We start from the raw sequence: 72,089 nt of genomic DNA on the forward strand, positions 1-72,089 counted from the left end.
TTAAAGAGGCAAAATGCCAGGCTAATGAGAAAAAACTTCATAATGACTTCACCCATCTATAAAAGGGTAGAATGAAGTGCATGTTGTAGGATTTGGGGGGGGGGAATAACAAAAACTCCAAGTTGACAGGATCTAAATTATTCTGTGACTCAGCAGTGGGATCTAGGTTTTCCCTGTAGCTTTTTCACTTAAGACATTAATTAGCCTAATGTTAACTTAAATGGATTACATAGTGAAGGCATTATTAGAATGATTTCTGGATATAAATGAGCAGTTTTCAGGCCCCAAGGCGCCAGTTTATAATCTCAGTTCCCAGGTAGGCTGAGGCAGGAAGATCACAAGTTCGAGGCCAACCTGATGAGTCGTCTCAAAATAAAAAATTTAAAAAGTGGGGGACAGCACTGGAGATGTAGCTCCGTAGTACAGCGATCCTGAGTTCAATTCCCAGTACCAGAAATAAGAAAGGGATGGGGATGTGGCTCAAGCGGTAGCGCGCTCGCCTGGCATGCATGCGGCCCGGGTTTGATCCTCAGCACCACATACAAACAAAGATGTTGTGTCCGCCGAAAACTGAAAAATAAATATTAAAAAAATTCTCTCTCTCCAGAAATAAGAAAAAGCAGTTTTTACTGTTCCTTAAAGAATATGAGATAACGCATACAGAGGAGCCTTTTACTGTATAGATTAACTATGTTCGGGAAGAAATGGGTGCTTTCAAATCCAATCCTGATCTTTAGGATTCCAAAATCTTCACATTCAGAGCTTAACTTTTGTTAAACAGTTATTGAGTCAGTTGTTGATGGCTGTGATTTCCACACAATACTGTCTTTGCCACCAAAAATGTTGGTGATATGTCAAATCTTAAAAGAATGCTTCACTATTGAATGGAGCATTTTCTTTCAAACAGATGACCATGTTCCACAAATTTTGATTGTTGGCAGCTACCAGATGCCGTGATTTCAGGTAACATCCAGGACACATTTTCCTTCTTCGATGGAAGAAGGATGGTGTTTTTGACTAAAGCTTAGAAAACGTATAGTTGACTATCCAGGCATCAGAAATAATAACTAATTTCATTTTTTTTGGGGGGGTGTGTGTTTGGGGAATTGGGCTTATACTTACAACTGTTCTCATGTGGGTTCCCGGAATGTACTAAGAAGTAATGTACCTGGCAACTAGGGACTCTGAGAAGTTTAAGAGCTTTTAGTTGGTCCTATTTCTCTCTTCCCAGTAGGGGTGAGAAACTCACTGCCATGGGCATGGTAGGCACCCATCTCTCTCTTTTCTAAGGGCTGTGGGAATATTTTTGGTTCTAGAAAAATCCTTTTCTCTAGAAAAATCTCTCCTTCTCCAGGTAAATCTCTGTTTTAAGTTTGAGCAACTCCTGTATCTGCTAATTCTTTCCTTCCATTTAGGGTTGTGAGTTTTATAAAACAACACACTTCATTCTTTTGAAATAAAGACAGTCTGAACAACAACGTTCAAGTTTTTGTACTTGTAGGCAATACTGCCACCTTGCCAACAACATTAAGAGACCAAGTTTATAAGATGCATCTTGTTAATGTGTTGGGCGAGCGGAGCATGACTTAGCGTGTGTAAAATACATTATGTCTTGGTGGCTGAGCTAATGTATAATGGGTTTTCTCCCATTAATTCCAGGGTTGTCGTGTGGAAAAATCTCGCCTGAAAAAGAAAAAAAAATCAGTACTTTTTGGTGTTAAAATAAATCCAGGGGCTGGAGCTTACCTAGCATGTGTGAGACCCTGGGTTGAGTGCCCAGCACCAGAAGTGAGGTGTATATTGTAGCAACAGCCAAAGAACAAAGTTGCTTTTTCTAGTTATTTTTTCGTAAGACATAGCTTTCCAGCGGTGCTCCTAATTTTAGAAAATGATTAATATTTCTTTATCACCGATTATATATTGTGTAGCTATCGCTACGCAATTGGTTTAGGTTTGTATCCCCGTTACATTTAAACTGTTTTTGCTCATTGTATTCTTAGCAGGTAGGGGATTGTAATTGAATGACAAATGGATGTAAATATTGGTAACCCTTTCTTGTGCAGTGTAAACCTAAAACTCCTTAAAGGAGCCTCAGTTTTCTTTGTCAAAGGGAGACCATAGGATTCATTTTTCATTAACCCCGAAATGAAATGGAAGAGTATCTAGCAATTATAAATACAGTGCCTAGCACAGAGTACATGCTCATTAAACAGTAGATTTTGTGAGGGGCACCTCACTGCGGGATCCATAGGGGAACAGGCAATGCATTTACTCTTTATGCTCCGTCTTCTTTTCGCTATTCACATGTTGCTTTGAATTGGCAAGCCATTTTTTCTTTGGCCATTTTTTTAAATTCAAATGGTAAAATCTTGGTTCCTATCTCACGACCTAACTCCGCCGTGAGCCTAGTCATTCTAGCTGGAGCGGGATTGATTGCAAAGCCCAGGAGTGGGGCCCGGACCAGGAAGGCAGTGTCCGCTTTAAGAGGGGGGAGGCAGGGGCTCCTCGGAGCGAGCGAGCGAGTGAGTGGGTGGGCGGGTGGGCGGGGGGCGGTGCCGCAGCTCCTGCGTCAGAAGGGGCCCTGTTTTCGCACCTTCCCTGACGTCAAACCTGCAGAGGGGCTGCAACGCTGTTGCCAGTGGATGCCAGCGAGAGCCCAGTCGTGACTCGGAGCCCGCGTCTGGAGAGACGCGCTCCGGCTCGCCTCTCCTCTCGGGCAGGAGCGGCCGGGGGCTCGGGTTTCTGGCCCCGCGGCGCTCTGGACGGCTCGGGAGTCCAGACGCCGCCGCGGACCGGGATCCAGAGAGAGCGCGCCCAGCCCGGCCTCGGTCCCCACCGCGGCCCGGAAGGAATCCGGGCGGCCTCCGCGGAGGTGAGTGCCCGGCGGGGGCGGGCCGGGGCGGCGCGCGGCCCGGGCGACGCCCGCGGGCGGGGCCTGCTCGTCGGGCGCCCGGAGCGCCTTGTTCCTCCTGAGGGACGGCGGACGGCTCGCCGGGCTCCCGCACCTCCTCGCAGGTCTTCGGCTTCCCCTCTCCCCGCGTCCCTTCCTGTCCCTGCGGCGCGAGCGGGGCCCGCGCCTCCGGGCCGGGCGGGCGGACGGCGCGAGGGGAGGAGGTGGGCCCTGGGTCGGAGGGGCCGGCGGCGAGGCCTGGGGCGGCGGCCCGGGCGGGGGCGGCCAGCGGAGGCCGGCCGAGGGACGCGTCCCCGCCACGTCTCTCCGGGCACCTGTGGGGCGAGACCCCGCGCCACCTGTGCACACACCCGCTTCCCCGTGCCCTGCGTGGTGTCCAGCTGTCCCGGACCTGGGCCTGGACCAGCCTCTGGTGGTTAGAGTTTATTTTGGAAACGTTCGATTTTTTCCTCTCTCTCTGCGTGTTAATAATCGTTTTACTACGGCCGTGCAACAGTTGTGTAAATCTGGTCGAATTACGCCATCGTCCTTACTGGCTCCTGAGAAGGCCCTTTCCAGCTCCTTCGGTTTTCTGACGCGATGATTGTTGGTAGCGCATGGGAGAAATGCATGAGGCGATATTGGTTCTCAAGGCACTGAAATGTTTTGCGCCCCAAAATGGAAGCATCCGTTTTATTTATTTATTTATTTAGTTAGTTTACTGCAGCAATATACTACGGGGGAGGGGAAACGGGGTATGAAGAAAGCCCGTAGCAAACTCCTCCTCAGTAGAGAATTTTACAATTTCGAGTGTTTCTGTCCATTCTTTTTAGAAAATGCATGAATTTATATTTGCGTTACATCCGTGGGGTATTTACTTTCTGATTTTTTTCACTTAATACATAGAGGACTTTTCTCTGTAAAATTGTAACTATAGCATCGATGGCTAGAAAGAAACTCGCTAAAGATTTGATGACGTATCACTGCAGTGGCCAGTTTATTGGCTAGAAATAAGCAGAATTCAGGGTAGCAACCGGTATCCAAAAGATATTATTTATTCCTGTTAAAAACTTGAGGCAGTGTTTTTCAGACTGCAGTTTTCAACCCATTGGCGAATTGTAAAATTAATTTAGTGGTTCGTGAGTAGGATTTTAAAAATTCATTTAAAAGATGAAATAAAATAGCGTAGAAAATACCAGACTACATTACTTGTTCTGAAGGGTATTGTTTTGTGAAACCTTGTTTTAACTGCGCATGTGTGCCTGTGAGTGTGTGCTGGGTTGTAATATAAAATGTATTGCTTTCTATGGTGTCAAGATAAATAAATTTAAAGTCACTGATCCAAAGTACTGTCAGCATTCAAAATGGGTGCAATGATGCAATTAAACTAAAAGTTAATTTTATTCATTTTCATTCTCTCTCTCTTGCGGAGGCGGGGAATACTTACATTGTTTATTGCAGTATATTAGGTTCTTTTCCCCTAATATTAAAATAATTAGCATTTCCAAAAATACAGAAAGGTTTTTATAGAAGTTAAAAGATCAAAACATTAACTGAACATATTCACTAGTTATTGGTGTGAGACTTGGAAAAAGATCACTTCTTTCTAAACTTAAGTTCCCTAATTTGTTGAATGGCAGTGACTTGATTCCTACCTTTTAAAGCTGTTTGTTATTTAGATGAAACAATGCATATAAAGCTATTGACGGTGTCCTGGCTCAGATTAAGTATTCACTACGTATTATTATTTTATTAAGATCCAATGGTAGTGTCCAGAATAATTCTTGTTGTCAGAGAAGGCGGCATAGTGTGGATAATCAAAAAAAAAAAAAAAAAAAAAAAAAGAAAGTTGAAAATTAGTTATTTGTGTTGTGTGACTGGGAATTAAGATCATCTTTTTATATATTATTTGGGCACTATTTGGTGATTGCTTACTAATTGTTATCCCATTGATAGATAATTTAGATTGTCTTATTTTTAAAAAAAAGTTTTCCTTCTATTGTCTTTTCTTACTTTCTGTTAAGTTGTCGTCTCTTTTGTCAGGCAGTTGAAAAAATTTCCTCTGAGGATTTTGGATTTTGTTAGCTCTTATACAAAGCTGCAGTCAGTTTGGAAATCCACACAACTACAAAATCATTTCAACAATATTTTTATTGATATTTATCTCTGCACCCGGTGTAGATTTCAGATATACAAGAAATGTTTCTTAAAAACAAAGAAACAAACAGCTCACACCGTTCAGATATTTGTTGTTGACTGCTCCAGGTGGGTTTATTCAGTTTTAAATGTTGCAAAAACCAATGAAATAAGATGATTGTTGTCACTTTAAAAATATCATTAAAATTATTAAAAATAAATAGAATGCTTTGGAATCGGAAAAAAAGATTTTGTAGGATGGGATGATTGTAAAAGGTGGTGAAAAAATCCTAAACATTAATCGTAATTCTCTTGGATTGGAAATGTCTTTAGATTCTAAGCACATGATTTGGAACTAATTAATTTGTCCCAGAAAAACAAAAACCAAAACCCCAAACAACAATGAAGCAAAAAAGCCCAACTAACTGAAACTTACATGTGTTAATGTAAGTTAAAATATTAAGGTTATGTGGGGATATATTTTTAAAATTATTGACTCACCAACTGCTGTTTTTTTTTTTTTTGTCAGATAAGACGGGTTTTTATCTTACACTTATAAATGAAATACTATGTAATCATTAAACATTCTGTTTGGAAATATATATATATATATATATATATATAAAATGGCATGTAAAGTGCTCATATGATTAATTGAAGGGGTAGTAATACGATGGAATGTTCAATATATTCCATTTTTGTAAAAATATGATTAGAAAGAATAAAGAATTTATAATAAATGTTAACAATGGGTGGTGGAATTATGACTATTTGTGCTGTTTTTTGTAATTGTACTATAACTAGTATTTTACTTTTGAAATAAAAATAAAAATCACTTTTAAGGAAAAAATTTAAATGTGTGTTTTTCTAATTTATAAGACTAAATGAGACTGCTTTAAGGGATAATGACTCTTTGAATTTGAATATTTTGGATATCAATGAATTCTCTGTTATCCTAGGGAATGGTGCTGAGTAGTTTAAAAGTTACACATTTCTTATATATAGTTAGTATCCCTTTGAGGAGCTCCTTTGAATAGGAGGAAATCATTGTTCCAGAATTTTCAAAGCACTCTTAAAAAAAAAAATTCACTGCCTAAAGATATGTCTAAATTCTTTAGTCTGCTTTTGAATCCTACCATGTCAAAAACTTCAATGTACTTTTCCTGCTTTATTGCCTCTTAAATTCACAAATGAAACCGTAGGTTCAGCCGAACTTGTTAATTTACTGTCTCAAAGTGTTCCCATGCCTTCTTGCTTTTGTACCTATGCCTTTTACATGGCATATCTTTTTCTGACCTAAGCAAAGCCTTCCCATTTTCCAGAATCTGGTTTATAAAACCATGTCCACATTGACGTCCCTGGCTACTCCAGCTGAAACTGTACTTTGCAAATTAATCCATTAGCACTTATTAGTTTTGCAGTGCTTCGGATCAAACCCAGGGCTTCATGCGTACTAGGCGAGTATTCTACCCCAGCCCTGAATGTACAATTTTTATTTAGACTTTTCTTAAACACTTCTTCACACTCTTGCATTAATTTTCCAGTTTCATTTTAAATTTCTTGATGGCAGGAAAACTTTTCTCATCTTTTGTGTCTGTCCCTTAAAGTTTCTAAGCACCAAACTCTGTGCAGGATATGTATTTAATAGCTGTATTTTGATTAAACAGTGGTGTCACTGACTGTTTTGAGCCCCGGTGTTGGAATTTTTTAAAATCAGTGATCCTAGGTAAGGATCAATCCTTTACCTACAACAATGTATAGGAAAAAACTGATTATTCTGCTTAATTGAGAGTTGGTCATTTTTACAAGACCCAAACTTAATTTCAGGTATATATTTCTTTTAAAAATGTTTCATGAAGCTTATTTTGTGTTTGGTAGCATTTTGCCCTTAACCTTACAAAAGGCACAGCTGTGCCTTATATTCTTTTACAGCTACTCTTCACCTGGGATCCAGAGGTCTGAAGTGTTTGATGGTGGGTTAGATGGGTCATCAGTCATTCTGCTCCAGAACATCTTAGGAGGTCATGTTGTGACATTCAGTGAGTCATAGTATGTAGTATGTTCTGTGTTCAAAAGTTAATTTTTTTTTTTATTATTGGAAGCATAATTGCATCACTGTTCAAACTTAAAATGATTTGGGGATACTTGTTGGTGAATGGTAGACACTTGTGGGACTACTGTTTCTTTCTTTTCTTTTCTTTCTTTCTTTCTTTCTTTCTTTTTTTTTTTTTTACAGTGCTGGGGATCAAACCCAGGTCCTTGTGCATACTAGGCAAGCACTCTTAACACTGAGCTACATGACTAGCTGGGACTTACCTTTTTTAAAAAATTGTTTCATTTTAATTTACAGATGTTTACCAGGATTCATACAGCGGATGAAATGCTTGCCCTTTTCTTCTTCTCACGGTAAATAATTTGTTACTTTATAAGAAATATCAATTCTAATAAAATTCAGAATTTATATAAAAAGATCCAGTTATGCAAATAATATAATCTCAGAACATGAAGAATTGATCTTTTTAATGAGTAAGAATTTTATTAGTTCATAAACTGATGATGTAGATTATTAGGTCAGCTTATATATCAGATCACTTTGGAACTTTTTTTTAATTTAAAATTTCTTCCACTTTTTTTAAATTGGTGTGTTATAGTTGTACATAATGATGGGATTTGCTGTTACATATTTATACATGCATACAATATAACAATATAATCTGCCTAATATTCCTCCTCAGCACTCTCTCGACCCTTCTTCCTCCTACCTCAGTCCCGTTCCTCTGTTCTACTGATCTCACTTTGATTTTCATGAGATCCCCTTAGCCTTTCTTTTTGGATCATTTTAAATAATCATAATATCCATGTGCTTTGGATTCCCCCCATGCCAAGGCGATTTGATTTGGTAAGTTTTAGATGGGGTCCTATAATTGAATATTTATAAATGCAAACGTGTTTCTGATTCATTGTGACTTTTAATTGTGGCACTAGAGAGGATGGAAACAGTAGGTGAAAATGCCATAGTAGTTAAAGGTCATAGGAATAAAGATTAAATAATATTTTTTGTGTGATGTTTGATTCATTTTCGTTTTGTCTTTCAGCAAATATTGAATTGTGTGTGTGTGTGTGTGTGTGTGTGTGTGTATTTGGTAGTGGGGATTGAACCCAGGGGTGCTTGACCATAGAATTGCATTCCCAGACCTTTTTTTTAAGAAAAATGTTTTTTAGTTTTAGTTGGACACAATACTTTTTATTTTTTTATGTGGTACAGAGGATCAAACCCAGGGTTCTGCATGTGCTCTACCGCTGAGCTACAACCCCAGCCCCTCCCAGTCCTTTTTTATATTTTATTTAGAGACAGGGTCTTGCTGAATTGCAAAGGACATCGCTAAGTTGCTGAGGCTGAACTTGAACTCTCGATCTTGAACCGCCTCAGCCTCCAGAGATGCTGTGATTACAATTATGCGTCATTGTGCCCTGCTGATATATTTATTGATATATTTTCATAAATCACTAAAACATTTGTGATTTTATCATATTCAGAATTTAGGTTTAAGCTCAGGAGTTCTCTTAGCTTAAAAATTGCTGTATTTTTAATTTACAAACTGTTTCATTTTATTGCTTCAGATTAATAAATGAAGTAGATTAATGAGAAAAGAGACCAAATAATAAGTGATTTCTTATATATTATTTCAGATGCTGGTTTAATTGATTTATTTTCCCCTACGTGTGGGAATTCAGAAAATCAAAGGTTTCCAATAAAAGTAATAGGTAAGTAAATGTTATGAAAGAATTTTGACTTAAAGCTTTTATATTCTCATCTTTTTAGTTTTAAGGCTGCAATTTCATTTTTCAGTCATTTTATTTTTTGGTATCAGGGATTGAACACAGAAGTGTTTAACCACTGAGTCCCCAGCTCTTTTATTTTTATTTTTTAATTTTGGGACAGGGTCTAACCAATTTGTTTACAGCCTCACTAATTTGCCTAGGCTGACTTTGTGATTCTCCTGCTTCAACCTCCCAAGCTGCTGGAATTACAGGTGTGTATCACCACACCTGGCTTTAGTTATTGATTTTGATATTTAAATCTTTTGTAGAATAATCTCATTTATAAACATTCACATTATAGAATAATTTTTATACATTTTCCAACAGACGAGAATGTCTACAAATGGTGTGACTCTACGTTGTGTATAACCAGAGATATGAAAGACTGTGCTATTATATGTGTAATATGAATTGAAATATATTCTGCTGTCATATATAACAAATTAGAATAAATTTAAAAACAAATGTATAAAATAATTAGAATTAAAAACTTGACAAAATTATTTGTAATTCTGTTTTCAGTTTAACAGAACAGGAATATCACATTGAATTAATTTGTTTACTTAAAGTAATAATGACATGGTGTCAGCTAATAAATTGGCTGTGCATCAGAATTACCTGGGAATTTAAAAAATTCTGAGCTGGCATGGTGGCACACACGTATAAATCCCAGTGGCTTAGAAGGCCGAGACCAGAGGATACAAGTTCAAGGTCAGCACCTGCCACTTTGCAAGACCCTGTCTCTAAATAAAAAAAAAAATAAAAAGGGCTGGGTATGTAGCTCAGTGGTTAAGTGCCCCTGGATTCAATCCCTGGCACCAAATAAATAAATAAACAAATAATATGAATCCTAAACTTTTAACTCATCTCTACTAACTGATTTTGGCATTCAGCCTTGTTTGGGAACTACTACTATATCTTAAGTTAGGGGATTATTCTTATAGGAGGGTGGAAGTTAAGAAATCTCAAAAGTAGCAGTAGGAAAAGATTCTGAATATTTATTTTGATTTATATAATTGTCAGAAAAGAAATGTCTCATGTTTCAGAGGCTGCCTTAGATATTACTCTGATTGTTGGCAACTTTGTTGGTAAATTATTCTCTGTCTCTGTTATAAACTGAGCAGAAACTGTCATGTGGTATCTTTTCTCTCATGACAGAGAATTAGCATTACTATATATGATATTAAGAGTTCAAATAATCTGGAACTTTGTATAGAAACACGGTAGGAAAATTAAGGAGCTCCTTAAGATTATAGAAGTACACTCACTATAGTAATACCTTGGAAGTAATTTGCCTACACATTACGTACTGTATTCTTCAATGAATCAGTTTCTAATAATTCTTGTAAATTAGCAGAAAATTGATAAGAAATTCAGTCATTTAAATCTTCAAATATTGACAACAAACTGCTCTTTAAGAAGATGCTATATTTTCAGATCCACTGCAGGATCACAAAGTGACTCAGTAGATCGTGGCTGCTTTGCATATTTTCTTAACTACTAATAGAAATATGAGTGAATTTCTCATAGTAGTAAGGAATTATAGTGATTTTTTAAAAATTTATAGTTATTGATGGACAACAACATGCCTTTATTTTGGTTTTTTTTTTTTTTAATTTTTATGTGGTGCTAAGGATTGAATTTAGTGCCTCATGCATGCTACGCAAGCAGTATGCCAAGGAGCTACAGCCCCAGCCCCTTATGGTGATTTTTTTTGCCACCTTTCTTCTTCCTTTTTTTCCTCCAGCTTTGAGTATTCAAGAACAATAGCCATTTTGGTTATTCAACATGCAGAGGAAACAAGGATATTGCAGCTATTGCCGTGTGCAGTATCCTAACCTGGAACAGGTGAGAGGTTCCTACCAATATGATAATACCTATAAGGAACTTAAATGTGACTTTCTGTTCTTTTACATTTTACTAAATACATTTATTCATTCATTGAGCAGATTATGTTGAGAATCTACTAGTTAGTTGGCTGACACTGTTTAAGATTCTAGGGATATGACCAAGAACAAAACTAAGTTTCTTTTTTTCATGGAGCTTAAATTCTAGCACAGTAAAACAGAAAATAGTCATGTAAATTTAGCATGTAAATTTAATATGTCAGAATGTGATAATTTTTTTTAGGAAAATAGGGGCAGGAGTACTCTTTTAGGTGGAGCAGCCAGGTAAGGCCTTTTTAAGAAAGTGACATTTGAATTAAGATTTTAATGAGGTTTACTGATATATATATATAAAGAACAAAGACAGGGAAGAGTGTTTGTCACGCTAACCAAAAGCCAAGAGGCTATTGTGACTGCAGTAGAGATGGTTAAATACATGTTGAAAATAAATCAAAGAAGTAGATTCTGTAAAGACCTTGCAGGTTAAGGTAAGGACTTTGAATTTCAGGACAGAAGAGGTAAATCATCTAACTTATATTAAAAGAATCATTCTGACTACTATTAGGGAGAAGAGTTGGTATGGCATTTATTGTTTTATTGCAATGTAATTCTCACACCATAAACTTAACCCCTTTAAAATGTGTAATTCAGAGATCTTTAGTACATGCATCAAGTGCATATACTAATGCCATAGTGTCATAATTCTAGAACATTTTCATCACCCTAAAAGGAAACCCTATACTCATTAATCAATTACTCTATTCCCTTCTACCCCTAACCCTTGGTGACAACTAATCTGTTTTCTGTTTCAATAAATTTGACTATTCTGGATATTTTGTATAAATGGAATCATATACCATGTGACCTTTTGTGTCTGATGTTTTCACTTAGTGTAAAATTTTCAAGTTTGATCTGTGTCATAGCAAGTAGTACTATCTCTCTTTTTCATGACTGAATATTATTCTCTTATAAAGATAATACTACATTTTGTTTTTTCATTCAATAATTGATGAATGTTTAGATTTTTAAAATTTTTTTTGGCTACCATGAATATATCTGCTATGTACTTTTGTGTATAAGATTTTTTGTGGACATGTGTTTTCACTTCCCTTTATGTGTGTGTGTGTGTGTGTGTGTGTGTCTGCGTGTTTGTACATTTATAGCAGTGTTATTGTTGAGTCATATGGCGTGTTAAGTTTTTTTAAGGAACTGCCTCACTATTTTCCAAAGTAGATGTACTGTTTTATGTAAGTTACCGCTAGCAGTGTATGAGGGTTTCAGTTATTCCTCATCCTTACCAGCACTTATTATCTTTTAAAAAATTATAACCATTTTTACTGGATGCAAAGTGATATCTCATTGTGGCTTTGATTGGCATTTCCCTAATGTCACTGAGCATCTTTTCATGTGCCAGTTATGTATCTTCTTTGGATGAATGCCTGTTCAAATCCTGTGTCTATTTTTTAATTGTTATGTGGTAAGTCTTTAAGCATTCTGGGCACTAGACCCTTATGAGATATATGATTTACAAATACTTGCCTGATAGTATGCTTCAGTGCACAAAGGTTTTTAATTTTGCTATCATTGAATTTAACCTTTTTTTTTTTTTTTTTGGTGTTGATCCTCAGGGCCTTGTGCATGCAAGGAAGTGCTCTGCCATTGAACTGTATCCCCAACCCTGTTCCTTATTTCCCTCCAAGAGTTTTATAATTACTCTTACAGTTAGATGTTTGGTCCATTTGGAGTTAATTTTTGTATGTGACATGAGATAGGGGCTCCAGTTTCATTCTTTTGCATGTGATATCCAGTAATCCCAGCATAATTTGTTGAAAATATCCTTTTCTCATTGAATTGTCTTTATATATCTGTTGAAAATTAGTAGACCATAGGTATAAGAGCTTATTTCTATACTTTCAAGTTTATTCTACTGGTCTATATATTTACTCTAATGCCAGTACCACAGTCTTTTAAAAAAATATATTTTTAAGTTTTAATTGATGCATAGTAATTGTACATATTTATGAGGTACAACATAACATTACAATGTGTAATGGTGAGATTATGATAATTGGTGTATTCATAAAAATAAGACATTTATCATTTCTTCGTTCAGAATCCTGTTATTTTTTAGATTTTTTTTTTTAGTTGTAGATGGACACAATATCTTTTTTTAAAAAAAAAATTTAGTTGTAGTTGGACACAATACCTTTATTTTATTTATTTTTATGTGGTGCTGAGGATCGAACCCAGTGCCTTATGCCTGCAAGGCAGGTGCTCTACCACTGAGCTACAGCCCCAGTTCCCTCTCTACTATTTTAAAATGTACACCTAATAGTGGTTAACCATAGTTATTACTATAATAATGGTAACTATTATTCTAGTCTCTATTACAAGATCAGCTTTTGAACTCCCACACATGAAAGCATGCAGTCTTTGTCTTTGTCTTACTTCATTTGACATAAGGTCCTCCAGTTCATTTGTTACTACAAATGACAAGGTTTCATTTTTTATTATGGCTTAATAATATTCCATTGTATTTATACGTACCACTTTTTCTTCTATCGGTTCATCAATGGACTATTTGGTTGATTCCATTTCTTGGCTGTTGTGCATAGTGCTACAGGAAACATGGGAATGCAGTTGTCTCTTCAACATACTGATTTTATTTTCTTTGGATATATATCCAGTAGTAGGATTACTTGGTCATATGACAGTTCTGTTTCTAGTTTTCTGAGGAAACTCTACAGTTTTCCATAGTGGATTTTCATTCCAACCAATAGTATATGAGAATTCCCCTTTCTCTACAGCATTTGTTATTTTTTTGTCTTTTTGATAATAGTCTTTCTTACTGGAGTAAGAAAGTAATGTTGTAATGTTGAGAATTTTTTCACGCACTTGACCACCATTTGTGTGTCTTCTTTTGAAAATGTCCTGTTTAGGTAATTTGTTTATTATTAAACCAAATTTTTGCTATTGAGTTGTTTGAGTCCTTTATGTTTTCTGGAAATTAATTCCTTATTAGGCAAATAGTTTGCAAATATTTTCTTCCAGTTTGTAGGTTGTTTCTTCACTCTATTAATTATTTCCTCTCTTGTGCAGAAGTGTTTTAGTTTAATGTTAATAAAATTTGACAGTTTTTGCTTTTGTTGCGTGTGCTTTGGGGATCATATTAAAAAAATTTTGCCCAGACCCAATGTTTTGAAGCTTTTCCCTTATGTTTTCTCCTAGTAGTTTTATATTTTTGGAGTCTTACACTGAAGTCTTTGGTTTGTATTGAGTTGATTTTTGAATATGGTAAGAGAGAAGTCCAGTTTTATTTTCCTAAATATGGATATTTAGTTTTTCTAGCACTATTTACTGAAGAGCCTTTCCGTTTTCCTGCATATGTTCTTGCTACCTTTTTTGAAAATCAGTTGGTTATAAATACATAGATTTATTCTTGTAATTTCTGTTTTGTGCCTTTGGGATATGTCTTTTTTTGTTCTAGTACCATACCATTTGTTTACCATAGATTTGTGGTATGATTTGAAGTTAGGTATTATAATGCCCTACCTTTGTTCTTTTTGCTCAGGATTGTTTTGGCTATTCAGGGTCTTTTGTGGTTTTCATATGAATTTTATGATTTTTTTTTCTATTTCTGTGAAGAATATCATTGACCTGGGTACAGTGGTATATGCCTGTAATCTCAGCAGCTCAGGAGGTTAAAGCAGGAGGGATACTGAGTTCAAAGCCAGCCTCACCAACTTAGCGAGGCTCTAAGCAAACTCAGTGAGACCCTGTCTCTAAATAAAATACAAAAAAGAGCTGGAGAGGGGCTGGGGTTATGGCTCAGCGGTACAGTCCTTGCCTGGCACGTGTGAGGCTCTGGGTTCGAGTCTCAGCACCACATAAAAATAACTAAAATAAAGGTATTGTGTCCAACTACAACTAAAAAATATTTATTTTAAAAAAAAGGGCTGGAGATATGGTTTAAAGGTTCATGCCCCTGAGTTCAATTCCCAGAACCAAAAAAAAAAAAAGAGAAAACAATATCATTTATATTCTGATAGAATTGTATTGAATCTGTAGGATTGGATAGTATGGACATTTTAACATTAGTTCTTCTAATCCATGAACAGGGAATATCTTTCCGTTTTTGCATCCTCTTCAATTTTGGTCTTTTGTGTTTCATAATTTTCATTGTACAGTCATTAGCTTCTTTGGTTAAATTTATTCCAAGGTATTATTATTTTTTTATAGCTATTTTTAGTGGTATTTATTTCTTGGCAATTTTGTAATTGATGTATAAAAAACTACTTTTTAATGTTGATTTTGTATCCTACCACCTTATTAAATTTACTTATCAGTTCCAACAATATTTTGGGAGAGTCTTTAGGTTTTACCTATATAAAATTACATAGTCTGCAAACTGATAATTTGATCTCCTCTTTTCCTCTTTGAATGCCCTTTATTATTTTTTTTAATCTTATTTCCTTGGCTAAGACTTCCAATATTGTCTATCAAATAAGAGTGGTGAAATAGACATCCTTAATCATAGAGGAAATGGATTTCAGCTTTTTTTTATTTAGTAGGTTATAGGCTATGAGTTTCTTATGTATAGCCCTTGCCATACTTCAGTACCTAATTTTTTGAGAATTTTTATCATGAAGAGACATTGGATTTTATTAAATGCCTTTTCTGCATGTATTAAAATAATCATAACAGTTGTCATTCATCATTCTATTGATGTGATTGATATATTATGTTCAGCACTTTGTATATATTCAGCCATCCTTACATCCTTGGATAAATCCCACTCGATCTTGGTGTATAATCATTTTTGTGTGTTGTTGGATTAATTTATTCATATATATATATTTAGAATTTTAACATCTGTGCTCATCAGGGATATGGGTTAGACATTTTCTTCAATTTTTTTTTTTGTTGTTGTTATCTGGTTCTGGTGTCAGCATAATGCCTTATAAAATGAGTTTGGAAGAGTTCCCTTCCTTTTAATACTTTGGAATAGTTTGAGAGGTAGCATTAGTTCTTTAAAGATTTGGTAAAATTCATGAGTGAATCCATCTGGTCCTGAACTTTTCTTTCTTTGTACACTTTTTATTACTGTTTCAATCTTGTTATTGGTTTGTTGAGGTTTTCTGTCTTCATAGTCCAATTTCAGTAGGTTGTTTTTTTCTAGAAACACATTTCTTTTAGGTTTTCCAACTTTTTGGAATGTCATTGTTCATAATAGTTCCTAATGACCTTTGTATCCCTCTACTATCAGTTGTAATGTCTCTTTTTTCATCCCTGATATTATTTGGGTCTTCTCTTTTCCCTTTTCTGGAGATTGAATACAGGGCCTTGTGTATGCTAAGCACATGTTCTTCCACTGATCTACACTCCCAGCACCCTTTTTCTCTGTTAGTCTAGTTAATGATTTGTCAATTCTATCATTTCTAAAAAAAACAACTCTTTATGTGATTTTCATTTACATATATTTTTGTTCTCTATTTCATTTTATTTCTGCTCTGATTTTTATTTGTTTCCTCCAATTTTAATGGGTTTTGGTTTTTTCTTTTGTAGTTCCTTGAATTGCATGATTAAATTTGTTTATTTAAAATAATTTTCTTTTGCTATAAACTTCCCTCTTAGTACTTTATTTGCAGTAGTCCATAGGTTCTGATGGGTTGTTTCAATTTTCATTAGTTTCAAGACATTTTACCCCTGCCCCCTTGCCCCGCCCCTTTTTTTGAGATAGGAGTCTTGCTGTGTTGTCTAGGCTTGTCTCAGTTCTTGGGCACAGGTGATTCTCCTACCTCAGCCCCTCAGGTGCTAAGAAAACAGACATGTACCACCACCCCTGTCCCTAAATTACCCTTTTGAATTCTTCACTGACCCATTGTTTAAGAGCACATTGTTTAGTTTTCATGTATTTGTGTGTATTTCATATATATATATATATATATATACACACACACACACACACACACACACACACACACACACACACACACATACTTTTTTTAGTTGTCAGTGGACCTTTATTTTTTATTTATTTATATGTGGTGCTGAGAATTTAACCCAGTGCCTCACACATACTAGGCAAGTGCTCTTTCTAAAGTTACTTTTGTTTATTATTAGTTTTATTCCAGTCTGGTCAGAGAAGACACATGTGCTGATTTTGATTCCTTATGTACATTGTTGAGACTTATTTCATAGCCTAACATATTAGAAAATGTTCAAACATATAGGTTTGATTCTCTTTATTGTATATCTGCGCTATTGCTTTGTATTTTCATGCTGGTAGTTATCCTTTTTGCTTCTAGTACAGCAATCCCTTAAACATATCTTACAGAGCTGATCTGATGGTGGTGAGTTCCCTCAGTTTTTGTCTTGAAAAGTCTATGTCACTTTTATTTCTGATAAAATACCAGCTGTGCTGGGTATATTATTCTTGATTGGCAGTTTTCTTCTTACAACTTTGAATGTATGTATTTTTATGTCTGCTTTTAATTTTTCCCCATTTTTATTGGTTCTTTTTAGAACCAGTACATTTTTTTTACATTGGGATTCATTTTGACATAATTATAAAGGCATGGAATATAACTTGCTGTAATTCAGTCCCAAATATTTCCCTTTTCCTGTTCTTCCTCCATCCTCCTGTTCTCTTTCCTCTACTATTGATCTTTCTGCTATTTACTTTTAGGGTTTTTTTTTAAACATAGTATATTGTGGTGAGAGTCACTGTTGTATATTCATATATGCACATTGGAAAGATAGGTTAGATTGATTTTGAATATATTATTCCTTTCTCTCTTGGCCTGTAAGGTGTCTGCTGGTAGGTCTACTTGTTAGATTTAGTAGGGATCCTCTTCTGTATGACTTGATGCTTTTCTCTTGCTGTTTTTAGAATTTATTTCGCTTTCACTTTTGACAGTTTGATTATGACTCAAGAGAGTGTGTTGGTTATCTAGTTATTACTGAGGATAAAATGACTTACAAAAGGAAAAATTTATTTTGGCTCATAGTTTTGAAGGTTTCAGTTCAGACTTGGTTAACCTTGCTTTTGAGCTTGTGGCTCCTCTTGTGAATTGTGAAAGGGGTTTTACAATTCCTTTGAGGGCTTTTGCTTTTGCTTTTAGTATAGGAATACCTTCCAATGATTAGAACTTCCTAATAGGCCCCATCTTTCCATTTTTCCTTCTTTTTTTTTTTCTTTTTTTTTTTTGTGCCCGGTATCAACCTAGGACATTGAACATACAAGTGCTCTACTATGGAGCTATATCCCCATTCTAGTTTCTACAACTTCTAATAGCTCCAAGTAGAGGACCAATCCTTTAACACATAGGCCTTTGGGAGATATTCCAGGTCCAAACTGTTACAGAGAGAACCTTTTATGGTAGAATCTATTGGAGCTCCTTTGAGCTTCCTGAACCTGAATGTGCATATCTTTCTTATGATTTGGAAAAATTCAGCAGTTATTTTACTGAATAGGTTTATTTTTTTTTAAATTCCCTTTATTGGGCTGGGGTTGTGGCTCAGTGGTAGAGCACTCACTTAACAAGTGTGAGGTGCTGGGTTCAATCCTCAGTACCATATAAAAATAAATAAGTAAAATAAAGATATTGTGTCCAACTACAACTAAAAATTTGTTTAAAAAAATTCCTTTTGGACTGGGGTATATCTCAGTTGGTAGAGTGCTTGTCTAGCATGTATGTATAAGGCCCTGGGTTCAATCCCCAGCAACCCCCCCCCCCAAGAAAAAAACAGGAAAAAAATTCCCTTTATCTTTTCTAGTTTTTTAAAGAATACCCATAAATGCAAAGGTTTCTTTGCTTAATCATTTCCCTTGAGTCTTATTAATAGACTTTGACCATTCTTTTTAAATTTTTTCCTCAGTACTAGAAATTTAACCTAGGGCCTTTCTATAGTTAGGCAAGTGCTTTACCACTGAAGTGTACATCCTTAGCCCACAAAAGACCTGTACTTAAGCTCAGAAATTATTCTGCTTGATCTAATTTGCTATTAAGAGCTTCAATTGTAGTTTGTCTTTGATTTATTGAGTTCTTTAGCTCCAACATTACTATTGAACATTGATTCTGTTTTGTGACCTCTTTTTGGTGAATTTATCATTCATATTATAAATTGTCTTAAGTTCATTAAATTATCTGCATTTTCTTGTATCTCATTGAGTTTCCTTAAAATCTTTATTTTGAATTCTTTTTCAGACAGTTTGTTGGTTTTCTTTTCTTTGAAATTTGTTGCTGAAGAGTTATTAAGTTGCTTTTGAAGCATCATGTAACCTTGTTTTTTTATGCTTCTTGTGTTACTACATGGATATTTGTGCATACAACAAATCAGTTGTGTATACTACTTTTACAGGGTGACTTTCATAGTAAACAACTCTCCTGTTGATGTGTCCTCAGTTATTGAATTAGATAAAATACATTGGTTTTGGTTCTAGGTTAGTGTGTTATCATAGTGCCCATATTTTTTCACCTATAATCAGTTTTGGTGTTGCCTGAGGATATATTGGTGGCCTAGATTCAGGGGTCATAGGGTTGCAGCTTTCTTAGGCATGGTGAGTTTGCTGGCAACTCTGGGTGTAGTACTTCTGGCTCCTAATGAGTGTGTCCATAGGTGTGATTTGCATAGGGGTTGGGCCATTTTGGTGGGCCTTGGCAGATGAGGCACAGTGGTGTAGCAGTGGAGGCAAAGGTCCCATCATTTTCTAAGAGCTGGGTTGGAGTGGGCTTCCTTTGGTGGGCCTAGGTGAATCTGGTGCTGTGTGCCTGGTAGTGGGATAGAGTGTCAGTGTGTGAAGGCTGTGTGGGGACTGGTCTGCACTGGAGGAGGGCTCCTGTCAGTGTTCAAGGGTTGTGAAGGTGACTTTGCACACCTTTCAGTGGCTAATCTGCTCATATGAGGCTGTCCACTTGCTTCCTTGGGCTGAGGGTGAATGGGTGGGGTCCTGAGTCTTTGCATCTGAGTCTTGAGTCAAACAGCTTTGTTCCATCATATGCTCCCTGCCATAATTTGCTGCCTTTACACAGGCCCAGAAGCAACCCAATCAATCTAGGACTGAAAACTCTAAAATTGTGAGCCAAAGCAAACCTTTCCTCTTTGTAAGTTGATATCTCAGATGTTTTGTTGCAGTAATGAAAGTTGACTAACACACTTTCTCTTTAAGGCTATCATGAGTCTTTGTGGTCTGTGACATATTCGCAATATCTCCACTCTGCTATGAAGCTGTGCTTCAAACACTAGAGTGAAATGGTTATTGCATTTTCTTTTTGGTCTTGAATGTGTTTGTGTGTGTGCTCAAGCACGCACATGTATGTGGAGGAAAATGTGCTAGGCACAGCTAGTTAGCCATCTTGCAGACATCACTCCTGCAGTCTTGTGTACTATAATTTTGTGTTAAGTTTTGAAATCCAGAAGTTTGAGCCATCTAACTTTGTTCTTTTCTTTCAAGATTGTTTTTGTTCCATATGCATTTTAGGGTTACCTCTTCAATTTCTTCAGCAAGACAGCTGTATCCTGATAGGGATTTTGTTGAATCTGTAAACTGGGGGAGTATTCATAAGTCTTCCAAATCATGTACAGGGAGTGTATATTTCCATTTATATGCAACTTTTAAAAAATCTTGCAGTAGTGTTTTGTGATTTTTAAATGTACAAGTCTTACAATGTTTATGTTAAATTTATTCATAAGTATTTTATTCTTTTCAATGCTATTGTAAATGAAATTATTTTCTTAATTCATTTTGGATTGTTCATTGCTAATATACAGAGTGATATAATAGCTTTAAAAAAATTTTTTTTAATTGTTGATGGACACAATACCTTTATTTATTTATTTATTTTTATATGGTGCTAAGGATCAAACCCAGTGCTTCACACATGCCAAGCAAGTGCTCTACCACTGAGCTACAACCCCAGCACTATAATAGCTTTTTTTTAAAAAATATTTTTTTACATGTTTATGAACCTTTATTCTATTCACGTATTTATATGTGGTGCTGAGAATTCAACCCAGCACCTCACACATGCTAGACAAGTGCTTTACCACTGAGCCACAATTCCAGCCCTATAATAGCTTTTTAAAATATTGATTTTGTATTATGCAATGTTGCTGAACTTATTTTTTAGCTTTAATAATTTTTTAATAGATTCTTTAGGATTTTTTAATATGTAAGATCATATCATCTTCAAATAGTTTTGCTACTTCTTTTCCAGTCTGGAAACCATTTATTTATTATGAAAGGATGTAGGCTTTGTCAAATCCTTACGTGCACCTATTAGAAATTATGTATTTTTCACTTAGCCAGTTAATATAGCATATTACTCTATTAGCTCAGGCTGCCATAATAAAATACCAGAGACTAGGTGGCTTAAATAGCAGAAATTAATTTCTTAATTGGCTAGGAAGTCAAGATTTAGGTGTTAGTTTTTGGTGAAGGCTCTCTTCCTAGGTTGTGGATGGCCGCTTTCTTACTGTGTTATCACTTGGCAGAGGGAAGGATGATCTCTCTCTCTCTCTTCTCAGAAGGTCACTGATCCTATCAGATTAGGAAACCATCCTTATAATTTCATTTAGCCTTAATTATTTCCTAATAGCCTTGTTTCCAAATATAGTCACATTAGGGGCTAGAACTTCAACATATGAATTTTGGGTAGATACATTAATTGATTTTCTGATATTAAACTAATCTCATTTTCCTGTAATAAATTGTACTTGGTTGTGGTGTTATTATCCTTTTTGTGTGTTGTTGGATTTGGTTTGCTACTAATCTGTTGAGGATTTTTGTGTTTGCATTCATAAGGTCCAACATTTATTATGAATGCAGATGTAAAAATCTCAACAGGGTTGTTGATAGTGTTCTTTTCTGTGATGTCTTTGTGTGATTTTTGTATGAGGTTAATAGCAACCTCCCAGAATGAATTGAGTAGTGTTCCCTTCTTTTTTTTTGTTGGAAGAATTTATAAAGTATTGTATATGGGGATTTTGAGATAAATATTCTTGGAAATAGTAGCTACAGTTTTCTGACTAAGGTTGTTAACTTAGAACTGAGCCTCAAGTTTTTCTTTAGGGTCTGAGCAATAGAATTGCATCATAAAGTGGTCATATAATGACATTCCGGGTCTGCTAATGCTAAATGGTTACACCTTAGATGATAAGTTTATAATATACAAAAATTTGGCTGTGTGGTGGCATTTGTTTTGTTTAATTACCAAATAGTAATCATTTAATTTCCTACTAAGAAAAAAATTTCCTTATTGTGGATTTGAACCCCTCTGCCCTTTTAAAAAGAAATGATTTTTAATGCTCATCATAAATATGAGGAGGCAGAAAATAAACCTCAAAGTTCTCTTTAGTATTTCTCTCATGATTGATAAAATTATATCATTACTTTAGTGGAAGATTGTTTTTTGAACCTTTGACAGTGGTATACCTTAATTCTTTAACTACAGGTTCTATTCAATAAGAATTTAGTGCAATTTTTTAACCTAATGTTTAAAATAATATTTTTCATTCATTTGGATACTCTTGCACTAAATTGACTTCAAAAAGATTCTGTTGACAACAGTCAGGGTAATTTGTATAAATTGTGAAAGCTTGGAAAAATATGTTTCAAGGCTTTGGAAAACTAATAAGGCAGTGAAGAAATATGGGGCCTAAATCTAGTAGAGTATTCCATAGAAACAATGGAAGCCAAAAGAAAGAAAACAACTGCCAACATAGAATTCTCTACTCAATAAGTATATCTTTTAAAAAGTAAGGTGAAATAAAAAATATTTTCAGGAAACAAAAATTAAGGGAATTTGTCACCAGCAGACCCTCACTAAAGGAAAAACTAAAAGGAGTTCTTCAGGCAGAAGGAAAATGATTCCAGATGGAAGCTCAGAGATAACAGGAAGTAATGAAGAGCAATGGAAAGGTAAATATGTAGGCAATCTAAATGAATAATGTTTTGTGGGATTAACAACAATGCCATATAGGTTGGGAGGGCAGTAAATGGAGTTAATTTCTAAGGATCTTATATTGTTCATGAAGAAGTAATTTTAGACTATGATAGGTCAGGGTTGTTTGTTTTAATTTGTTACTGTGAATAGACTATGACCATCAAATTAACAGAAAGAGAAAAATTGGACTAATAAACTACAGTCCAAAAGAAGGCAAGAAAGAAGAGAAAAAATATTTATAGTATAGACACAAATAATAAAAATACTTTAAAGAGAAAAAGAATTTAAGGTGTCGGCTCTAAGCTCAGTGGCAGAGCAAGTACATGCAAGTGCAAGACCCTGGGTTTGATCATTGGCATTGGAATAAGGGGGGAGTAGGAAGAAAAGAGAGAGAGAGAGAGAGAGAGAGAGAGAGAGAGAGAGAGAGAGAGAGAGAGAGAGAGAAAGGAAAAAACAAGGCAAAAGAAAAGGATTCAAATCAAAGTATATCCAAGTAATATATCTTAAGTGAAAATGGATTTAATGCTTGAAATAAAACTATATTCAGGGTCTGGGGATATAGCCCAGTGGTAGAATGCTTGCCTAGCATGTATGAGGCCCTGGGTTTGATCCCTCCAGCATTATGAAAAGAAAAGAAAAAAAAAATTTATATTCAAGATTTTATCAGAGGTCCGAAGAAATAAGGAAAGCAAAAGATACCAAAAATGATAAAGATTGGATAAGAAGAAGTAAAGCTATTATTTAGATGCAACATAACTGTGGATATAAAAAATTCAAAAGGTATCTAATAAGCTATTAGAATTGATAAATGAGTTTAAAAAGGATGTTGGATGTAGGTATAGTGATATGTGCCTGGTAGTCCAAGATACTTAGGAGGTTGAGGCAGGAGGATCACTTGAACCTAGGAGTTAGAGACCAACCTGGATATAGAGACACTGTGTTCAAAAGAAAGAAAAAAACCCAAAGCTGTTGGACCAACATAAAAAACAATTTTGTATTTTTTTTTTAAGCAGACACTACACAGAAAATGGGGTTTAAAGAAATCCTTTATAATAGCATCAAAGAACATGAACTTCTAGGGAGTAATAACAACAAAGTATGCGTAAGATCTTTACATAAAACATCGAGAAATTTTCAAGTTCAAGGATTGGAAGAGTCAATGTTGTAAAAATGTCAATTCTTCCCATATTGTTATTTTTTTATCCAATGAAATTCCAGTCAAAATCTCAGAAAAATATTTTTAAAATAAAAAGCTAATAAAATGATAATGAATAAAAATGATAATGAAAAAAAGCTAATAACCAGGATAATCTTAATGAAGATCAAAATGAGAGGACATACTCTAGCAGATGTCAGTACTTATTAAACTACAGCTATTGAGACAGTACAGTCTTGGTGCAAAGTTATAAGGACCAGACATTGCAGAAATAGATGTATATGAATATTTGATATATGACAAAGGTGGCATTACAGAGCAATGAGGACAGGAATTTCTTAAGTAAATGATACTGGTGAAATTAGATATCTATAATAGGAAAAACATGAAAGTTTATTAATGAATCATCCTCTATACAAAAATGAATCCCAAATGGACTATAAATATAAATATTATACAAATACAATAAAGCTTCTAGAAACAGGAGAAACTCTTCATGACTTTGGAGTTAGGAAGAGTTTTCTGGTCACAAAAAGCACTGAAAAATAAAAATTAACACACTGGCCTGCAACAAGATTAAGAAACTCAGGAAAATTATTAAGAAAATGAAAAGGCAAGCCACTGAGAGGAAGATGGTACTTGAGAAATATAACTGACCAAGGAATTCATGTCCAGAATAAATAATAAATTTCCACAAGTTAATAAGAAAGAGACTGAACATCTATTTAAAAAACAGGAAGAGATTTGAACAAACCCATCATAAAAGATGATATGCAAATGGCCAGTAAATATGAAAGCTATCATAAAAATTGCAGATTAAGAATACAGTGATATAAAATTGAACACTTTCCAGAATAGCTAAAATTTAAAAAGACAATACCAAGTGTTGATGAGGAAGTAGAACAGTGCAAACTATGATACACTGCTGGTAGAATATAAGTACAGCTACTTTGGAAGACTAGCCTACAATGAATTCTAAAGCTGAACATATGCAAAATTTATGACCTAGAAGTTCCATTCCTAGTAACATACTCAATAAAAATATATGTGCATTGGCACTAAAAGCCGTATCAGAAGGTTCTTTGTAACATTATTTGTACTAGCCAAGTGCTGGTAACAACACAAAAGTCTATCAAGGGCAGAATGGATAAATAAATTATTATTTATACAGTGGAATACAGATGTGAAAATAACCAAACCTCAGCTAACATGTAAGAATATCTCAAATATAATATTGAGTAAGAGAAGCTGAATGCAAAAGAATAAATGTTGTATGACTCAATTTTTATGAATTTTAGTCCCTTTCAAAACTCCAATATTTCTGGGCATGGTGGTGCATGCTTATAATTCCAGCTATTCTGGAGGCTGAGGCAGGAGGATTGCAAGTTCCAGGCCAGCCTGGGCAACTTAGTGAGACCCCGTCTCAAAATTTTACAGAAGGTCTGGGGGCCAGCGCAATGGCACATGCCTGTAATTCCAGCGGCTTGGGAAGCAGAAGCAGGAGAATCGCAAATTCAAACCCAGCCTCAGCAATTTAGCATGGCCCTAAGCAAAACCCTGTCTCAAAATTTAAAATATTTGAAAAGGGGCTGGGGATGTGGCTCAGTGTTAAGCAGCCCTGGGTTCAATCCCTGCTACCAGGTGCTGGGGATGTAGCTCAGTGGTAGAACGCTTGCCTAGCATGTGCAAGCCCCTGAGTTCATTCCCCAGTAGTGGGGGAAACAATTGTAGTATTAAAAATCAGGACAGTAGTTAACTTTTGGGGAGGTGGGAAGGAATATTAGATTGCTATGGGACATTAGAGAAATTAATAGGTGCTTGCTAATTTTTCATAGATGGTTATGGATGTGTTTATTTTGTGATAATTTGAACTTATGCATATAATTTTTGTATTTATGTATGTTATATATCAATTTGAAAATTGTAAAGGAACCCTTCTGGGATATATAAAATGTGGTGGTTACTAGAATTTATGTAAATACAGTTTTCCATCGCTTTTTTTCTTTTCGTCTTGGCAGAGAGAGCACAGGGTTGGATTTTAATTGAATCTTTGTTCCCTCGTGCATGTGTTCCCTTTAACTACCAGTGGTGTAACTTTGATGATGGATACTGGACAGTGGGGAGTTTTGTTGTAGCAGGAGGATTTCAAGATTGTCACATATGTATTTTTTTGGTGCTGGAGATCAAACTTAAGGCTTTGTGCATGCTAGGCAAATATTCTACCACAGAGCTATACCCATAGCCCCAAGATTGTCATGATTTTAGATTCTTACTGGAGCTTAAGTAGGACTAGAGAAAACCTCTGAAATCAACATGGAAGAAATGATTCCAAGAGTTGTTAACAGTGGTCAGGAGGTAGCAACCTGATTTTAAGTTCTTTTGGCACATTTACTATGTTGTGTAAAACATGATTTCCTCCCAGTATTATTATAAACTTTAGTTGTTGACTCAAGTCCTGACCTTACTACTTGCTAGGTATATACCTTTGGACAATTACTTTCTTTGTTGCCCAGATTCTTTATGTCTAAAGGGAACACTTATTAGTCATACACTGAAAAATCAACAAGACTATTGCGTAAACAAAATAACACTGTGTTTGGTACATCATATACTTTAGTCCACAAAATAATATTTGTGAAGGCAGAATCTTTCTGTGGACAAAAGAATTTAGTGTATTTATGCCAGTATTTACTTAAGACAGAATTTTTAACCTCTGAAGTAAAAAGAAGAATTTTTTGTGAATTAATCTTTGTTCTTTTAAAATATAAGGATCCAGCTGGGATACAGTGGTGCATACCTGTAATCTCAGCAATTTGGGAGGCTGAGGCAGGAGGATCCCAAGTTCAAGGCCGGCCTTAGCACCTTAGCAAGGCCCTAAGCAAATGATGAGACCCTGTCTCAAAATAAAAAAATAAAAAGGGCTGGGGACTTAGCTCAGTGGTAAAGCCCCCCTGAGTTCAATCCATAGTAGCAGTGAGATAAAAGCATCCAACCATGTTCTCTCTTTTAGCAGATTTTTATTATAAAAATAAGGATTTATAAGAAAAACTTTAAAATTATCCATAATTATACCACAAATATAAATGCTTCTAAGATTTTGGTGTATTTTCTTCCATTAACTTGTATATTCATTTTAAAACTGTAATTTGAGTTAAAACTAAACATGTGATATTTGCATTTCCCATTTTTTTTGATACGTAACAATTCTCTATGTTATTAAAATTTGTATTATTTTAGATAGCTGTATAATTTTACATCTTAGGGCATATTGTAATTTAAGGATTTCGTTCATGGACACTTAAGAGTTTTCAGGTTTTTTTTTAATTACATAGTGTGATAAGCACTCTTTTGACATCTTATTCACATTTGAGATGATTTCCTTAGGATATATTTAGAGAAATGCAGTTACGGTATCCAAGGGAAAGATAGTTTAATGGTTTTTAGATTTGTATTTTAGAATTGCTCTACAGAGAGGATATCAGTTTATGTCTCTACCAGGAATATATAATTGAATCCACCTTGTGAATTCTTACAAATGAATATTACTCATTTAAAAATACTCACTTTTTCTTTATAGCATTTGTTCAGTGCTCAGCACAGAAGCTTGACCAGACAGAGTAGACGTCGGATATGTACCAGTAGTTTGATGGAACGTTTCTTGCAGGACGTACTGCGACATCACCCATATAATTATCAAGAGAACAGGTAAGGTAGCTCAGTGGAATAATAGTATCACATAGTTTTATGATACAGTAGTTGTCTCTGTTAATGCTACTACTACTACTGTTGTTGTTGTTATTATTATTATTTTGTGTGGTACTAGGGATCGAATGGGATTGAATGCAGGGGCTCTACCACTGAGCTGCACCTCCAGCCCTGTAGTGAAATTTTTTTACTTAAGCCAAAAAGAAGTAAAAATTGCAAATGGACATCACTAGACAAAATTTCACTACAGGGCTAGGGTGCAGTTCAGTGGTACAGTGCTTACCTGGTATGCATGAGGCCCTGGGTTTAATTCCCACCACTGCAAAAAAGGTAACAAAAAATTTCCCTATAGGAGATAGGGACTATACTATGCTTTTTCCTAAATGTTTTTGGCCAACAAATAATTATATATCATTAAGTTTTTAATATGTGTCTCATAGGATTAAATAGGGATAAAAAGGTGAGCAAAAATAGTTCTTAAAAGATTAGTAGCAGAAATTATGTCATTTGTAGGGATGGAACTTTGAGACCATTATGTTAAGTGAAAAAAGTCAGAATGTCAGAGGTTGTGTTTTTTCTCATGTGTGAAAGTTATAAAAAATGAAAATAAAGGTGGGGTGTGTTTCATGAAAATTAAAGGGAAATAAATAGAATAGAGGAAAGGAACCCAGGGATGGAGGATGGCTGGGAAAGGAGAAATACTGGGGAATGATATTGATCAAATTATATTGCTACATTGTGTGCAAGTATGAATATGTAACAACAGATTCCTCTAGTACTTACAACTGTAATGCATCAATAAAAGATTTTGGGAAAAAAACATTAGCACCAGAAAACCTGGGTGACAGCAGAGTAAGAATAGTCAAAGTAAAAAACTAAGTAAATTTCTACATTAATGGAACTGTTTGCTAACTCTGAGAAGAAGAGGTATCAAATAGAATTGTCTCCTTTTATGATCTTAACATTGATGGCTTGTCTTACATCAGTTTGTTTTGGCTGTTTTAATAAAAATAAATAGTTTGGTAACATGTCCTATGTAAAAGAAAAACATTGGTAGAAAGAAAAGAGGTTAAGCTGAATGTGGTGGTATAATCTGAGAAAGTCGGAAAATTGAGGCAAAAGGATTACAAATCCAAATGCAGCTTGGGCAATTTAAGCAAACTTTACCACAAAGTAAAAAAAAAAAAAAAAAAAATAAGAGCTAGGAATGTAGCTCAGTGGTAGAGCCACCCAAGGTTCAATACCCAAGACAAGAAAAAAAAAAAAAAAAAAGAAAGAAAGAAAGAAAAAAGAAAAGAAAATCAGATAAAATACCATAGTGATTTTTCAGCTCTAGTTGTAGAAGACAAGGTAAGATAAATATTAGCACACCTACAAAATTAGCTGAGATGCACACCACTGGTAGAAAAAGTGATAAACTTCTGCTTTGCAAGACACTAACCCAGAAATGGTGAAAATGTTTTAGTAGAGAATTTCTTCTTAAAATCTATTTTTTTTTTAAGCTGGTGGAAAGATAGACTATCCTGGGTCAAATGTGAGTGTTTCTAGTTTACAACTCTCTATTTCTATGGTTTAAATTCCTGGAATTTGAACTTCGAGGTCAGATTATATGGACCTTAAAAAAGTCTTTATTTTTTTAACTTTTCACTATGGAATAATTTCAGGCATACAGAAACATTACAAAACTGGTACAAGAAATTCTCATATTTACCCAGCTTCTTATCTTATGTATTGTTTATTCATATACTTTGCCCAGTTTTCTATTGTTTCTATACTTTGAATCTGCAAGCAGTATTTAAATATGGATGATAGTTCTTTTTTTGATAATAGTTCTTTGTATTTTAAATATGTTACTAGTATTTTCTTAGAATCTGTTTTTTGTCTTTTAACTGTACATGCTTTTATTCTTTCTTTCCTATATGGAAATGCAACTTTTTTTTTTTCCTTTTTTCTGGTGCTGGAATAAAACCTATGGGTGTTCTACTACTGAGCTACATCCTTAGTCTATATTATTTTATTTTTGAGACAGAGTCTTAAGAAATTTCCAAGACTGGCCTCAAACTCGAAATCCTTCTGACTCAGCCTCCTGAGTAGCTGGGATATAGGCTGGCATCACTACACTAGACAAATTAAATATTTTAATATAATCAGGTCTAAGGAAAAATTTCCTTTGTGGTTTCTTTTTTATATTTTTTCCTTAATGTCCTGGTTTCTTCTTTTAAATATTTTAAATAATCCTAGAATTTGTTTTTATATGGGGTATGAGGCAGGACTTAATTCTTTTATAAATGTATTTCTAATTTATACTGATATAAAATGTCATCACACCTGTAATATCTAATTTCTGTATTTTGTTTTGTCTCTGTATGTATGTATGTGTGTGTACATATACATAATATCTGATCTCTCTTTTTTTTTTTTTTTTTTGAACTGGGGATTGAACCCAGGGCTTTGTGATTGCAAGGCAAATGCTTTGCCACTGATCTATATCCCAGCCCACATATCTGATCTTGAATACCACTTTGTCCCCTCAAGTTTTCAAAATCCATGTAGGTATTACATTGTTTGTTTTTATTTTTTTCTAAATTATAGAGTTTATAGTTTCTTTATTTTTTTTCTGTCTTTCTAGAGACATTGTAGATTTCTTTATTAGTCTTTCTAAAAATTAGCTCTAGCTTTAGTTTTTTTCTTATTTATTAGTTTTTCTTTTTTCTTAATTTATTTCACTTTACTTTTTGGTAGTGGGGATTAAACTCAGGGGCACTTAAACACTGAGCCACATCACCAGCCCCCTTTTTTGTACTTTATTTAGAGACAGGGTCTCACTGAGTTGCTTAGGGCCTTGCTAAAGTTGTTGAAATTAGCAGTCCTCCTGCCTCGCCTCCAAGCTGCTGAGATTACAAGTATGTGCCACTGCACCTGGCTTATTTTCCTTTTTACTAGGGTAGTTTGGTGTTCTTTTTCTATCTTCTTGAATTAGATGCTCACTTAATTTGTGTTTAATAATTCTTTTATTATGCAGGAGGACTTAAAAGTACATTTTCATTTTGGCAATACCTCACAGCTTTTGATATATAATTGTTTTATTGATAGTTAAATAAATCATTTTTAGCTCAATAGTTACATAAAAGCTTTATATGACTTTTTTAATACCTTTATGTAATTTTTTCTTTATTATCTTCAATCTTAGATTTTTGGAGAGCTTTTTCTGGTATAGAGTTAAATTACAAATAACTAGAAATATGGGTTATGATTTAGTTGAAAATTTTAATCCCACAATTATAGAAGCAAATCAAAAGATGTAGATAGCAGTTTCTAACCTTTTTGGAATTTTTATCAATTTTTAAAAGTTGTGTGATTCTTCCTTCTCTCCCTCTCCTTACTTTCCTGTTCTGTTTTAAAATTATATTTTTAGAACAGTGATAGTTGTGATAGTCCTTAAGAGAAATGAAGATAGTCTAGTGTCCTTAAAAACTAAGGTAAAAATTTTTATTGCGCTGTAATCTCATTGATTATTATTATTATTATTTAAATATTTGTTTTATTAGAGTTCAAAAGTATGGAAAAAAATTTTTTTGCCCCATCATATTATTTTGATGTCAGGGTTAACTGTTTTATTTTTTAAATCCCAAATTAATATTAAATAAGATAATAATTTTATTTGGGAATGGGAAATACTTTGTTAAAAAAAGGACAGTTGTATGTTGTTGGTACATATGCTTGTTAGGCAAACATGGCATTTTTCAAATTGTAAAATATTTAATAAAAGTTTTAGGATTTATTTTTTTACTTTCAGTTATTTCTGATTTTTGTAGACATATTGTGTGTTGCTGGGACTCTACAGATTATTTTTTAAAACAGCATTAGATATATAGAAAAATCGAGAAGATATACAGAGTTCCTATAGTAGTCCCCTCATTTAGTTTCCTTAATGTTAAAGTCTCACATTAACCATGTACATTCTGATATTAATTAAAGTCACTGTTTGTTTATGTAACCTTAATTTTAACCTAAATTAAGTTTTCTAAATAAGATTTTCTTTTTTTACCTCTTTTTCTCTTTGAGAATCTCATCTAGAATACTGCCTTACATTATTTTTTCATGTCTCCTTAAGCTCCTTTTGGCTCTTGTAGTTTAATCTTTTTTGTAGATCTAGATATGGTGACTACTTATCATTTTGAATTACAGTGATTTTCTGTAATACCTTCTGCCACTACTTGAATGCTCCTTGAAAGGCAGATAGATCATCTTTCTTTGAATTTCCTTTAACATAGGATTTATCACATAGTAGAAAGTCCTTGGGAGATGGTTGTTTTATGACTGGATTTTTGCCTTTTTAAGAATTTAGAAGATGGTATAGATCAGTTGCTTATAAATATGAAAGAGCGATTACTAATATGTTCTGAGTCCTGATGCTAGTAAAAAGATTCCTTGGCTGATTTTAGGTACAAAATTTTAGGACTTTTAAAAAATAATTTAAATATTTGAATGGGAAATGTGTATACAGAGGCATAATTCAAAAGTGACTCTAAAGCCAGGTGTGGTGGCACATGCCTATAGTTGTAGCTGCTTGAAAGGTAGAGGTAGGAAAATTGACCCCAGGGGTGAGAGACCAACCTGGGCAACATAGCAAGACCCATCTCAAAAAAAAAAAGTTTTCCCCCCACAGGTAACAAGTAGATACCATTTTCGTATCTGCCCTCTCTAAACATATTCCAAGTGTATTGTCTCTCCTCCCCATTTTAGTGTTAGCATTATAATATTTAGTGTTCTAGGTAGACTTAATTTGATTTTCAGTAACAATGCTTATAGTGATTGATTTTTATTAGTACACATAAAGCTGCCTTTATTTTTTAAACTTACATTGTTTTATTAAAAACCATTAATTATTTAACCAGTACCCAGTTGATGAGTGGATCCACTCATCAGGAGACTATCATGCTAAGTGAAATAAGCCAATCCCAGAAAAACCAAAGGCCAAATGTTCTCTCTGAAATGTGGATGCTAACACAACAAGGGGTTGGAGGGAAAAATAGAAGTTCATTGGATTAGACAAAGGGAATGAAGGGAAGGGAGGGGAGATGAGAATAGGAAAGACAATAGAATGAATCAGACATAACTTTCTTATGTTTATATATGAATAAATGAGCAGTGTAACTCCACATCATGTTCAACCAAGAATGGGATCCTAATTAGAATAAGTTATGCTCCATGTATGTATGATATGTCAAAATACACTCTACTGTCATGTAATCTGAAAAGAACAAATAAAAAAATAAATTACAAAATTTTGAAAAAGGTGGATCCACTGGGTGTGGTGGCACATGCCTGTAATCCCAGCAGCTGGGGGAGCTGAGGCAAGAGGATCTTGAGATCAAAGCCAGCCTCAGCAAAAGTGAGGCACTAAGCAACTCAGTGAGACCCTATCTCTAAACAAAATAACAAAATAGGGCTGGGGATGTGGCTCAGTGGTTGAGTGCCCTTAGTTCAGTCCCTGGCAAACCTCCTCCCCCCAAAAGGTGGATCTGTTGGTTTGCTATTATCAGAAATTAAAATAAAGAGTGAATACTCATATATTCCTAATTAATTAAACACATGAGAAAACCAGTAGGGGAATTACTAGATCAGAGGGAGTATACACTTAAAATTTTAATTGACATTCCTACATTGCTCTTTGTAAAGGTTACCAGTCAGAAAAGGTTAACCAATAATCTGAAGTTAACTTATCTATTCCTACCAACAGTGTATTGAAGTACCCTTGTCAAAACAATAATTTAATAATAGTTGACATTAGTGAATCCTTGCAAATGTGCCAGCTTTTTTCTTTTTAAATGCTCTTTACACATAATGGCTAATTTACTCCTCAAAATGGTCTCATGAGAAAAAATAATATTATTCCATTTTTTAGAGGTGGAATCTGAGGCATATAAGGTTAAGTAATTTGTGTCAAGTTTTCTGCTATTTACTTCTCTAATAAATGACTAAAAAATGAGATGTGGTTTAATTTGCATTTCTTTCTCATGTGAGGGAGCCATTTTTGTTTATTAAATAGGTTCTTCTTTGAAACAATTACTTCCCTGAAGCACATGCAATATACTGTTTAGTGTAATTGCCTTGATTCTTTGTCCTTTAAGAATTGCCTAAAGTAGAAAGAAAATAACGCTTACTATTGCATATTTTTTTTCCTTTTTTTTTTTCTTTTTTAGAGGAACACAAAATGAGATGTCTATGAATGCTGCATCACCTGAAGTGGTTCATTTGGAAGATTTCTTTTCTGAAGAATATGCTCAGGACACTCCTGAAACCATAGAAGAAGAAACACTCTCTGAGAGTTCTGATTCTGTTGAAGAGTTGACTTCTGAACCTAGTGATCAGTCACAGGAGCCTGTAAGGGAGATATCAATTCGACCATCAGTTATTCAAAAACTGGAGAAGGGACAGCAGCAGTCCTTGGAGTTTGTTCCTAAAATTGAGAGTGGTGGTATGAAAAGAATAAATCCAGTAGATATTGGTCAAGCTACAAATAGTGGAAAAAATCCAGTACGTCCCCCAGTGATTTGTAATGCTCCTGCCAGTTGTTTACCTGAGAGGTCTTATGATAGGCCAGTTGCGACTACTACTGCTAGGTTACCACTAGCAGTCCACTTGGATTCAGTTAGCAAATGTGACCCAAACAAAGCTCACACACACCTTGAACAGCTAGACATGGTCTCTAGAAATCCTGTGCCATCAGCCCTTGTAGGAACTTCAGTTTCATATAAGAATCCTAAAGAATCAAATAGGAAACCTTTATGTGTAAATTCAGATAAGTTGGTTTTACAGAAAGAAGTAAAATCTCAGGGTGAATTGTCACCTGGCTTTAAATTCTGTGAACTTAAGGGTACTGAAAATTCTGTAAGAGTTAAATCTTCTTCCAGATTAGCATCTAACTTGGCAGGAAATCTGAACAAAACTGACAAGCCTTCTGATAGAGGAGTCTTTGGAGATGCCATTCCAAAGCACCATGAGGAATTTCTTTCAAATATGGATTGTAGCCAAGAAGAAGAGCATTTGGTTTTTAAGAAGTCATCATTTTTGAAACAAAAGTTCTCACTGAGTTCCGAAGTGAAGTTTGATTGTGGTCCTCTTCAGTCAGCAGCTGATCAATCTCAAGAGGCTGTCCAAGACTTAAACCTTTGGAAGGAAGAGCGAGTTGACCAAGAAGATGAGAACTATGAATCTAGAGATTCTGAAATGAGTTTTGATTGTGATTCCTCCTGTCATTCACTGACTGATCAATCTGAAATGTCTGATAGAGAAATAAACCTTTTAGAGGAAACACATGCTGATTTAACACATAAGAATAAGAAATCTTGTGTTTCTGAAAAAATTTCTGATCGCAGTGATTCTCTTCAGGCAGTTACCAGGCAATCACAAGTGATTGTTAAAGAAGAAGGTCTTCAGAATACAGCGCGTATTAGCCTGGTTGATGAAAGCTATGATACTAGTGGTTCTGAAATGAATTCTGATTATGATGAAGACTTCCCTCAGTCAGCTAAAAAGTACCGCCAACAGCCTGTGAAAGAAGTAGACCTTCCTCAGGAGGTTCACATTAGTTTGGTTGATAGGGACTATGGATGGACTAGCTCTGAATCAAGTGCTGATTCCATTTTCTCACTTGAGTCAGTGGTTGATGAGTCCTCAGTGGTTGTTACAGAAAAACAAGTTTGGAAGAAGGCTCATGTTAGGTTGGTTGATGCAAGCTATGGATCCAGTTGTTCTGAATCAAGTTTTGATTGTGATGCTTCACCTCAGTTAGTAGTTGACCGACCTCAAATGACTGTCAAAGAAAAAAAACTGAAACACAGACACGTCCACCTAAAAAATAAGAAACGTAAACCCAGTCGTGCTAAAGCACATCTTGATTTTGGTGTTTCTCTTGAGACAGTGGCTGATGAACCCCAGAGGGCTGTTGAAGAAAAAAATCTTCTGAAAGCGAAGAATGCTGACCTTGTGGATATGAACTGTGAGTCTCATGGTCCTGAAATGGGTTTTCATGCTGATGCTCAATTAGTGGCTGATGAATCTCAAGTAGCAGTTAAAGAAGTAAACCCTCAGAAAGTAGATAATGACCTAGAGAATAATAAGAGTATTCCATCTAGCATTTCTTATCTAAGTTTCGATTCTCATGCTTTTTTTTATCAGTCAGCTAATGATCAACCTCAAGGGGCTTTGGGTGAAGTAAATCTTAAAGAGTTAAATGTCGACATGGAAGTTAAGAGCTATGGGTGCTCCAGTTCTGAGTTGACATTTGATTCCGATTCCCCTCTTCTGTCAGTTACTGAGCGGTCTCAGCTGGATGTTGAAAGAATAAAAGAAGATCACATTAACCTGGAAGATGAGAGCTGTGAGTCAAATAGTTCTGACATAACTTTTGATTCTGATATTCCTGATTGCTCAGTAGTTGACCAACCTGAAGTAGCTGTTGGTGAGGAGGAACCTGTTGATCTGGAAAATAAAAGTAATGAATCTTGTATTTCTGAAATAACTTTTGATTCTGATATTCCCCTTCATTCAGGAAATGATCATCCTGAAGTAGCTGTTAAAGAAGTAATCATTCAGGAAGAAGAATACGTACATTTAGAAAGGAAGAATGACAAACTCATTGATTCTGAAATAAATTTGGATTCTTATGCCCCTCTTCATTCAGTGACTAATCCTCCTGAAGTAGCTGATAAAAAGCTAAATCCTCAAAGAGAAGAGCAGGTACTCTTTAAAAATAAGGAAAATGAGCCTGCTGATTCTGAATTAAGTTTGGCTTATCATACCATTTTTCCTTCAATGACTGGACATTCTGAAGATCCCTTTAAAGACATAAACTTTGAGAAAGAAGTGCATGTACCCTTTGAAAATAAGACTAATGAATTAAGTGCTTCTGAAACAAGATTGGATTCTGAAATCCCTCTTCAGTCAGTGATTCGGAAACCCACAGTAGTTGTTAAAAATATATGGCTTCAAAAAGAAAAGTATGCTGAATTCCAAGATAAAAATGCTGAACTTACTGATTCTGAAATAAATTCAGATTCTGATATTCCTCATTATCCTATGGCAGAACCTCAAGTAGCTGTTAAAAGAAAAGAGAAAAGGAAGCATATTGTAGAAAAGAGTCATTATCATGGTGATTCTGAACTACTTTTCAGTTCTGAGATCCTTCCTCAGTCAATAGCTGAAAAACCTCAGTCAGCTATTTTGGGGAAGGATCATGTTAAGCCAGAAGGTCGAAGTACTGTACTTAAAGGTTTTGGAATAAATGTGAATATTGATGCCTCTCTTCATTCAATCACTGACCAACCTCATCTGGCCCTTTTGAAGGAAAAACATGTTGATCTGAAAGATGAAGGTAGCAAACCTAGTACTTCTAAAATACATTTCAATCTTGTTGACCCTCCTCAGACACTACCTAAACGTCCTGAAGTAATTAAGAGCACAAACCAATGGAAGGAAGAGACTATGTACCTGGAAAATAAGATTGATGAACCTAGTGGTTCAAAGGCAGTGCATAATACTGATATTTCTCTTCAGTCTACAGTTAACCCACCTGAAGTAGCTATTAAACAAGTAAACCTTGCGAGTGAAGATCAAATGTATTTGGAAAGTAAGAATAGTCAATATAATTCTGAAAGAAGTTTGGATTCTGATTTCTTGGTTCAAGAAGTAGTCAGTCGACCTCAAATAACTACTGTAGAGCCAGAGCACTTTGAAGTAGAAGGCAAGCACAGTCAGTCTTGTGATTCTGAAGTAAGTTTTGATTCTGATGACTCTCTTCAATCAGTGGCTGACCAGCTCGGGGAAACCGTTAAAGAAATAAGTCATTGGAAGGATGAAGACATTGACATGGAAGATAAGAGGGATGAAGCCAAGAGTTTTAAAACTATATATGATTCTGATGTACTTAAGCCAGTAGCTGACCAAACTGAAGAAGTAGTTCCAGGGATCAACCTTTGGAAAGAACATGTTGACTTTGGAGATAAAATTGTTACTCCTAGTGACAGAGTGACAGAAAAGAAAATAAATTTTGATTCTGACAAAACTCTTCAGTCTGTGACTAAAATTCAAGAGCCTGCTAAAGAAATAAATCTTTCAAGAGAAGGACATGTTTGTCTGGATGATAAGGGCTATGAACCTTGTGGTTCTAGAATAATTTATGTTTCAAATATCCCCTTTCAATCAGTGATTCAGGGACCACAAATTTTGGAAGAGAGGCCTGCTAATTTGGAAGTTAAGAACAGTGATCCTTGTGGTCCTGAAATACGTTTTGATTCCAGTGATTCTTGTCAGTCAGTGGCTGGCCAGTTGCAAAAATCTATCACAGAAATCAATCTGAAGGAAGACCATATTTACCTGGAAGATAAGAGCTATAAACTGGTTGATTGTGAGGCATGTTATGATTCTGATGTTCCTGTTCAGTTTGTAGCAGATCAATCTCATGTGTCTGTCAAAGAAATAAACTTGCAAAAGGAGGATCAAAATGACCTAGAAGATAACAACTACACACCCTGTTGTTCTGAAATAAGATGTGATTCTGGTGTTCATCTGCAGTCAGAAGTTGACCCGTCTCAAATGACTTACAAAGAAACAACCTTTCAGAAGAGAGAGCTGCTTGGCATGGAAGAAAAGTCCAGCGAACCAAGTGATTCTGAAATGATGTCTGATTCTGATGTGTCTTTTCAAATAGTAGTTAACTCATCATCCCAAACATCAGATGGAGAATCAGATTCTCCACCAGTGGTGTTTGTGGATGTGATGGCCAGTGATAGTGATTGTGACCGTGAAGTAATATCTGATTCTAATGTTCCTCTTGAGTTAGTGACTGACCCACCTCCCATGACTATCCCAGAAACCAGCTGTATAAATACAGAGTCCATTGATGTTGGAAATAACTACTGTAACTACTGTGGTTCTCAACTAAGAAGTGTTTTGGAAGCCTCTTCTCACTCAGTGGCAAGCCAACCCAAGAAGTCTTTCAAAATAATAAACCGGAAGAATGACTATATTATTCTGGGAGACTCAACTTGTCAGTCTTGTGGTAATGAAATAGATTTTAGTGGTGATGCCTCTGATCAGTCCATGACTTACCAGTCACAAGGACCTGATAGAAGTATTGACTCAGAAGATAAGAGTTGTGAATATAATCGTACTGAAAGAAATTTTAATTTGGAAAGCAGTACTCAATCAGTGACTCATCAAGTACAGCAAACTGACAAGGAAGACAACCTTTGGAAAGATCAAAAAGATAAAAGCTGTGAGTCTAATGTTTCTGCAGCGGGCTCTACTTCCTCTTCTACATCAGTGATCCGTCAAACGACAGTTAGAAAAAGTGCTTTAAAGTCAAAACGTAGAGATCAAGAAAGTTGTAAATCTTGTTTTGAGAGGGGTTTTCAGTGTGATCCCTCTCATCATTCTGACTCTAACCAGCCTGGAGAAGCTGTTAAAAAACGCCCAGTTAAGAGGGTAACTTTTGACTTAGGAGAAAAGAGTCGTGATTCCCAATCAGGCTCTGCCCCCAAGACTGGTTCTGGAAGGAACCTGGGAAAAGACAAGGTCATGGATGATCTTGATGCACCAGTTATTGAGGCCTTATCACAGATACTTCCTTCATCTCTGGGAAGAAAGTGGTCTCGAATAATAAGAGGAAATCACTCAAAAATTAATGCCCTTATGAAGGATTTTAAGGAAGGTCATTTCCGCTGTTACTTTAATAATGAAGCGAAGACCCAAATCATTACTTTGTATAAAGAAAGATACATTGCCTGGCCTATCTTTAATCAAACCACTGCATCCGTTCAAACTGTGTCAAGTTTTGAAGATATTGCAGGTGGATTTTCAGACATTGATGACTGTGTAGTGGCTGTAGAGAAACCAAACTATCATTATCCTCTAGCAAAGAGGCTTCTTTCTAAACAGAATTTGTTTGTGGCTTCTCAGAGCCAGATAGAAAAAGTTAGCCATGGAACTCAAACCAGTTTTATAAGTTACCCATTGAAGAAAAGAAAAATAGTTAGACTAGAGGTAGAATCACCCAAAAAAAAGTGTGTGCAGAGTGACGGAAAAGAGAGAAAAATCATCAAAATTGGAACAATTGAATTGCCCGGAACACAAATTAAAGTTTTGGAGCCTGGACAATCCAAACCTGTAATTCGTATTCTTACTTCTATAAATATTAAACCGAAGGAAGATGAATCCTGCGACTCACCTAAAGCGAACCATTGTGTTTGTGATAATGATCTACAGTTTCTGTGCAAATATAAACAGAGTAACCATAATTGCCCATCACTTCTGAAAATTGTAAATAATTTTCCATCAAACGTGGTAATATCAGAGTCTGACATATGTTGTAAATGTCACATTCATCATGAGAGTGACTTAAACTTTAGTGAGGGAGACAATGATGCTGTACAAAACCATGTTTCAATATCTCAAATGATAATACCAGCAAGATATGAATTGAGGTCACGTTGTAGGACCAGTGAATCTTCTACATTTCTAGAAACTTCAGAGGTTGTAAATGCTAGTGAGTTTCCAGAGGAAGGTAGTTTCCAGCTAACTCTTTTAAGTCGTGATGTTGCCAAAATCTCTCCAAAACCAGTTAAATATGAGTTTTTTGAAAGTAAAAGGAAAAAGAAAATTCAAAGAAAGAATGTTATGAGAAACCCAAGCTTTCCCAAAAAGGTGTTTAAAGCAGTTATTCTCCGTCAGAATGCCAGAACAGCTTCAGAAAAATGGTCAGTTTGGATTCGGACCAAAGCAAATGACATAATTAGAAAATATATTTCAAAATACTCTGCTTTTCTGCGTCGTAGGTACCAATCCAGGGCCACTTTATTTAGAATGCATCTTAAGAAGAAAAAATCAGGTGCCAGTAGGCTAGAGGAGGTGGATAAATCAACTCAAACACCTTCGGACACCTCAGTTACACCAGCTGGTGCTAAAGAGAAGTTAAGGGCTATCGTGAGTCCTCTGAAGCAGCCTGCGCAGCGCACTTCCCGTGCTGTAGGAAGACGTGCTGGAAGAAGAAGTGCTGTAGGAAGAAGTGCTGTAGGAAGAAGTGCTGTAGGAAGAAAGAAGGCTAAGAGAAGGAATCGCCGCAAAAAGAAAAGGCCTATACCTGTTAGAGAATATGATTTGAGAAGTTCGTGTTACATACCAGATTCTGATAGAATGGTGACTCGGCTTGCAAGCAAAATGAAAAGTAATGAGGTAAAATAGAAATTTTTGTGTTATGTCTAGTTGAGGATTCAGTACTTCAATTAAAATACATTTGGTACTTCAGTGCACATAGCTTTCCCAACTTTGGTGGGAAAACTAACCTTAAACTATTTTGCTATAGATATTATTTTTCAGAACTTTTATATTCATTTAAAATTAGTGTTTAGGGTCCTTTTTTTTATTTTAAAGATTCAGAAGCAACTTTTGTCCAACATTTTCTGTAGAAGAGCTTCATCTTAATTTGTCATGATATAATTTAGCACAGTATATAGAATTTTGTCCCTCAATATGTCCTTCTTATTTATTTTTTTTTATGATCTTTCTTGTGCAAGAAAGTTATAACATTAGGAGAATGAACATAAAAAACTTATTAATGCCATCTTTTAAAAAATTGAGACAAATGCATAAATACTTACATTCTATATCAGAGAAGCATTGTCAATACAGTATTCTAACTGGATAATTAGAAAGAAGGAACTATAATGAGTTATCTCAGCTTTTAAACAGGGTTGACTTAAAACTATCACAAAATATAATTTATCTTTCTCTTAAAAGCATTCCGGAGAATGAGATTCGATAATCTTCAGTTTTAAAAAGTGCCTGGTGATTTTATAGATACAATACAAATTCCTTCTGCTTCATTTAAATTGGATCTGCAAGTCTGTAACTTTCCTCATTTGGATATGGACTCATAGTCTCCTCTGTAGCATTATTAGATCTTAAGGGGAAAAAATTTTACTAGCATGATTAGGCTTTTTAACCACCTTTACTCCCTTTTACATAAAAGGTTGGTGGTTTGATATAAAAACTAGTTAATTTTATGGCCTATCCCTTTAAAATATCTTATACATTACTACCTACCACTTTTAATAACTTGAACTGAAATTATTGGCTTGTTAATATTATTTGGGGAGGCCATTAATTATTTGCTTTAGTAAATTACTTAATATTTCAAAAAATTGAATAAAACTGGTAACCTAAATGGAGGCCCATTTTGCAAGTGAAAAACTAGTACATCAGTTTATCTTAAACTATCAAATCAATTATCCTACACTATCTAATTAGATAATTGATTTGATAGTTTATCTTTAACTGATTTTAATAGATTAAAAGATGTGAAGATACACAGCATAAGTCTAGGATACTTGAGCATATTCATATCCTTTATTCAGGAACATTGGTTAAGCTGGAACAGATGAATCCAGTTATCCTATTAAGCCAAGATCCTGAATCTCTTTCAGTCATTGATGTTAAGGGGAAACATGATTTCACCTATATTGTGTAACTACTATATTTTATTGAAACTAGAGTCAGTGTTAAGATGTGTCTTGATTTCAGAGATTAAAAAATGTGTTACCTTAGAATTAATGAACTATAAATGTGGTTTTGTTTCAGGGGCCATTATTTAACCTGTGGGTGTGTTATGATGGTGTTTTGATGTAATTTCTTTACTTCTAAATTTAAAACATAATTATGTTGAAAAAAGTGGACAAATGTGGTGTATCTTTTCGTTGCAAAGCAACATAGATAGCATTTCTTCAACCTTGCCTCATTATATACAAACATTTTAATTTCCTTTCTTAAAATATCACTGTGAGCCTCTAGTTCACAATCATCCTCCAAATTTAATTTAGAAAGAAAGCTCTGTCCTACTGATTAGGAAGTAAACAAACACCCAATATGTGAAAATACTCAGATTAGGTACTGATGTCTTTTTTCTTTATGGAATAGACACTTTGCTCCCTTAGGTACTATCAATAGACATTCTTTGAGTGTAAGTTTAAAAGCAAGAATTCATGTGGAAATAATGTGAGATGTAAATATGACAAATTGTATCTGTTGTGATTACATCATAGGGAGAGGCGAGTGATCAAGAATAAAAGTTAAAAAAAAATGTTACTACCTTTTACACATTAGAAGCTAGTCTAAGTACCATTTTAAGGGACAAAAGTAAAAAGGTTTTTATTTAAAATATACATTTCTAAAAGTATAAACACTACAACACTGATGATTTTGTTTAACATCTTGGAAGTATTTACTAAGTTCTTATTATAACCATCATTATTTTAGGCAAGCTTGAAAACTTGATATTGTAAAAATTATTACTTGAGTTAAATTGGAAATGAATTGCTTTCAGAATTTGATAGGATACAAGATGTGCCCCTTTGTCTAAATAAATGTTGGCTTAATTTGCAGATTATATAAAACAATTGGTGATTTTGTGTAGTCACGAATGCATTATATTCTTTTCATAGTAAAGAGTCAAATTACAACCATAATGAATATTTTATCAATCTTGTCCTTTTTCAGTATCTTGCATAGATTTTTATTGTAATTGTCCTGAGTTATACAGTATGTGGACAATATTGTGTAATGTGTGTTTTTGCATTTGTGCATTTAAATTATTTATGTAACTAGGGCTCTGAGTAACACTTTTTTTTTGCTTAAAGAAAAGCTATATTTAAATATTCAAATAATTATATATTTCCATGTAAAACTAATGTGAAGACTAATGTATTTTTTATAATGCAATTTAAAGTGTAAACTTGTTTTTGAAGTTATCAAGATAAAATTTATTAAATATTGAAATTTGTGTCTACTCTCTCCTCATATTAGAAGCCTTTCTGGAAAAACTTAAAGAATCAGAGAACAATTAAAACAGAAGTACTTTTTATAAATGGTCTGAGAGATATTAAATAAGAGATTATAAATGTTGATGCTGGTGAGAAAATAGTTAACCAAAGATACACAGATTATATTCAAAATAGTGATTATTTCAAAGGATTAAAATTAAACAACCATTTATTTATCTGATAGAATGGTGGATTAGCAACTTTTCTCTCTGTTTACCTGTATTGAAAGTGCTCATGAATAGGATTGAGTTCAGGAGTCATTTTACGTTTATTGTTTGACGCCTACTGGGAAGGGAAAAATTTAGTGCCTCCAATACCATAGCCTATATTATAAAAGACAATGTACATATGTCAGTGAAGTAGATGCTTTTGGCCCCAGTTAAAAAAAAATTACTGTCAAGTCTTTCAGTAAAGACTTTCATGTGTAGAAAATACCGAAAAATCTTGTAATTGTGAAATTACATGCCAAAATGTCAACTTAAGAAGATGTAGGGAAGGAAAGGAGACTAGGTACAAGTCTCAGTATTTCCTTGTCCTTATCCTTATCCTAATATCCAGAATTACAAGATAATTTAGTATGTTTTCCTTTGCTCTTATTCCTTATATATGTGTATTTTAAAAGTTCTCCCAAAATATTTTAAGCTATTTATCTTAAGGAATAGGTCTAGGATTTTTTGTTGCTGAATGTTTATTATACTTTCTTCTGTGTTTTTAATTTATTGTATTCATGTTGTGATAAATTTCTTTCTAGTTTTATTTATTTTAATACACTTTTAAATAAGCCTGGAAAGAAATTTATTTTCCAGATTCTCAAGCTGTGCATACATCTTGAGCCTTTCCTCAGTGCAGCTCATTGTTCTAAGCTTATTATCTCATTCGCTCTTTAAAGAACCCTTATTGAGATGCTATAATTATTACTATTAGATGAGAAAATCGAGATATAGTTTATAGTTAATCTCCCCTTCACACCCCCAGTTTTAGGCCACCACTATTCTAATTTCTGTCTTTATAGTTTTGCTTTTTCTGGACATTTCATATAAATGGAACCATATGTAGTCTTTTGTGTCTGCCTTCTTTCATTTACCATGATATTTTTGAGGCTCATCTGTGTTATAGCATGTGTCTCTATTTTGTTTCTTTCTATTACTATATAGTATTAAGAGTTAGTTTTTAATGAAGCCAGTAATGGTCTCCTGATAACAATTATGATAAGTCCATTAGATATGAGGCTAGCTGTTCCCTTTATGCCTCTTAATATTTGCTATAATTGATTAATCACCAAATCCAAGCCCAGATTTGACAGTTGCTTTTTTTGAGTGATTTTTATCCCACATTTCAATGCTCTATGCTTCTTTTACTGACCATTTGGTCATTTTTTTTCCCTGTGCTCAGTGAATTTGAATTTTCAGTGTCAATATATTACCCCATGTCCTCAATCCTTTCATGATGGATTGCTTACAGGTAACTGAAATTTGATAATCATATCCAAGTTGCATATTCTAATCCACATATGCCACAGAACCAGAAAGTGTTCATGGTGTACTAGTTGTGGTGAACACTCTTTTTATTTTAAGTTACTCTCCTACATACTTACAATACATACCATCAAAATTAGGAAATCAACATTGATCTGATATAACCATCTACTCTACAGACCTTATTCAGATTTTACAGATTGTCCCAAAATGTCCTCTGTAGGTCCTGGATTTGATTCAGGATTGAAAACTTCATGGTTCTTTAGTTTCTTTCAGTATGGAGCAGTTCTTCAGCCTTTCTCTGTATTAATAGCATGGCATTTTGAAGATGAACTGGTTTCTTTGTGGAATATTCCTTGGTTTGAGTTTGTCTGATGTTTCTTTGTAATCTATGCGTTTTTGGGAATTCTGTGTTCTCAGTGTATCTTAACAGAAGCCATGTGATGTCAGTTTGAATAAATGTGGTGACAGAAGATATCCAGTGTCGGTTCTTATGTTAGGGGAAAAGCTTCTTATAATCCGTTGAAATGGGGGCACACCTAGAGGTTATCCACAAATAGACTTTTTACAACTATTGTGACAGGCGTGACTGAGAATTATAATTTACATTTATCACCAAACCAATCATACACAAAACAATAGTTTATTCATACATTTAACAATTATTACTTGTACCCCTTCTACAGGCCTGGCCCTATGGTGGGTACTGAGGATCCAAGCATCACCCAAACAGGACCTTGATTGTTCACCCTCATACACTGTTAGGAATGAAAGGAAATTTAAGTAGTGGTTAAGTGCTATTGTTTAGATATGGTTTAATTTGGCCCCTAAAAGTTCATGTGATTGGAGGCTTGGTTCCCAGGGTGGTGATATTGGGAGGTGGGGCCCTAGTGGGAGATCCTTTGGTCACTGGGAGTATGAGATAGTTCTTGCTAGAGAGTATAAAGGAAGTAAGCTCAGCTTCTCACACTTTTCTCTTCTCCCTTGTTGGAGAAGTAATCTTAATCTACACCCCTCTGCCATTGCTGACTGACATGAGGTGATGCAGCTGTGGAGAGGCCCTCAGTTGAGCCCGTGCTATGCCATTTGAACTGTGAGCTTTCAAAATTGGAGCTAAATAGACCTCTTTTCCTCATAAGTAGCCTGTATCTGGTTAACACAAACAAAAAGCTGACTTAACAGTAAGTCAGTGGAGTTGCAACATAATTGTGCCTTCAACAGATCATTAATAGGGGCTGGGGTTGTGGCTCAGTGCTTCCCTTGAATGTGTGAGGCACTGGGTTTGATCCTCAGCAACACATAAAAATAAAGGTATTGTGTCCATCTATAACTAAAAACAGAAATTTAAAAAAAGATGGTTAATACACTCATAGAACACTCATGGGATCCTGCTGTTCAGCACAGATAAATTCCTCAGCTTTCCTGCATGGGAGACCCAGTGCAAAGTATTTCTGAGCATCATCTGGAAAAGTTGTATTATGAACAGTTTTTCCTATGTTGGTTTTGGGCACCAGGATGAATTGTTACATAGACTTGCTTATCCATCTTGCCACAATACAAAAGTGACTTCCTGAGGACCAGTGGTACATTGATCAGAAATTTAGTTTTTTAGTTGAGATTTTTGTGAGCTCCTTTGAACTGGAAATATAGGTGAATCTGAAAAGGAATCACCTCATCCTCCAAATGAACACAATGCAGTTTAGTCAGGAAGAAAATTAACAGTAGGCATGATATCATTTCTGCCTTATTTCTTGGCACCATATTCTAGCACAAAGTTATACAGAATATTTACTTAAAATTTCTGCTACACTGAAACAGCTTAAGAGTCCATCAACTGACAAATGAATTTTAAAATGTGGCATATACACACAATGTAATACTGTTCAGTTAGAAAACAAACCAGGAAATTCTGTCATTTGTAACATGAGTGAACCTAGAGAACATTACATGAAATAAGGCAGGCAAAGAGAGAGAAATCACTGCACGATCTCACCATGTGTGGAATTTAACTTGAACTCAAGAGTACTACCATACTTCCTGTAGTCTGATTGGAAGGAAAAGGGGAGACTTTGATCAACAGGTACAAAGGCATAATTAGGAATAAGTTCTGGTGTTCCTATCACAGAAAGTTCACTGTTTATTTCAAATAATTTCAGAAAGAATTAATACTTGAGATGATGGTTATGCCACTTAGTCGGATCATTCCACAATGTAAATATGGAATCAAAATAACACTTTGTACCCCATAAAATTTAATCATTAAAGTACTAAACTTCATTAAATTACATTTAAATTGGGTAAGTTTTGTGGTATGTCAACAGTACCTTGATAAAGCTGTAAAAAAGAAAAAAATTTCTCCCACATTGATTGTCTCCATTCCTGTGGCCATTAAATTAGTCTTAACACTAGAATGGCAATATGTAAATCAATGGAAGTGTAACTGATGTGATTCAGCAATCTGTATATGGGGTAAAATGGGAGTTCATAACCCACTTGAATCAAAATGTGAAATATGATATATCAAGAACTATGTAAAGGAGGGGTAAGACAAGATAATACAAATGGAAGAAATGATTTACAGTAGAAGGGGTAGAGAGAGAAAAGGGGAGGGGGGATAGTAGAGAATAGAACTGACAGCAGAATACATCAGACACTAGAAAGGCAATATGTCAGTCAATGGAAGGGTAACTGATGTGATTCAGCAATCTGTATACGGGGTAAAAATGGGAGTTCATAACCTCTTGAATCAAACTGTGAAATATGATATATCAAGAAATATGTAATGTTTTGAACGACCAACAATAAAAAAAGAAAAAAAAAAGAAAGATTATGACTTCCAAAAAAAAAATTAGTCTTAAACACCATTTCATGCCTAATGTATTCCCCAAAAGGCTGGGGCCTCCAGAATGATAGGATGAGGACCTCTGTGAGTCTACCTCTCCATAACATCAAAACTAGCAACAATGGTTGAAACCAACATTTTAGAACTCTTGGAATTAACCAAACTTAATTTCTAGATCAATAATCTAAGGAGTGTTGATGTGAGAAAATTGCTGAGTCTCACAATAGTGGGCTTTGTGGCATTTTAACTTGTGTTGCTCTCACTACATTGTCCACCTGTACTGTATCCTTGAAAACCAGCAATCTTGGAATCACAGTCTCTGGGAAAACCAGTGGCCATTCAGTCACCAGAGGCAGTAGACACTCTGGGGCTCCTGAAAAAGTTCTATCCCCAGAACGTTGAAAATATGTGACCTGCAAATCCCATTTGAGGGGAATTGTCTTTTTTTTTTCTAAATCCTTAGGTGGAGTTAACTCTACTGAAAACTCCATGGTTTTTTGACTTTTTTTTTTTTTGGTGGCATTTGTTTAATATCATAGCTGCCAACAACTATGACAGCGAGTGGGGCAGACAAGAGCCTGGTCAAAATGAAAGTGGAAAATCTGTCCACAGGGACTTTGAAAAGCTCTGATGTATTTCTGGGGAATCTAAAAGTTTGCACAAATGTACACTTGTAAAGTTGAAAGCATGCTCAGGGGAACTTGAGAGGGCCTCAGTGTCTCACTCCTGATTGACTAAAAGCCTTGCACAAGCAGAAAGGCTGAGTTGTGTTGAGGGCATGTCCTCATACACAGAACTCCTTAGCAAATAATAGAATGTTTATTGATTCAAGGCATTTAAGGATATCTCTCTTAGCTGACTACTAAGCAAAATAAACAGTGACTTCAGTGGCTGCACAGTATGGGGAATAAAGGCTTTATAGAATTAGTTCAGGAAAGTGACCCTCAGCAGCAACACCTAATATCTAATTGAGAGTCCCCTATATATAAGAAAAGAGTACGAGTCCTTAAAAGCCACCCACTTACTGATCAATAAAAAACACATTGCTGGTATATAAATAAAAAGTAAAATTCTGTTTGGTTAAAAAAAATAGCAACAACCAAACAGCAATAATAATAACCCCTGAGGGTGGGGTAAATCTGACTCCCAGTTTCTAATAAATTTTGAAATAAACAAAAGTATAACCATATACAGGAAAACAAAAAACAATAGACTGGGGTTGTGGCTTAGTGGTAGAGTGCTTACCTGGCCTGAATGAGGCACTGGGTTTGATTCTTAATACCACATAAAAATAAAAAATAAAGATACTGTGTTTACCTAAAACTAAAAAATAAATATTTGTTAGAGTCTGTAAACAAGTCAGGATGGTGCCTGGCATTTTGCCAGAGAAATGTTCGAATCTGTAAATAAGTCTGGATGGCGCCTGGCAAAATGCCAGAGGGAGTGGTTTGTGAAGTAACAAAATCGAGCCATTAAGTGTGGAGATTCCTGATTGGTTGACTATTCCTGTATCTAGTTTATGCTAATTAAGATAAGCTGTGTGGAATGTATAAATACAGCTCCTATCCTACAATTAACGGCTTCCACTCCTGCTGTATCAAGGTACACAAGTTGTTCGTCAACCGCCCCCCCCCCCAGCCGTACTTCGGCAAATATTTTAAAAACCCAGTCAATAGAAAATGTCCCTAAGGGATCTAAATGTTGGATTTACTAGACAAAGACTTTAAACCAGCTATGATGCTGGTTTAATATACATATATAATACATATGTAATATATAAGTATTAATATCAAGAACATATAAAAGCAAAGAAAAAATCATGTCTAAAGAGTTAGAGTATGAGAACATTTCAGCAGGGAATATCAATAAACAAAAAGTAGGAAAAGAAGTCAAATATCCTGGAGTTGAAAAAATCTTTTGATATATTTTTCTTTAAAAATAAATACAACTTGTCCTCTTTGCTACTTGTGATCTTCAAAGATGCATTAGTTATATAAGTACATTACTTTTTTTTCATTATGTCTAGTGTAATAAATGATTTTCCTTGTTAGCATTTATCATAATTGGTGAATATATCTTTTGTGTGTCTGTCTTCACTACTAACATGGAGACTTCTGAGTATGGACCTTGTCTACTTATCACTATTCAGCATCTGAATTTATATTTGATAGTAAATTTTCAAAAAATATATGTTGAATAAGGAAATCTCAAACAAAATAATGAACTTGATGAAAATGTGCCTCATTTCAGACTCTATGATAGATTAATATTTAAGTTAGTGTTCACAACCACTCTACGCTATTATTATTAGGTATCCATTATTTCTATAATCCATACATTGATTTCCTTATCTTGGAGGTGGGAAAGAGTACTAATTACACTGGGTTGGTTACCATACTGTTTTTAGGCTAATAAGCAGATGATTGGTAGACCAGAATTCTTTTTTAAAAATATATTGTTTTAGTTATATAGATGGATACAATATCTTTATTTTATTTATGTGGTGCTGAGGATCAAACCCAGTGCCTCATGTGTGCTAGGTAAGTACTTTACCACTGAGCCCCAGCCCCAGCCCTGTAGGCTGGAATTTCTAACCTCCCTGGTTCCCTCTACTGGTTGAGCAAATGGTCTCTTTTTACCTTCTGCAAGTGAACAGGTACATGACTCCAAAATTTGTTTTCATATCAGATTTATAAGGTAGAATTCATGTGAGGCCCTTAGGGGTATGGCTCCACTCAAGCACACCGACAGCCTTGTACATATCCTCATAGACCATGAAAGGTTAATCTGAGTCTTGGCAGAGTGTTATGGTTTGGGTCTGCAATGTTTCCAAGAGGCTCTGTGTTGAAGGCTTGGTCCCCAACATAGCAGTGTTCAGAGGTGAGGTTTTTGGGAATGATTGGATCATGAGGTTTCTATCCTCATTAATGGATTAATCCACTGATGCATTCATAGCTGAATGGACTCTTGGGAGATAGTGGAAACTATAGGAGGTGTGGCTTAGATGAAGTAGGTCACTGGGGGCATGTCTTTGAAAAGGCATATTGGGAACCTAGGCCCTTTCTCTCTCTGCACTTCCTGGTAGCCATGTGGTGAGCAACTTTCCTCTGCCATGCACTTCTGTCATGATGTTTGGTCTCACCATAAGCCTAAAAGGAAAGGCACCAGCTGACCATTGATTGAAACCTTTGAAACCATGAGTCAAAATAGACTTTTCCTCCTTTAAGGTATTTTATTATAGCAATGGAAAGCTAGCACACAGAGCATTGCATTCTCCTAGAGCTTTAAAGGATGGGAAGTCTGTGACAGCTTTTTTGAGGCCATCTTTCAAAGCTTCTCATAGTCTCCCAGGGGCTGATGAGGTATAACATTATCTGTCTTACTTTGAAATACAACTGCAGACCTTAAAACTGCCTGGCTGAAGTCTAGAGTTAGCTTCTCAACAATGGGTTCCCCACTGTTCATTTTGCTATCAGCTAGACCCGTTTGTTTTGAGTCATACTTTTTAAAAAAATATATATGTTTTTAGTTATAGGTGGACACAATACTTTTATTTTATTTTTATATGGTGCTGAGGATTGAACTCAGTGCCTCATGCATACTAAGTGAGCGCTCTACCTCTGAGCCACAACCTAGCCCTTGAGTCAAACATTTTATTTTGTGGGGCAAGGTCCCCAAGGAGCTGGGGCTAATGGCAACTGTAATAAATTGACTAAATATTTAAAAAGCTTGTGGAAATCTGTGGAAGCTGTTGGACAGGTCTTTGGTTATGACTTTTCTTGTTGCTGCTGTGTGCTTTACAGGCCCATGATCCAAAGTGGGAGTCTTTACAATACAAATCTGTAGAGTTTCAGGCTGAGACTCCCCTTAAAGACTTTGAAGTCTAGATCCTACTTATCTCCTAGATACCATTGCTAAGTGAAGCTAGCCAATCCTTAAAAAATAAATGCCAAATGTCTTCTTTGATTTAAGGAGAGCAACTAAGAACTGAGCAGGGAGGAAGAGCATGAGGAAAAGATTAACATAAAACAGAGGTGAGTGGTGGGAGGGAAAGGGAGAGAGAAGGGAAATTGCATGGAAATGGAAGGAAACCCTCAACGTTATATGAAATCACATATAAGAGGTTGAGAGGGGAAAGGGGCAAAAAACAAGGGAGAGAACTGAACAACAACAGATAAGGAAGAGAGGGAAAATTGGAGGGGAGGGGAGGGGAGAGGGGATAGTAGGGGATAGGAAAGGCAGCAGAATACAACAGTCACTAATATGGCATTATGTAAAAATGTGAATGTGTAACTGATGTGATTCTGCAATTTGTATTTGGGGTAAAAATGGGAGTTCATAACTCACTTGAATCAAAGGTGTGAAAGATGATATGTCATGAGCTGTGTAATGTTTTGAACAACCAATAAAAAAAATAAAGAAGATAGGGAAAGAAAAGAGTGTTGAGTGGGAAGAGTCACAGAATGTGGTGCCAGTGTTAGAAAGACTCGGCTAGCCTTTAAGGGAGCTTCAGTGTAAAGATTACCCATTAAAGAGCTCCACATTGGCAGCAATGGCTCAGTCACTGGCTAGGGACTACCCAGGAGGAGGATAGACTCAGCATAAACACTTGGTGGATTCCAAAGGTGATGCATCTGGAGACTAAGTTAACTGTACTATTGGATGCTAAGAGCAAGTTCATCTTGATGGGAGATCCAATAAGTGCACCTCCATAGCTGCCATAGTCCTCTCCTTGTGCCACGCAGATCTATATACTTCTCCATACATATCTGGGGAAAGTTACTCCAGGGTCCATTACAGAGTATTTCCTCTAAGCTTGCGCTTTGGCAGGCTGGTTGCTTTTTGAATGATATTGTGTAGAATATGTCAATGGAATCCCATGATCATAGACTTATGTATTTCCTTTGCTGAGATTGGATGCTATGTTGTGTGTGATTTCATGACTGCCAATTAGCCACTCTAAAGTTCTAGATTGTGGGGCTGGCAGGAAAGCCATAAGCAGAAAACACAAGCCCTTTCTTAAAATAAATGCCTATTCCTGAGAGAATAAATCATTGGCTCTTCCTTGACATAAGGAGTCCAATGTAGCCATCTTGACATTATATGGTTGGTCTTCTCAAGGAACAGTGCTATATCCTGGGATCAATTCTGGTCTCTTGTTGGCAGGTTAAGTTAAAGTTCATGCTGTTGTTGTAATATTACAATTACAATAGTGTAATATTGTAATACAATATTACAATTACAATAGTGTAATATTGTAATACAATATTACAATAGTGTAATATTTTACACTAGGCAATATCCATCTAGTGTACAATATCCAGAGATGGATATTGCCTCCATCTCTGCCATGGTGAATACTCTATCTGCCCATTTTTCTGGTCCTTACATGACTGATGATGAAGGCTTGCTAATATCAACTGACAGACCCATTTCATCTGCTTGGTTATTTATTGCCTCTTCTGTGTAGATGCTTTCTAGTTGGCATTAATGTGTGATACAAATATTTACATTTCATGTTCATTTCCCCTATGTCCATCCACTTACCTCTACTCTACAAGTCCTATACCAGTCTCCCAGAGATTTCCTTCTAGACCCTTGACCAGCATACCAGGTCACCATATACATGAATCTGTACATCTTATCACCTTGGACCACTTCTCATTCTCCACAAAGCCAAGACAAAATGTACCAAAGCTCTTGCCATTGTAATGGTTTTCTCTCAACTCTGACTTTCAGGGTTTCCCTTTAATTGGGTGGCAATGCGGTCTCCATTTATTTTCAGCTTTCACTTAACATGTGGAGACAACCATTTGTAAGCCAAGTTGAGGCTTTCTCCTTTTGCTTCAGAAGGTCATATGGGACTCGGTATGAATAGTAGGTGTAAGTGAAAGGAGGGCATTGAAGTAGAAATCTGGTCTGTCTCCCTCATGCAGCTTGTACACACACTTAGTTCCTACCTGGGCTTGAGATCACATGTGCCCTCTCCATCAGGCAAAGGACTTTTTGTTTTTAAACTTTATTTTTGTGGTTCTGGGGCACTCTATTACATAACTATATTTCCCAGCCCTTTTTATTTTTTATTTTTTGAGATAGGGTCTTGTGAAGATGCCGGGGCTGGCCTCGAACTTGCAATCCTTTTTCCTCAACCTCTCCTGAGTTATGATAGACTTCTGCTGGACAATTATGTACTACCTGACCTCTACTACTTCAGGGACTCATCATTGTTGCTAATAATGAGCCACTCACTATGACTGCCTCTCCTACTGTCAGCCCTGACAGTAAACGAGGACCAACGTGAATTCTTCAGCAATGTTGGGGTCCCCCCGCCATTGCATTTCTGATGGCCTTCCGTAAATAGGATGTCCTCTAGGTTTTCTGATGAAGAACAGTCCTCTGATTAATCTTGTGACTCCAAATAATTTATACATCTTAGCATACCCAATTCCTTGAGCCTTCTAATTGTCTTTTCCCCTGCCTCCCAGGGAAACTCAAGGGTTTCAACTTTGCTCAGTAAAGGCTATCGTTTTCTTCCAGATTTTAAAGCCACCCTACCAATAAATTTATCCTGTCCTTTTGGGTTCTTGCCAGGGTTCTGAGAGGGTATATCTAAGTGAGTAGACTCCTGCTGGTACGGGAGTTGATCCTAGTGTACTGAAATTCAATCCCCTCACTTCTGCTAGTACATCCTAGCTAATCCTTGTGGCTCCCTCAGGATATAATCTCTCTTCCCTTATTTCCAGCATGTTCCTAGTTGTGTTACCCTGGGATTTAACACTAGCTGTTGATCTGGCAGCTAGGTGAGAAGTGGAGATAACTTCTAAGGCAGGGAATCCATTGTCTTGCTGGTGATAGGTCTTAGCAGCATCTTTTTGCTTAGAGGAAGTGCTTCCTCAAAATTGGGCTTCATGGACTAACTCTGAGAACCTTAGACTTTGAAGGTTCATCCCTGTCCCATGTTTCAGTGTCCCATAATTTCTTACCAGAGCCTTGATTATTTCATAAAGGATTTTGCCTCCAGTGAGTATTCAATAGTCCCTGAAGTTGGGCAACCCTGAACTTGTTCCACAGCCATGCCTGTTTCTCACTGCAAGAGATAAAGTCCTCCTTGTAAGCTGCCAGAGAGGTCTTTTGGCTCATGTTTGTTTTTTATTTTATGTTATTTATTTTTTGGTACCGGGATTAAGCTCAGGGGCACTCAATCACTGAACCACATACCCAGCCTTATTTTGTATTTAGTATATTTTGTATTTTAGTTGCCTCTACCAGAGTACTCTTCTGAGAGATCACTAACAAAAGTTTAGCAAATAGGCCTCCACGTCGTGCCACCTCTATGTGTTGCTGGGGCTTGGGGTCATCCTTTCTAGCTGAGGAGTGAATAAGCTAATCTCCCAAATTCATCTTGCTACCTGCCACTTTGGAACCATTCTCAGGATCAATGGATTGAGTTTGGATCCTCTGGGTCAAAGATGCCAAGCCCAAGTTGGCAATGCAAGAGATTCATTGGAATAATCCTGTGAAACAGGAGACCGAAGAAAATGGGCAGGTAAGGAGAGAGAAAAGGAAGATGGATAAGATAGGAAGAGCTAAATTTCAGCCAACGGGGAGCTCTGGTATAAAGAAAGTAGAGTGGTCCCCTCTTCAGCAAATGCCTAGCTCTTTACATACCTGCTACACTCAAGTCTTTGGCTTTGGGCTGCCCAGGTAGAGTGTGGCTTCAGCTCAAATGATGTGGCGGATCCTGAAGGTGTTGTAGCTGGTTGTTCTCAGCTAATTGCACATCTTTTTTTTTTTTTCTTGGTACTGAGAATTAAACCCAGGGGTGCTTTACCACTGAACTATATCCATAGCCCTTTTTAAAAATTTGAGGCAGGATCTTACTATGTTGCCTAGGCTCACCTTGAATTTGTGATCCTTCTGCCTCAGTCTCCTGGGATCACAGGCATGTGCCACTTCACCCAGCAAATAGCACAACTTTATCCTGTCTGGCAGATTCTTTCTTGAAGAAAAATCGAAGTGGTACACATCTATATGTAAACCTAGGTGAGGCTGGTTGATGATAACTTTCAAGAATATGTCTACCTCTTAGTCTTCTGAATCTATGGTAAGTGCCTTACATACAAAATGGGTGTTATTAGGCGTGAATAAGCAAAGAACATTGAGATAAAATTATCTTTCTTATGTAGTTGGTTTATTTTTAAAAATATTTTTTAGTTGTAGATGGACACAATCCCTTTATTTTATGTATTTATTTTTATGTGGTGCTGAAGATTGAATCCAGTGCCTCACACATGTTAGGCAAACACTCTATCACTGAGCTACAACCCCAGACCTGTTTGTTTATTTTTGAGATGAGATCTTTCTATTTCCCAGGCTGGTCTTGAACTCATGATCTTCCTGTCACAGCCTCTCAACAGCTGGGATTAACACACCTGGCTGATATAACTTTTAAATTGAAATATAATTTATTTATCAAAACATTCACCCTTTTAAAGTATATAATTAGGTGATTTTTGGTATAGTCACAAGTCATAAAAGCATTACCACTATTTAATTCCAGAATATTTTCATTGTTCCCCCCCAAAGCCTTATACCCATGATCACTCCCCATTCTCTCTCATCCCATTCACTAGCAATCACTAATTCAGTTTATGTCTCTATGGCTTTGTCAGATTTGACACTTTCATATAAACAGAATCATGTGGCTTTCTAGTTTCTAGCATAATGTCTTCAAGGTTCATCTATGTTGTAGTATAAATCAGCACTTCATTTTTTCTCATGGTCCAATATTATTACATTTATGGATATGCTACTTTGTTTATAATTTATAAGTGACAGACATTTGGTACATTTTAAAATTTATCTTTAATAGATACATAAAAGTATAAATTATATATATTAATTGGGTACTATGTGATATTTCAATACATGTACACATTGTGTAATGTTTAATTGAATTAAACAGGACTGGGGGGTTGTAGCTCAGTGGTAGATTGCTCACCTAGTATGCTAAGATTCTGGGTCTGACTCCCAGCAAAACACACACACACACACACACACACACACACACACACACACACACACACACAGTGTGTTAAATCAGGTTAAACATATCCATTTAAAAATCTGTAATTATTTCTCCTCCTCCTCCTCCTCCTCCTCCTCCCTCCTCCTTTTCTTCCTCCTCCTCCTTTTCTTGCAGTAGTAGGGATTGAGTCCACTGCCATTTTTTAAAAATTTGAGACTGAGTGTCTCTGAGTTGCCCAGGCTGGCTTTGAACTTGCAATCCTCCTGCCTCAACATCTGGCTTATAATTTCTTTAGAGTAAAGACACTCAAACCTTTTTTAATTTTTTGAGATACATACAGTGCATAATTGTTATCTGTAGTGACCCTAGTGTGATAAATAGCACACTAGAACTTCTGATTCTTTTTTAACTGTCACTAAGTACCTACCCTTCCATCAACTTTGTCCTATGCCTCCCTACCTCCCTACTATCACAGGCTCTGGTAACACTATTTTGCTCCCAGCTTCTATGACATCACCTTTTTAAGATTGTTCTTCTATTCCTGGATGATATCATAATGATCTAGATTCATTCATGTTTTTGCAAATGACAGGATTTCATTCATTTTTTTGTAGCTGAATAGTATTTCATACTTTATATTTACCACATTTTCTTTATCCACCCATCAGCTGATGGACAATTAGGTTGTTTCCTCTGCTTTGTAAATAGTTCTATAGTGAATATGAGATGTTTGTTTGGTACACTTATTTCATTTCCTTTGAATATATATCCAATAGTGGAATTGTTGGATCATATGTTAGTTCTATTTTTAATTTTTTGAGGAACCTCCATATCATTTCCTGTAGTGGCTTTGTATTAGTTTACATTCCCAATAATGAGGTTAAGAGTTTCCTTTTCTTCACATCCTCACCTGCACTTGCTACCTTTTGTCTGTGTGTGTATGTGGTGTGTGTGTGTGTGTGCGTTTTATACTCGAGATTGAATTATCCCTGGATTCAATCCCCAGTACCACTGAGCTGCATCCCCAATGCTTTTTATATGTTTATTTTGAGACAGAGTCTTACTAAATTGCTGAGTCTGGTCTTGGAACTTGTGATCCTCCTACCTCAATCTCTCAAGTAGCTGGGATTACAAGCATTCACTCTATTGTCTTTTTGATTAATGGCCATTCTTACTGAGATGAGATGAAATCATATTGTGGTTTTGATTTGCATTTCCCTTATAATTAGTGATGGTAAGCATTTTTCAGATACCTGTTAGCCATTGGTACATGTTAGTAGTTTCTTGAAATAAAATTTCTATAGAGAGTGCTAAGTAACTCAGTGAGACTCTGTCTCTAAACAAAATACAAAATAGGACTGGGGATGTGGCTCAGTGTTCAAGTGCCCCTGAGTTCAATCCTCAATATATGCCCCCCCCCACAGCAAAAAATATTCTATAGGGGAATTTTGTATGTAGACCAGTGTTACTCAGATGTGAATATGGTCATCCTTCCTCTTAATATTTTGAATAAGTCACAATTCCAAATCTGGTGGAAAATCCAAAGTGTCCTCAAATATTTCTACGGATCCTTAAGTGGGGTGAGTAAGGAAGGCTTAAATTATCATGGTTAACATTTGGCTCCTATTTTCCTGCAGTCATTGAATTCTCATTCTTTGTTATGAATATTGAAGCTGATTTTTAAAATATAGGTATTGGTATGCCCCCAGTATTGGAATTCAACTTCTTTCCTTTTCCCCTATATAATTTCTAACTTTAGTTATAAGTGATGAAAAATGAAAAATCGGCTCAGGCAAAATAAGTATGTAGCATCTTGAACAGTGTTCCTCAAGCTTTTTGGGCTACACACTCTTAAAAATTATTCAGGCTCTCAAATCCCTTGTTTATATAGATAATACAGATCTATAATTATTGTACTAGAAATTAAAACTGTGCTTGAAATTTTTATTTAATTCAATTAAAGTAGCAATAGTGGTCCCATCATGTGTTAATCTAAATAGCCCATTTTATTGAAACACAACTATGTTTTCAAAAACAAAAAATTAGAAGAGTGGCACTGTTTTACATTTTTCTGAGTGTTGTATTTAATAGAAGACCGTTGCATTCTCATATCTCTTTCCTCATTCAATCTTGTTCTATGTGGCTTTGATTGAATTATGAAGAAAATCTGGCATCAGAGAGATAATTTGAAATGAATGAGAAGTATTTCAGTAGCCATGTGAAGTAACTATGGATTTTGTTCTTTGAAATTACATCCAAACTTGACAAGGGGTAGTTTTTTAAAGGTTAGTGGCAGCATGACATCTAAAATCATACCCATGATGTTTGTATGCTTTGTTATATGAAAATCTTTCTATGCATCTTGCACTTTGATTCTTTCATCTGTCTATGCATGATTTTGTATCAATCTATATTGATCATTAGGCAAATATGGGTTCAGTGGTTTTGCAGATCTTCCAAATATTGACACATTTCATGATACAATTTTAAAAAATCACATTTGTTGTTACTAACAATATCTACAGAAAAGCCTTTTAAGTATTAGTAAACTGTTAAGCTTGCAATGTTGTAAATACATGTTTTCCAAAATCCTAATTTTCTCTCAGAATTTTGCATTTTATCATTAGCAACAATATTGTCATGTTCTCCTTGAGGTTAAGGGCACACTTTGTTCATTTTTCAGTAACATGTCTGTCTGCCAGATATCCTAATCTGAATGAGCATATTTTGCCTGTCAGTTGTTCTTTCAAATGAAATTATTTCACATGAAAAATTAACTTGTTCATCTTGGAAATCAACTGCACAAATGTGCTTCCTAGAGAAGGTTGTTTTTAGTGTATAGTAGAAGCTCTTCATGCACACAGTACTTTTTCATCTTATAGAATATTTAAAAAACATGCGTTCTTTTAACTGTGGTGCTACACACCTGTAATCCTAGCTACTCAAGAGGCTGAGGAAGGAGGATCACAAGTTCAAGATAGCCAGGGCAACTTAGTGAGCCTCTGTCTCAAAAAAAAAAAAAAAAAAAAAAAGTGGCTGGGGATGTATGTATCTCAGTGGTAGAGCACTTGCTTAGTGTTTCTATGTACCTGGGTTTAATTCGTAGGATTGCAAAACAACAACAACAACAACAAAAAGCAAACAAATTAACACAACAACAAAACAAACCCAAAACAAAGCAAGCAAACAAAAGGTATTCAACAGTCCAGCTTAATAATTTTTAGTGCTTCATCAAGGGCTTTATCAAGTGAAATTGTTTCCATCTGTCCCACAAGTGCATTTGGGTAAAGTACAGAATGACCACTAGCACAGTTGGGTGTCACTGTCTTAGTACGTGTTCAAGTACCAACAGTTTCATTCACTCTTGCTTTGTTCTGTCAGTAGGAATGTTAATATATTGGGGGAAGGGATTTCAAAATAATGTCTTAGTAATATTATGAAATTAATTTTTTATCTCATGTATCTCCTGAAAGGACCTCCTAGATCCCCGGTGGTGCACTGGTCATGCTTCGATGCTTTGGAGCATCTTTTTCCCCCCATGTATGATATTCCTTAGAGCTCTAAATTCCAATCAGGGAGCTCTGAGATATGGGAAGCTGCAAACGTGGCAGTTTTGCATATGTTAGCCATAGACAAACAGGCTTTGAACTGATTAATCTAGTAATTATCTATTTATCATCTACCTTGTTTATTTACACCACTTGGTCCACATGGTTTATGTTATAAGCTAAACAATAGACTCATCAATGAAATTTTAGAAGTGTTGTGTATTGGTATAAAATAGAAACGAAAGAAAATCTTCCAGCTTGATAAATGAAGCTGTTCAGTTTCCAGAGAACTCTAGATGGTTCAAGGATAAAAGTTATAAGAATAGAGGAGCTGAGCTAGGATTGTAGCTCATTGGCAGAGCACTTGCCTAGCATATGTAAGGCACTGGGTTCGATCCTTAGCACCACATAAAAATAAGCAAATAAAATAAAGGCATGCTGTTCATCTATAACTACAAAAAATAAAATAATAATAAAAAAGAATAGAGGGTCTGGGGCTGGGGATCTGTGGTAGAGTGTGTGCCTGGTATGTGTGAGGTACTGGGTTCGGTCCTCAGCACCACATAAAAATAAATAAACCAAACAAAGGTATTGTGTCCATTTACAATTAAAAATATTTAAAAAAAAAATAGAGAAAAAAGTAGAAATCAATATTGGTATCTCAGACTGAGAAAGTGCATTTTTCATAACCCCAAATTATCTTTATACCAGAATCTAAAAGGATAGTGTTATCAATATGAATTCTGACTCCAGGAGTTGTTAAAAACGGGTAACATTTATTGATAAGTAACTTCACAGAACACAGAAGAACTATTTTTTAAAGCACATGTTTCAATTTAGAACACTTTCAGTTTAAGCAACAATAAGATAAAAAAGCTGTTAAGTGGGTGGAGAGTTATACTAAAAAGGTTTTCAGAATGGTGAGAATATGCAAAAAGAGAATTTCAGTATGTCCTCTTGTGATGTGAAGGGACTTGCTTTATTCATTAGCAGTAGTCAGTGAGAAAAAATAGAAATTGTAGATATCACTATGTTAAGGGAACCAGGATGTGATATGCAGTTGCTTTGATATACAGAATAAATGGAAGGTTTGATCAAATCTCTGCTGGGGTAAAGTGCTATGATCCTAAGAATTTAAAATTCCCTTGTCAGGGAACTTATGTGAAGTTCCCTGATGTGGTGACATGTTGTGTTCATTTAAACAACGCTTAAAAAAATTGAGGGCTTACTATATTCCAGGCACAGAATGATTGATCTTACAGAATATTATGAATGTGTCAAATCTGGATGTCAGAATTAAACAAAAGCTTAAAAATAATTCAGCACCACAGTGATGTACAAGAAAATGGAAACATGGTACAAAGTCGAATATCCAGAGTCTTCCATTCCTTATTTATATACTTGGCTCTGACTAACCTGCACTTGACCTTCGTCTTAGTCTTTCATCCTCTCCATTGTTCCCACATGTTATGCTTTTCCCCTTCCTTTTTCACTCATTCAACAAATCTTTATTTTTCATTGCTTGTATCCTAGACCCCTGCTAAGCACTAAGGATACAATCACGAAGGAGGCACACACACTCATTTGACACTTGCATTCCAGTTGAGAATAAAATAATTAAACAAATAATTGTATAGCTAATAATTACAGTTGTAATAAGTCTTACAAAGGAAAAATAGAGAGGGCTATGAAGGGGTCCAGCAGAGATCTGACCTACTCTAGTGGGTTGGGACCTGTATATTGTCTCATAAGCAGGGCAGGAAACCAGATTTCCTAAGCTAATAACTATTTTTGCAAACCCAAAGGAGAAGGAGACACAAGAAATCACACTATGGTTACTAACCATCCAGGCTTTTCTGGAACTGAGGGGCCTCCTGGGCTTTTAGTGCTAAAATTGGGGGTGGGGAGTCTGGGGAATATGAATTGATTACTCCTAGCTGACCCCGTCTCAGGAAATTTCCTATTTGGCAAAATGCTCTAGGCTCCTTTGAAATTGATGAATCTGATAGTGATACAGAATTCCCCCTCCTTGCCATCTAAATGGATAGATTGGGAAATCTATGAACTTGGCCATAGCAAGTGAGGCTTAAGGGCAGTCTCTGCCTCTTCAGGATACTGTTTGGCATGGCACTGGAAATTTCTGGTGGCTCCAAGCCTAGTAAAATTTCTTCAATTACAGAGGGAGCTGTGATTAAGTGACTTTTCTATAATCACATCTCCAGTTGAGAGTAGAGATGATGCAGGTCTGGTTTCCTTGGTAACAGACTCTGAGATGGAGATTCTGTTGCAGATGATTTATTATAGCTTGCTCTTGGGAGTGAGGAAAGCAGGATTAGCAGAGAGAAGTTGAACTGTGATGTAGCCTTAGCCTGGAAACTCTAAAGCTGGAGTGGACCTTCAGAGACGTGCAGATGGAGACAAAGGGGGTTGGGTCTGTCTGTCATTATACGTAGACTTACCCCCTCTCCCTAGGGAGTAGGCATATCTTCATGGCTGAGGGCATTTTTCATTCATTCAGCTGAGGGAATAATTACAGTTGTCCTTTGGTAGTCACAGGGAATTGTTTCTAGGACCCCCGTTTCCACATGGATACCAAATTCTGTGATGATCAAGTCCCTTGTAGAAAATGACATTGTAGTTGCAAATAACCTACACAATCCTCCTGTATACTTTAAATCATCTCTAGGTTACTTATAATACTTAATACAATGTAAAAACTACATAAATTTTTGTCATGCTATATTGTTTAGGGAATAATAGCAAGAAAAAAGTCTTTACAAGTTCAGTACAATTTTTTCCCCCAAATATTTTCAATTCATGATTGGTTGAATCCATGGATGTAGACCCCATGGATATGAAGAGTTGACTATACAAGTCCACAAGAGGGAAGTTGAGTGGCACACCGTCTAGCACACTAAGTCTTTGGGTTTCAGTTCAATATTGCCGCTGTTCCTGGTGTCACCATTTGTCAAGAATAGCTGGTAAATATTCTAACTTCTTGATTTAATGTGTTACTTAAAAAACTTCCTAGTTTTATGGGGCTGGGGTTGTGGCTCTGCAGTAGGGTGCTCACCTAGCACGTGCGAGGCACTGAGTTCAATCCTCAGCACCATATAAAAATAAATAAAATAAAGGTATTGTGTCCAACTACAACTAAAAAATAAACAAAACAAAACAAAACAATAATAACAACAACAAAACCTTCCTGGCTCTAGAAAGATACTGATTGATAATGTAAATTCATAAAGTTGTTAATAATGAATGAATCTGTAGAGGCAAATGGCATATCATTACTATGTAATGCTTTCATTGAAAGAGCACTGATTATCTCAGGTGGAAGCTGACTTTCAAAACTAACTGTATTATGCCCATGAACAAAGAACCAGACATTTCTAGAATGCCACTGTTGGCCAAGATGTGAAATGTCATTTCTCTGATAGGGAGTATTCCATGGACTTCTAAGAAATTTAACACAAAATTCACAGAAGTTGAAAAACTATGTCTAAAAACAGTTTTAAAAGATTCACATCAATCAATTAAAAAATATGTCTAAAACCAAAGTTCAGTCTTTGATTTCATCAATTTTGGACTTTCTTGAATATCATAGTATTATGTAAAATAATAACCCCAAATCTACATTTCATCATATATAAAATTAGTACTTTTATAATCTGACATGGTGAAAATTGCAGAAAAGCAGCCTTCAAATTGATATAAACATTAGAATTGTCTGGGGAACATAAGATTCTCAAGCCCGCCCCTGGCCATTTTGATAGAGTCTTGATGTGGGTCCTTAAGTTTGTATTTTAGCAAAGCACACAAAGCAATTCCAATGCTGCTACCAGGTACTAGCCTAGTGCCTCATTTATTGGCATGGAGATGGACACTTGACTTGCTTCCTGCTTTAAGCTAATTTTAATAATACTAGCATGAACATGGGTATACAAACATCTGTTCAAATCCTTGCTCCTAAGTCTTTTGTCTGTATAGAGAGAAGTAGAGTGTTTGATCACAGTCAGTTTTTTAAAAAAAAATTTTTTTATTTTTTTAAGTTGTTGAGGGACACTTATTTTATTTATTTATGTGCAGTGCTGAGAATTGAACCCAGGGCCTCACACATGCTAGGCAAGTGCTCTATCCCTGAGCCACAGTCCCATCCCTGTTTTTAATTTTTTGAGAAATCACCATACCATTTTCTATAGCAGCTGCTTCGTGTTACCTGCTAGCAATGTCCAGGGGTTCTGGTTTTTCCACAGCCTCACCAATACTTATTCCTTTCCTTCCTCTCTCCCTTTCTCTTTCTTTCTAATAGCCATCCTAAAGTATGTGAAATATTATCCCATTGTGATTTTGGTTGTTATCTCCATATTAGTGATGTTGATTTCTACATGTGCTTACTGCCCATTTTTTTTTTAAGGAAATCAGGTGCTTATTTTGTTGTGGTTGAGTTGTAGGAGTCCCTTATGTATTCTGGATATCAATTCCTTGTCAGATATAGGATTTACATATAATTTCTCCCATTCATGGGTTGCCTTTTCAGTCTGTTAATAATGTCCTTTGATGAATGAAAGTTTTAAATTTTGAGCTTATCTTAATCTACTTATTCTTTTGTGGCCTATATTTTTAGTGTCATCTCCAAAAAATTATTTTTGAATTCCATGTCATGAAGATTTTCTCTTATGTTTTCTTCCAAGCTTTAATAGTTTTAACTCTTACATTTAGACCTTTGATACATTTTAAAATAATTTTTTTGATTATGGTTCTCCTCCTCCTCTTCTTTCTTCTTCTTTTTATCCTTCTGCTGCTTCTTGTTCTCCTTCTCCTCCTCCTGCATGCACGTATCTAATTTTCAAATATGACACTGTTGAAAAGACTGTCTCTCTCCCACTTAATGGTCTTGGCGTCCTTGTTGAACATCATTTGACTCTCTACGAAAATTTGTTATTGGGATCTTTTTTCTGTTGCATTGGTGTATATGTCTATATGACGATTCCACACTCTTTTGATTATTATGTTTTGTAGTGAGTTCTCAAATCAGAAAGTATGAGACCTCCAACTTTGTTCTCATTTCTCAAGATTGTTTGGGCTATTTTGGGGCCCCTTGAGATTGCATTTCTGTAGTTGAGTTCTTTTAAAAAATTATAATAAGTGTAAGTACATTACATGTAAAAGTAAGTACACAAAATAGAAGTAAATTATCCATAAATTATAACAAAGCAAATACCTGTGTAACCAACACTTAGTGCAAACAAAAGAGCACACCAGAACTTCCCCTTTGTCCCCTTCCCCCCAATTCCTATTTCTTTACCTCTCCAAAGGTATGCCTTGCCTTCCACTGCTATAGTTTTCTTTTGCTTATGCCTGAACTTCATATTCATGGATTGTATAGCAGGCTCTCTCTCTCTCTCTCTCTCTCTCTCTCTCTCTCTCTCTCTATATATATATATATATATATATATATATATATATATATATTATATATATATTTTAGTTTCATGTGGTGCTGAGGATTGAACCAGTGCCTCATGCATGCTAAGCGAGCACTCTTTCTCTGAGCCACAACCCCAGTCTTAGCAGGCACTCTTTATTTCTTGCTTCTTTTGCTCAACATTTGTTTGAGGGAATCACCCGTGTTTCACATGTGACTATAGTCACTTCATTTTCTTTTTTGGTACTGGGGATGGAACCCAAGGATGTTTAACCACTGAGCTACGTCCCTACCGCTTTTGATATTTTATTTAGAGACAGGGTCTTGCTGAGTTGCTGGCTTTAAACTCACAATCCTCTTGCCTCAGCCTATGGAGTTGCTGGGATTACAGGTGTGCACCATTGCCCCGGCAATCCCTTCATTTTTTGGGGGGGGGTGGTATTGGGGATTGAACTCAGAGACACTCAGCCACTGGCCACATCCCCAGCCCTGTTTTGTATTTTATTTAGAGACAGGGTCTCATTGAGTTGCTTAGTACCTTGCTTTTGTTGAGGCTGGCTTTGAAATTATGATCCTCCTGCCTCAGCCTCCCGAACCATTGGGATTATAGGCATGTGCCACTATGTTCCATTCTTTCATTTTTGATACTACTGCAAGACTTGATTATTCACAAGTAGTCTTACCTCTAAGTTTTAAAAGAGCTAGGAGAATGAGGAACTTTCTTTAATTAAAGGCTCCCAAGTAACTAAGATTACAAGTGTGCACCACAGCACTCAACTCTTTTACTTATATCTTTAAATAAATTCACATATTTAACAATATGCATATTAATTTTGGCAAGTTATTTGCAGATCAGCCAGATTTGGTAATTTTCTCACATTTACAGTTAGCCCAGGTAACAGGGAAAGTCTCATCTATGCTCAGTAGATGGATGTAACATTGTGGCCTAGCAGTAGATACCAAGAAGTAGTACTGATAAGTATTTTTTTCAGAGACTTTCTAGAGAATAACATAATTTGCTTTTTTAAAAAATGTTTTTAGCAGTGCTGGGGATTGAACCCAGCTACTGAACTGCTTGTACATATTTGGAATGAATTATTCATAAATGCACTATAAGCCAATCCTTTTTAAAAGTTTGAAACAGGGTCTCTTGCTAAGTTGCTGAAAGTCTTGCTACATTGCTGAGGCTGGCCCCAAACTTGTGATCCTTCTGCCTCTGCCTCCTGAGTCTCTGGGGTTACAGATGTGTGCCACCATGCTTAATTACAGAATGATAAAATTTAATGGGAGGGTAATAATAGTGAAGATTTCAGGCTCTACGTCAAACTGGAAGTGCAAAATTTGGGGGTAAATGGATCTTCCAGTGTCTTTTAAATTATACCAGATAGATAGATGATGGCTTATAGTGCATTTATGAATAATTCATTCCAAATCTGTACAAGCAGTATCTTACTAGGAGTTAAAAAGAAATCTTACTTGAGGGACTGGGATTGTGGCTCAGTGGTAGAGTGCTCACCTAGCATGTGTGAGACCCTGGGTTCCATCCTCAGCACCACATAAAAATAAATAAATAAAGGTATTGTGTCTAACTACAACTAAAAATTAAATATTAAAAAATAAAAGAAATACATCTTATTTAAAACACATTGAATTGAGCTATTGAATTCATGGAGCTGAAGTCAAGCCAGCAAATTGATATGTGAATGGGATTCTCCTTCACATGTAGGACCCTTCCCTCAACCCATCTCTCCTCCTCTTTCAACTCCTCTCTCCTCCCTTCTTCTTTTTTTCCACCCTCTGCTCCTGTTGCTTTTACATCTGCTGGAACTATTTTCGGTATTCATTGTTCAGGCCAAGTCATTTTGACATAACTGGCAGGTTGACTCATGTGATTGGTTAAATTAATCATGGGTTAGAAGTTTGTCACTATGGTACCACATTGGAGCTATCATAACTCACGTGTTGTCTTTTGAACTAATTCTCCTCCCCTTATCCTCAGCTTAACATCTAATTTCCATTTTAAATGAGAGCTTCCTGAAACTATCTTTTCTACCTTTGCTCACTATTCTGGTTTAATTCATTATCTTCCTTGCTGAGCTATAGGGAATTGGACTGCTATTTCCTCTGTTTTGGAAGTGATTTAAATGGCTGGATTATGATTCAGAATTAAATGAACTTTGGCAGGATATAACTACTTTTACAGTAAATGCAATTATTGTAATCATCTTTTGGGCATACAAGCTGTTCAGATCATGATTGGATCACAGATCTTCAGAGCTAAGAGGAACTTTGTTATAATTTAGCTAAGAGACTGGCCTGTTTTAGAGCATAACAATTTGGTCACATCTGAGAGCTTTCAAGGTTTTTTAGCAGCAACACTATTTTGTGAGAATAAAACAAAATGAAATAGTATGGATATATAATATGAGGTTCTTGAAACTGGGATCTATTTTTATTCATCTTTGAATGCATACTAAGTATTCATTAAATATATGGCTGACCTAGAGGAATTTCCTTGTTAACCTCCCTTTATTTATCTGTCATTTGTGTATATAATGACTTAAGAAATATTGAAAAGTCCACTGCAACACTCTTCCCAATAGTTTTGCCATTACAGTTTGACACAGTGCCTGAAATCCTCACCATGATAGCCATTCCACAGAATTAAGTCATTCTCTGGAAGGTCTCTCTGGAAGGATAAACTAATATTAGTACCTCTGCAAGTAGATATCTTCTTGCAGAGGTCATTTATCTCTCCAGTAAAACTGTTCACTCTTCTTGGTATGACTCACTTCACAGTTCAAACCTTCCACACCTCCTTCCTTAGAACTTCTGAGGCACCTTGTATATTTAGCCTCTGCCTGTTAATGGCCTCAATAAACCTTGAAGCAGTATCTAGTGCTTCTTTGTGTTCCTAAAAAGACTACCTACTTCATACAGAGAAGGGAAGTATGCCTCACATATTTTATCTCTCTGAACAGACATTAGAGACCATTGAGAGGCTTCTTATGAAAGCTTGTGAATTTTCTTTTTAATTCCCAAGGACACACTTAGTTCTAAAAAGCACAGTTGAAAATTAGTATGGTCATTGAATATAAAGCACTATTGTGAATAAAGTTATGTTCTCCACTTCTTGGATCCCTGAGCTATTCACTTAGGTCTCAAAAGTTTTGCTAATGACAATCAAGACTCCATAAGAACTTTCTAAAAAAAAAAAATTAACTCTTTGGGAATGTCAGCAGAACCATCACACATTATAGGAAAAAAAGTTGCTCTGCTCTGTATTTCATTGTATTCACTTGGCTCTGTGTGGACCTTACCATTTTCCACGTTTAATCAAAAACAATGGATTAGTTGGAGGAATTGCACCTCTGAATTCAAACTAATTAAGGCACTCAAATCAAATCATACTACAGGTCCTCCCTGTCCCATCCCCGGTTGAGTACTCTGCTATTTTTAGACTTCCCACCAGCTCTTGTGGGTACCACTCTTCTCTATGAGTAAATTAAATGTTTCTGTTGTTTTGCGTGTTTTGTTGTGAGCTCCTCTCCATGTCTCTGACTGACACCTGAACCCAACTCTCTTTCCAGACAGGGCTCTCCTAGAGAGTGGCTATCTTTGTAGGAATAAAAGGGACTCAAGTCAGACTAGAGCCACAGGGGTGACTGCCAGTACAAACAAGTCTCCTGTAAGAGGAACTTGATTGCAGGTTGAGCATTTAGGTGTTAGGCTAGGATAGAATATCCTGTGAAAGGCTGGCTGCAATGTCCAGGACCATCTTCCCTGGAGTCCTGACAGGGCAGAATTAGAATTTATAACCACTGTTCCGAGAAAGACTTTTCTCAGGACCAAAGTAGAAGAAAATACAAGAGTTGGCGTAGTGAGTAGGGTATGTGATCACTACTACGAGAGGCTCAACAGAATGTCTCTAGATTGTTCTTGGTTTACTAACTGGATCTCCTATGTGCTAACACCCCTAGGAAAGGTGCCATGGGTTGCTGATGTGGGTCCATACTGTGTATACTGCTTCCTGTTGTCTTTGTCAAGTGCTGCCACAACTTCCTTTTCTAAATTGGATGGGTCCTAGAGAGTCCCAATCCTTCTCGAGACCTACCAGTTGCCAGCCTTAACAGGGCAGGAGGGACAACCATTGTTCTATCACTCCCTGGAAGAGGAAGGACTGGTTACAGCGAAATTGACTTCAGGCCTTGCTTAGGCTTGTTATTAGGGCAGGAGGGGTAATTTCCACCGAGGGCTGTTGGGTGGATACAGGGTCAGTATGTGGCTTAGCAAAGTGCAGGAGGGGAGACCCATCTTTAATATTATTGCAAAACAAAAGAACAGCAATACCACAACAAAAACAAAAATTAAAAAAAAACCCAGCAAAAACCAAACATTTTTTTCTAAGTCAAGAATAGATGGAGAAATGGTCAGCTACCATTGAAAACTATCTACAATCCTAAAAGCATAATTTGCACCCTTTTCAGACCTTATCTAACCCCACTGCCCTTCTGCAAAACCATGGATCCATAAAGTATAGAACTGCCCAACACTTTTCTTTCACCCAGTTTGCTCCCTACTGAGATTCATTAATGTTAGTCACAACTATTTCTTTTTTATAATTTAGGATGAAAACTATTTCTTTTTTGTCATTTAGGATAAAGAGAAAAAAAATGAAGTAAAATAGTTTTCTTGTTAGTTTTCAAAATTTAGCAGAAAGAATAGATTCAGAGGAAGAAAGACCTAATCTACCCACTCAAGCTCCATGATTGACTTCTCCTCCCCCACACTCCTCTCTGCTCTCCTGATCTTGAGAAGTTGAAAGTGGCTAATAGTGGCTTTGGGAGGTCTAGGAGGAAGGGGATTAAGCCATAGGATGAGTTAATATACATGTGAAGTCCTTAGAATGGTGCCCAGCACATAGCACAGTGTTCGAGCCACTCTCCTCTTCAGGATGATTATTGTTAGTACTAGGAAGTAATTGATAAGTCATATTCCTTATCAATACTCTGGAACATTCTAGAAATGTTGGGGCCATGGAGGTAAAACAGAATGTCTCATCTTAAGTAGACTCACTTTGTTCCCTGATGTTGTCCATTGGTGAGCCACAGCCAGCAGGTGTAACTTCCATCTCTGCTGCCACTTTCACGTACTGCTGTTGACATTGCCTTTGTTTCCCATTTCTATTGAGATGGCAAAGGGTGATTTCATCCCCAGCATTAAGGCCCTTCCCCTGGATCATTAACACTCTCTTATAGCTTATATTCTCAAGGAACTAGAAACATAGGTTTGGGTCTGAAGACTTTGTGTGTGTGTGTGTGTGAGAGACATCTATGGGGACTCCTTCTCTTCCAGTCCCCAAACCCCTCATGATTCTTTCCCCAAATAGAAATACTGGTGGCTTTTTATGGGATGATGTTTCTTTCATCATTAGATTACATTTGTCCCCTTCATGCTCAGGAATATTTTTTCTGCATTCACAGCCTGTTTGTAATCAAAGTGGGAAGATGACTGAGAATAAAACTCAGTGGCTATCTTAAATTATGAGCAGGAACAAAGTGATGCAGCATGACAAGTGAAAGCATGTGCCTGAGGTCCACAGCAGCATTGCTCAGAATAACAGCTTCATGCGGACAAATGTCCAAGAACAAAACAGAGGCATTGTACATAATTTTTAAGGATCTCAGAATATACTGAGATGTTTGTAGTAGATAAAATTTACAGAGGTAATAAGACCATACTCAATAAAAATTTGAAAGTGTTGTAATGTGATTTTTTTGATTGTTATTATTCTGGGCAACTGCTCATCTTCAAATCCACACTGAGACATTTTGAACTCTGTATAAGCACTGTGTAATGAGAGCGGGAAAGGAGAAAGAGAGACACACACGGAGAGATATGCTTTGACTAATTTCCCAAACAATGGGAATGTCTGGAGCATTCAGAAGCAAGATAGAGAGAGGCAACATTAATGTGGCTATGGGGAGAGACCAGAATAATATTTTTTGTTTAAGATTTGATAGTTCTGCATCCTAAAGCTCATAGAAATTATCTCATAAAAATCATCGTCTGTCAATATTGGGTGTTTTATGAAAAAGTATGCCTCACAATTTTTATCTCTCTGAACAGACATTAGAGACCAATGAGAGGCTTCTTATGAAAGCTTGTGAATTTTCTTTTTAATTCCCAAGGACATACTTAGTTCTAAAAAACACAGTTGAAAATAGTATGGTCATTGAATATAAAGCACTATTGTGAATAAAATTATGTTCTCCACTTCTTGGATCCTTGAGCTGAGTTCACTTAGGTCTCAAAATTCTGCTAATGACAAGCAAGAACTCCATATG

General features: G+C 35.9%; 1 protein-coding gene across 6 annotated transcripts; it reads left to right on the top strand.

The window, feature by feature from the left end:
* The first annotated feature begins 2,583 nt into the window (after positions 1-2,583).
* Zdbf2 (zinc finger DBF-type containing 2) lies at positions 2,584-45,371 on the top strand. Of its 6 annotated transcripts, XM_078017898.1 has the most exons (7): positions 2,585-2,872; positions 7,377-7,432; positions 8,717-8,791; positions 10,596-10,696; positions 27,416-27,543; positions 33,750-35,548; positions 35,861-45,371. In XM_078017898.1, the coding sequence occupies exons 4-7, from the start codon at positions 10,637-10,639 to the stop codon at positions 40,786-40,788; spliced, it is 6,915 nt and encodes a 2,304-aa protein (XP_077874024.1). In that variant the 5' UTR covers positions 2,585-2,872; positions 7,377-7,432; positions 8,717-8,791; positions 10,596-10,636; the 3' UTR covers positions 40,789-45,371. The 6 variants fall into 6 exon arrangements, with proteins under 6 accessions (XP_077874022.1, XP_077874023.1, XP_077874024.1 ...); XM_078017896.1 differs by having other exon boundaries at positions 2,584-2,872; positions 33,750-45,371; XM_078017897.1 differs by lacking the exon at positions 10,596-10,696 and having other exon boundaries at positions 2,584-2,872; positions 33,750-45,371.
* Positions 45,372-72,089: the final 26,718 nt, after the last annotated feature.

Source organism: Ictidomys tridecemlineatus, chromosome 7, assembly GCF_052094955.1.
Source record: "Ictidomys tridecemlineatus isolate mIctTri1 chromosome 7, mIctTri1.hap1, whole genome shotgun sequence".
In the NCBI taxonomy this organism is placed as follows: Eukaryota; Metazoa; Chordata; class Mammalia; order Rodentia; family Sciuridae; genus Ictidomys; species Ictidomys tridecemlineatus.

What these genes read in the sequence shown, in the direction of transcription:
- Zdbf2 (XM_078017896.1), top strand. Translation starts at nt 10,637, where the DNA reads ATGCAGAGGAAACAAGGATATTGCAGCTATTGCCGTGTGCAGTATCCT. An exon ending in AGTATCCTAACCTGGAACAG is followed by an intron (nt 10,697 to 27,415) that starts GTGAGAGGTTCC and finishes TTTTCTTTATAG; the next exon opens with CATTTGTTCAGTGCTCAGCA. An exon ending in TATAATTATCAAGAGAACAG is followed by an intron (nt 27,544 to 33,749) that starts GTAAGGTAGCTC and finishes TTTCTTTTTTAG; the next exon opens with AGGAACACAAAATGAGATGT.